The sequence below is a fragment of the Panthera uncia genome (assembly GCF_023721935.1).
Source record: "Panthera uncia isolate 11264 chromosome E2 unlocalized genomic scaffold, Puncia_PCG_1.0 HiC_scaffold_19, whole genome shotgun sequence".
In the NCBI taxonomy this organism is placed as follows: Eukaryota; Metazoa; Chordata; class Mammalia; order Carnivora; family Felidae; genus Panthera; species Panthera uncia.
The window spans coordinates 22,030,401-22,102,489 of NW_026057588.1; positions in this window are offsets into that span (position 1 = coordinate 22,030,401).

The following is a 72,089-nucleotide window of genomic DNA, read 5'->3' on the forward strand; positions in this document are numbered from 1 at the left end:
TGTTAACAAGGATGTGGAGCAACTAGAACTATTGCATGCCATTGATGAGAATGATAAATGGAGTAACAGCTATGGAAGACAGTATGGATGTTCCTAAAAAAATTAAAAATAGAACTACCTTATGAACCAGCAATTACACTTCTGGATATTTACTCAAAATAATTGTAATCATGACATCAAAGAGATATTTGCACTTCCATATTCATTGCAGAATTATTCACAAGAGTCAAGACATTGAAATAATTTAAATGCCCTTCAAAGGATGAATGGATTAAAAAGTATGAAATATACATACAATGGAATATTATTCAGTCTTACAAAAGAAGGAAATCCTGTCATTTGGAACAACATAGATGAAACTTGAGGACATTATGTTGTGTATACACACACACACACACACGCATACACACACCTCATCTTCTTTATCCATTTATCAATGGACGCATGGGTTTCTTCCATAGTGTGGCTAATGCTACTGGAAATATTGGGGTGCACCTATACTTCTGGCTTAGTATTTTTATATTCTTTCGGCTAATAGTAGTACAATTGTTGGATCATAGGGTAATTCTATTTTTAACTTTATGAGTAACTGCCATACCTGTTTCCAGAGGGCTACACCAGTATGCATTCCCACCAATAGTGCAGGAGGGTTCCTCTTTCTCCACATCCTAACACATGTTGTTTCTTGTGTTGTTGATTTTCATCATTTGATAGGTATGAGGTAGTAGTAGTTTTGACTTGTATTTCCCTAATGATGAGTGATATTGGGTATCTTTTCATGTGTCTGTTAACCATCTATATGTTTTCTTTGGGAAATGGTCTATGTCTTCTGGTCATTTTTAATTGATTATTCATTTTTGAGGTGCTTTAATTTCATAAGTTCTTTATATGTTTTGGGTACCAATACTTTATCAGATCATTTAGCTGGGAACAAGTGACAAAGTGGTTATTTGTTCTGGACTTGCCAGGAGCATGGGTTTATGAGGATATCCCTGGGCTTAAGGTTAACTGTGAAAGCCACCGAGGGCATTTGCTCAGCATCCATTCTGGCAACCTGCCTCCAATATGGCAGAGTGTTTGGGCCTAGACTGTTCCAGAGAAGCCTTCCTCTCCCCAAATAGGCAGAGGTAACTCTCACAGGGGTCCCCCATCCATTGCCAGCCCACTGTAACCTTTCTCTTCAAAGGGCCAAAGCACTCACCCTGTGTAGTCATAGTGCATAATAAACGATAGAAGAGCTAAGCCATTATGAACCAGATATGGAGGTATGTTTGCTTAAGGAAAAGGTGATTTATTATCCTCTCTATCCTTTGTTTGCATTTTGGGTAAATATTTGTACATTCATCAAAGCTTCATGCATTAATTTAACCTGCCACCAAGTGAAAAGTAATGCATCAAAAAGTGTGAGAGTGGTTAAAATTTATTTACTTAATTTATACTGATGTAAGCAGCTTCTAAACGACGAGATTAGACAAAACTTTCTGGTCACCAAAAAGATGACACATCTCAACCAAAGAGCCAAACAACAACTAACATTAATTTATCTTTAAGCTTCACAGCCCATTTCCTTGCCCTGTCAGAGATAATGCTTCAGTATTTGTGAAATGAGACTAGAAGAGATATTACAAACTAATGGTCCACAGACCTAACTTGGCACAGAGACTTGTTTTGTTTGGCTTGTACAGTGTGTGTGTGTGTGTGCGTTGTGTTAATTAGTTGAAAACACTAAATCAGAAGACTTAATGTAAACACTTTAATGTAAAAGAGATGCATAATATTCAAAGATCTGGCAATGCCAGACCTTTTTTTCTCAGCCTTATCCACCACAGCCAAATACAGCTGTATACATCACATGGGGGATAAGCTTCAGTTCCCACCACTCCCTGTTGTTTTGTGCCTGCTTTCGTAAAATTGGCATGATACTGGTTGGCCTCTGAAAACATTTCAGTTTCAAATACCTGCACTACAGAGAAAAAAAGCCATGTTGTGACACCTGGGGAGATGAGTAACTTAATTTCCAAGGTTTTGTGGAATTCCATGGGAATACCTAGAACAGTTAAAAGGCATGATCTCTGCTCTCAACCACCCCTTAAAGACTTAGAATCGTGGAATTGTGAAGAATTCACAACAAAAAGAATTCACAACCAAAAAACTTATTGGTATGAAAAATACACATTTTAGTCAAGGAAACCGGATACATTTGTTTTAGTTCTGACCCTTCTATGACTCACTATGTAACTCCAGGTAGGTTATCTTCACCAGTTCCCAGTTTCTACATTTATATAATAATAGATTAGATAAGAACACAAAGACACCTTTTGTTATGTTTTATAGCCTCATCGAAAAGTTCATTTCCTCACTGGGTACATTCATCCATGCCCCTCTGATGTCCAAGCTCATCACCTCTTAGCAGATCCCCATATGCCTGGGGACTGCCCCCCTGTAGAACTGAGCTCTGAGTCTCTGTGTCTTCTAGGCTTTGCCCTCCAAAGTGACACAGACTCCTCAAATATTTCTTCCATTCAATAGCCTGTCAAGTAAAAGTAGACACATTACATGTATCCCCCAGTCTTCTCTTTCCCAAAGTAAATGAAATACTCAAGCATGAAATAACGTGAGAACAGTATGAGATCGTTTACTCACAGGTCAAAATCATGAACTGTTCAACATGGATATCTTGCTGCAAGTAACAAAAGGAACAGGTGGGGTGGCATTAATCACCATCTGTTTCCTGGAAGAAGTAGTAACAGATGCTCCTTTCTCTGCATCTTTTCCAACACCTGTTGTTTTCTGTATTGTTGATTTCAGCCATTCTGACAAGTATGGTGTGATTTCTCACTGTTACTTTGATTTGTATTTCCCTGATGATCAGTGATGCTGAGCATCTTTTCATGTGTATGTTAGCTATCTGTATGTCTTCTTTGGAAAAATGTCTATTCATGTGTTCTGCCCATTTTTAAACCAGATTATTTGTTTTTTAGGTGTTGAGCTTGGGAAGTTCTTTATATATTTTTCATACTAACTTGTTATCAGATATGTCATTTGCAAATATCTTTTCCAATTCTGTAGGTTGCCTTTTCATTTTGCTGATTGTTTCCTTTGCTGTACAGACATTTTCATCTTGAAGAAGTCCCAATATTTATTTTTTAATGTTACATTTTTGTTATTTTCTTTTTAATTTAAATTTTAGGAAGTTAACATACAATACAATATTGGTTTCAGGAATAGAATTCAGGGATTCATCACTTACATAAAACACCCAGAGCTCATCACATTTTTGCTTTTGTTTCCCTTGCCTCAGGAGATGTATCTAGAAAGAAGTTGGTATGGCCAATACCAGAGAGGTTACTGCCTGTATTCTCCTTTAGGATTTTAATGGTTTCCTGTCTCATATGTAGGTCTTTCATCCATTGTGAATTGCTTTTTGCGTATGATGTAAGAAAGTGATCCAGTTTCATTTTTGCAGGTTGCTGTACAGTTTTCCCAACACCATTTATTCAAGAAACTTTTTCTCCCACTGGATATTCTTTCTTTCTTGGTCCAAGATTAATTGACCATATAGCTGTGGGTTCATTTCTGGGTTTTCTATTCTGTTCTACAGGTCTATGTACCTGTTTTTGTGCCAAGACCTTACTGTCTTGATCACTACAGTTTTGTTATATACCTTGCATTCTGAAATTGTGATGCCTACAACTTTGCTTTTCTTTCTCAAGATTGCTTTGGATATTCGTGGTCTATTGTGGTTCCATAAAAGTTTTAAGGTTGTTCTAGCTCTCTGAAAAGTGTTGGTGATATTTTGATAGAGATTGCATTGAATGTATAGATGGCTTTTGGTAATACAGACATTTTAACAATATTTGTTCTTGCAATCCATGAGCATGGAATGTCTTTCCATATCTTTGTGTCATCGTCAATTTCTTTCATCAGTGTTTTATAGTTTTCAGAGTACAGATCCTTAACTTATTTGGTGAGATTTATTCCAACGTATATTATGGTTTTGGGTGCAATTGTAAATGGTATCAATTCCACAATCTCCTTTTGCTGCTTCATTATTGGTGTATATAAATGCAAACGATTTCTGTACATTGATTTTGTATCCTGCAACTTTACTGAATTCATGTATCAGTTCTAAGAATTTTTTGGGTTGAGTCTTTGGGTTTTCTATACAGAGTATGATGTCATCTGATATACTAAAAGTTGACTTCTTCCTTGTCAATATTAATATATTTTATTTCTTTTTGTTGGCTGGTTCCTGAGGCTAGGACTTCCAGTTATAAAAAAAATAATAGTGGTTAGAGTGGATATCCTTGTCTTATTCCTTATCTTAGGGGAAAAGGTCCCTGTTTCTTCCTATTGAAGATGATATTAGCTAAAGGCTTTTTCATATATAGCCTTTATTATGTTGAGATATGTTTCCTCTAACCCTACTTTGTTCAGGGTTTTTGTCATGAATGAATGTTGTACTTTGTCAACTGCTTTTTCTGCATCTATTGAAAGGCTCAAATGGCTGTTTTCCTTTCCTTTATTAATGTGGTTTATCACATTGATTGATCTGAAAATATTGAAACACCTTGCAGCCTAAAACTAAATCCCACTTGATCATGGTGAATGATTCTTTTAATGTACTGTTGGATTCAATTTGCTATTATTTTACTTAGAATTTTTGCATCCATGTTCTTCGGGCATATTGGACTGTAGTTCACTTTTTCAGTGGAGGCTTTGATTTTGGTATTAGGGAAATTCTGACCTCATAGAATGAATTTTGAAGTTTTCCTTCCTTTTTTTTTTTTTTGAGAAAAATAGGTGTTAACTCTTTTTTAAATGTTTGATTTAAATTCCCCTTGTGAAGCATTCTGATCATGGATTTGTTTGTTAGGAATTGTATATTGTCATTTTCTTTGCTTGTTACTTGTCTGTTCAAACTTTCTATTTCTTCCTGTTTCAGTTTTGGTAGTTTATATGTTTCTAGGGTTTATCAATTTCTTCTAGTTATCCAATTTGTTGACATGTAGTTTTTTATATTCTCTTATAATTTTTTGTATTTCTGTGGTATGGATTGTTATTTCTCCTCTCTCATTTGTGATTTTATTTATTTAGGTCTCTTCTATTTTCCTCTGGATAAGTCTGGCTAAGGGTTTATTGATTTTATTAATTTTTTCAAAGACCCACTCCTCATTTTATTGCTCTGTTCTATTATTTTTAGTTTCTCTATCTTTTATTTCTGATCTAATTTTTATTATTTCCCTTCTTCGGGCATTAGGCTACTTTTGTTCTTTTTATAGCTCCTTTAGGTGTAATATTAGGTGGTTTATTGGGATTTTTCTTGCTTCTTGAGGTAGGACTGTACTGCTATATACTACTTCTTATAACTGCTTTAGCTTCATCCCACAGGTTTTAGACCATTGTGTTTTCATTTTATTCATTAAAAAAATTTTAATGTGTATTTATTTTTGAGAAAGAGACAGAGTGCAAGAGGGGAAAGTACAAAGAGAGGGAGACACAGAAGCACAGTGTGTTTTTCATTTTAATTTTCCATGGTTTTTTTTTATTACTTCTTTGATTTCCTGGCTGACAAATTCATTAGTAGGATATTCTTTAACCTCCATGTATTTGTGTTGTTTCCAGATTTTTTCTTGTGGTTAACTTCAAGTTTCATCTCATTGGGGTCAGAAAAGATGCATGGTAGGATCTCAGTCTCTTTGTTCTTGTTGAGGCCTGATTTACAATCAGAGTGATTATTGATAGTAATGTATTTACTGCCATTTTATAACTTGGTTTTTCATTGTCTCTGGAGATTTCCTCCTTTTCTTTCTTGTCATTGTCACTTTTGGTCTTTCTTTTCCACTCAAAGAGTACATTTTAATATTTATTTCAAAGCTGCTTTAGTAGTGATGAGCTCCTTTAGTTTTTGTTTCTCTGGGAAACTGTTTATTCTCCTTCTATTCTGAATGATCTTTGCTGGGTAGAATATTCTTGGCTGCAGATGTTTCTCATTCAGCACCTTGAATGGATCATGCCACTCCCTTCTGATTTGCCAAGTTTTGTGGAAAGATTTGAAGCTAGCCTTATGGGTCTTCACTTGCAAGTTAAGGAATTCTCTTGTCTTGCTAAGTTTAGGATTATTTTTCTTTTTCAGTGTATTTTGCAAATTTAATTATAATTTGTCTTGGTGTTGGCCTGCTTTTGTTGATTTTAATGGGAATTCTCTATATCTCCTGGATTTGGATGTCTTTTCCTTCCCCAGATTAGATTTTCGGCCATGATTTCCTCAAATAAACCTTCTGCCTCTTTTTCTCTCTCTTCTTTCTTCTTGTTCTTCTTGTTCTCCTTTTCCTTCTCCTCTTCCTTCTCTCCCTCTTCTTCCTCCTCCTCCTTCTTCTTTTCTTCTTCTTTCTTCTTCTTCTTCGATTCCTGTGGCCTGAATTACATTTGATGGAGTCATTCAGTTCTCCAAGTTTATTCTCATGATTCGTAATTAATTCTCTTTTTTCAGTTTTATTATTTTTTATTTTATCCTCTATATTGCTAACTTGTTTCTCTGGTTTTGCTACCCTGTGTTCATTACATCCTGTCTGTTTCTAATCCTTTTTTTGTGTTTTTTTTTCATTTCTAACTGATTGTCTTGTAAGTCTTTTATATCTATGGTAAAGGCCTCCCTGATGCCTACCATTCTTCTCTAAAGCCCAGCGAGTATCCTTATTATGGTTGCTTTAAATTCTCCATCACACATATTACTTTTATCTGTTTTGATTAGATTTATGACCATAACCTTATCTTGTTTCATTTGAGATGAATTTCTCTGTCTTGGCATTTTGACTAAGTCTCTGTCTTCTCTCTGTGTTAGAAAAGCCTGTTATGTTTCCTACTCCTGGTACTTCAGGGATTGTCTCTGGTGTGTGAAACATGCATTTTGATCTATCCTTTATCCCAGTTATCTGCAGAGGTTGTCTTTGCCTGCAGTGAGCAGTGTTTGGACCTTGACCAGAGTGTGGCAAGCTTTAATTAAGGTGATCTGGTCTGCTAGTGAAATGAGGCCTAATGCTACTTCTACTAGAATTGAAGACTTGCAGAACTCACTTGTTGAAAGATATGGGGCAGGTTGGGGACTCTGCTGTTCTGGGGTAGGACCCCACTGCATTGGGACTGAGGCACACTTGCCTGAGGAGGGCAGTACCAGCAGAGTGCAAGGGTGTAGTACTTTGTGTAAGAAGGTTAGGCAGTAAGTGTAGGCACTGTGCTGTTTACTGATGGTTATGCTAAGGCATGGAAGAGGAAATGGTACCAACCATCTCCTGCTCGCCATGCTTACTGATATCAGGGAAGTACTCCCAGAAGAGCAAATAAGCTTCCCACACTGTGTGTACCAGGCATTTTTCAGATCTCCATTTTCATGCTGTTTGTCTCCAGGTTTCTTGCATGCCTTCTCTCCAGGAGCAGTGCAGTGCACTCTGGGCTCTATCCAAGCCAAGCCTACTAACTTTTAAAACTCCAAATTTTGGGGATATGTTGTGGACAAGGACCTGCACTGGTCTTCTGGGGGAAGTTCTCACTATGCTGGAACTCATGCAGGTTTAACCAGGAAGGGAAGTCATGCCAGAGTGTTGGGGCATGGGACTTGGAGCAAGTAGACCAGGCAGCCAATGTCAGAGTGAGCTGCCCTCAGCAGGTGGCTCTCTGCCTATGCTGAGGGGTGTAGGAGGTTAATGGTGTTTGCCAGCTCTTTTGTCCTTGGAGAGCTGTCTCTGTGAATGCCATCTCTTAGAGATGTGCTCCAAGAAGAGTGAACAATCTTCCCCCTTTTGCCTTAAGTTCTCCTGAGATTGTGCCATCTGCCCCAGGGTTGTTTGCTTTCCTTATCTCCAGGAGTAGGACAACATCTTCAGGGCGTTTTACCAGCCAAGTCTGCTGACCTTTAAAACTCCAGTATTTGAGACATGCTGATTACAAAAACTCACAAAATCAGCCCTTTTCATCTTCCTAACCATTGGCTTTGGAGAAGGGTTCTCTTTGTGTGTATTCCTATGAACTCCTCTCTCTCTCTCATCTTCCTGTGACCAGGACTCCCTCCCCTTTGTAGCATCCATGATATATTTCTCCCCTAAACCACATCTCTGCACTTTCTACCTTCCTGGATGTAGCCTCTTCTCTCCCTCTAGTTGTGAAGTTTGTTTTGTCCATTCTCTGGTCTATTTCTTGGGTATTCAGAATGATTTGATAGTTATCTAGTGTTCAAGTAATGAGATAAGCCTAGGGTCATACTAATACATTGAATCTTGGCTCCCCCAATGATTTGCAGCTTTTTTTTTTTTTAAGTTTATTTATCTATTTTAAGAGAGAGAGTGAGAGAGAGAGAGAGAAACAGCAAGAGCAGGGAAGGGGGAGAGAGAGAGGAGAGAGAGAATCCCAAGCAAGCTCCATACTGATTGCAGAGCCTGATGTGGGGCTCAGTCTCATAAATCATGAGATCATTACCTGAGGTGAAATCCAGAGCTGGATGCTTAGCCAACTGAGCCAACCCAGGCGCTGCACCAATGATTGCAATTAAATAAAATACTTAAAATAATTTACAATAAGTTTGTTAAATCTTGTGTATCAGTGAATTCTTTCTATGACTCTATTCTGTTACATCCATCTACAAACACAAACTGAACACCTACTTGGTGCTCTGAACTTTTCTCTTGTTTGTGCTTTTAAAATAATACTTAGGGCCTCAGGAAACTTGCAGACCAGCTAGGTATAAATTTGTGAAATCTTCAGGCAGTAACACACTGGTATGTTGATGATTGGCTCTTAGAATATAGCATAAATAGTCCCATCATTGCCAATTTCAAGCTGTCAATATGTCGCTGAATGATGAGTTGGAACACAACAAAATAAATGTAAGTAAAGAACCTCAAGAGCATCAAAAGTAATGAGTGTAGAGTATATATTTTCTCTATTTTTAAATAATTTACTTGTAAGTTTATATAATTTCATTTTAATAATAGCTGCATTTGACAACCAGCTAGCAAAAATCCTGAAAAGTTAACAACTGGCTTTCTTGAACTGGTATCAGCTAGTTCCAGTCCACCACTGCATGTAAATACATGAGATAGGCTATTACAGGTACAAAATGGCTACAAAGAAGAGATTGTGAGGGTCTGAGCTACTTAGCACTGGCTTCCTGTAGATGGGACTGGAGCCACATCTTGAAGGTTATATAAATCCCTTTGCAGTTTTGTTTATACTTTTAATTTGCTTAGTCCAGTGATTCTTTAAGTGTGATTCCCCAGAAAACCATCACCTGGGAACTTATGAGAAATGCAAACTTCCTGGTCCTCCCCTACACCTTCCCAATCAGAAACTCTGGAACACCTTGGGAATTATATCATCCTTTCACTCCCATAGCCTGTGACTGGCTATGGCAGAAATACAAAAGATCTGCCCCATTATGCACATGGATTCTGCAGTCTGTATTCTATGGCTCCTACGTGAATCAAACTTAAGCTAGACTTCACTTCAAACCACGTCCTTGAATGCCCTTCCCTCTATTGTTTCCCTCACTTTCTTATAAGTTTCTTGGAAACTTGGAAAGTGTAAATCCCTATCTCAGTATCTATTTTTAGGAAACCTGATATAAAACATCCATTTTATAGATTAGAACATTTAAAACCAGATATGTTACATAGCACGCACAAGGTAACAGAATTAGTAATACAACAAGAGCAGTGACTTAACATCAGACCCACCTGGATTGTATCACAGCCTCACTTCAGGGCCACGTCAACACTGATGATCTCAGCAGAGCAAAGAAGTGGCCTGAAAAACTGTGGTGGTAATTGTGTCTGAACTTGTAGACACTTAAGAACACCGACACAGACTGTTGTATTGGGAGCCAGCAGAAAGAACATCAACTGGGAGTCACTTTACCACACTTACCCAATTTCAAGTGCTGATATCCTTGGTATCCCAAGGCTGATCAGTTTACAGATGACAGGAAAAATCTCCAGTGTTTAGAGATCCACACGCAGCTCAGAGATTAATCTCTAGGAAAAAAATAAGCATAGATGCAGGAAAATAAATTGTAATTTTATTTTGTGTTGCAATTTTGATATTGATTGTATCCTAAAATTCTTTTCTGAGTTGGATAATGCATAAAATACACAAAAAGAAATTAAGAAGCAGAGGAGTTTTTTTTTTTTTAAATGTTTATTTTTGACAGAGAGAGAGACAGAACATGAGCAGGAGAGGGGCAGAGAGAGAGGGACACAGAATCCAAAGCAGGCTCCAAGCTCTGATCTGTCAGCATAGAGCCTGACACGGGGCTTGAACTCACAGACTGTGAGATCCTGGCCTGAGCCGAAGTTGGACGCTCAACTGACTGAGCCACCCAGGTGCCCCTGCAGGGGAGTTTTTAAAAAAGGATTTAAAAAGAAATGAAAATTTGAGTGTGAAGGGAAAACCACATTTCCAAGCCAAAGCTTTAAGGGTGAAACGCCAGGAATACCATCTGTTGGACTTGGCCATGGTCTCCCAGGGAAGCCCACTGCAATAACCATCAGCAAAAAATAGGCCTAGGAATCAAGAAACTAGAATTGGAGGTTAGAAATAGGTCTTTTGAGATATGGATCCCATTTGCATAACTTAATACAATACACAGATCTGCTGAGTTACATCCCTGAAAAGTGTTTTCTGATTTAAAAACATCTAGTGTTGAGATATTCATTATCTCAGGTATTGAGCAGTACTTAAGATCTTGGGTTTTAAAGTAAAACTATGCCTATTCCAAGTCCCAAATTTACATTTTTTTCAGCTGTATGACCTTATATAAGTTATTGAACCTCTAAAAACTTTACGATTTTTTTTTCCATTTAAAGTGTGGTTATAAAATTATTTGCCTCACAAGTTTCTTATAAGAAGGATTAAGTTAAGCAATAATATGAAGCACTCAGCATGGGCTTAGTTTATTCCATCTTCTCCTGACTGTCCTCCTACATCACTGGCCACCCACTGTTTCTCATTTCAACCTATAAAGGTGGGGAGAATGCAAGACTTGGTCCTTATACCTTTGTCTTTGATCTATGCTTTCTTGCTGAGTGATCCCATCTGGTCTCATGATTTTAAATATTTCTATATGGAGGGGCCATGATGGCAGAACAGCATGGAAATTTTTTTTCATCTTTCATTGCTGAAATGCAGCCAGATCAACACTAAACCATCTTACACATGTAGAAAACTGATCTGAGGATTTACAGGACAATCTGCACAACCTGAACCACAGAACTCAGTAGGTACACAGTGCAGAGAGGTGACCTGGGGGAGAGAGAAGCTGTGGAGGGCAGGGAGCTGTTTTTTCTTGCAGAGAGAGGATGGATATGGGGGGAGAGTATGGGAAAAGCACCGCCCCATAAGCAGCTGGAGAGAAAGTGGAAAATAAACAGTCATAGGGACTGAAAAAATCAAGGGAGAAAGGAGGAGAGTTTAAATTCCATCAAGACTCTATAAACAAAGGGAGCACAGAGTCTGAGGTTCTGCAGCTCGATACCTAGCGGTACTCTGGTGGGAAGGGCAAATCCCCAAGAGTGGAGAGCAAGGTCCAAGGGGTCCATGGGCCACACAGGGAGTGGAAGTTCCCCTGTGGGAAGGACATTTGGTAGAGACTGTACAGCCACCCCACAGGCAAAGGTCCCAGTGGACCCCAGAGAACAACCACATTCACTGGTATTGGAACAAGGATGTTAAGGGGGAGACCTGGTGCTAGCTGTGTTGTGATTTTCCATAAGCCCTGAAATTCTGCTACATGATCATGTGAACTTTTTCTAGGGCGGGCTGGCACCCAGCCACTGTCTCTAGGCATTAGCAGCAGCTCAGTCTTGCAAACGTTCCTGGGGACGGGTCAGCACCCAGCCATTGCTCAACAAGACCCTCCCCCAAAGGATCTGAGCTGGTCAAAGCCACAGTTCCTCAGAAGGGAAGGGTTGGAGGGAGGGGAAAATATGGCAGAGAAGTAGGGGGATCGAAAGTTACCTCATCTCTCAAACAAAGCCGTCTTGAGGCCAAAGGACTTTGAACACCAAGAGTCTGGGAGTAAAAGAGTCAGAGTTGTTTCCAGGGACCCACCAGGACAACCTGATGGGCCATGGTGGGGGGGGCACTTCAGGGAACAGCACACTTCAGGGAACAGTGGAGGTGGGACCTGCCTACTACAAACCATGGCCCTTTGTGCCTGGTAACTGTGTATTTACTGGAGTGGGATTGACCCTGACAAAACATTCAGCCCCTGCTCCAGATCAGCGCTGTTGTATTGCCTGGTTTAATTCTCAGACAATTGTTATTATACAGACACTTTCTTCCTTCTTTTTCTTTCTCTTATCTCTTTCCTCCTCTAGTCTGGTTACTCTGGTTGTTGGTCTGTTTAAGCAGACATAATACATTCTCTTGATACATGTTCTACACCTCCTTTCTTATTTTCCTTTCTCTCTCTCTCTAAACCATATAGTTTCTCAGTCCAGGCAACTTTATCTTCTCTTCTTTTTCCCCACCTCCTTCTTTATTTTCCATACTCTCTCTCTGGATTAAACCATATATTTTCTTTGATCATTTTTATTTTCTCTTCTTTTTCCCTGCCCCCCTCTTTATTTTTGTTTCTCTCTCTCTGGATTAAGCCCTATAATTTCTCTGAACAACTTTATCTTATGTTCTTTTTCCCTGACTCCTTCTTTATTTTCCTTTCTCTCTCTCTGGATTAAGCTTATAGTTTCTCCGCCTGGTCAATTTTTCTTTTTATTTTCCCTGTCCTGTCATTTCTCTCTTTGTGTGGGATAAATCCTCTTCTATCAGCACCGCCTCCACCCTATTGTTTACTTGTAGCTGGTGTTTCTAGTTTTTTGCTTTTGGGTTTTTTGTGTATGTTTGTTTCTTGTATGTTTTTGTGTTTTTGTTTTCTCTTTGTTTTTTTTTTTTTTTTTGTCTGTATGTTTCGTTTTGTTTCCAGGACTACTTCAACAAACAAATCAAAGCACACATGGTGGAGGGTCAAAAACATCACTATGAGTAAGGAGATAAAGTAACCCAAATCAAAACAACACAGAACAAGTAACAGTCTCCAAAAAACACCTCCTTAAGGGCCACACCCTGGACACTGTATGACCCCTCTTTAATATAGTAGTGGTAACAAGAGCAAGGCACATAACAAGCTTTTAAAACACATAAGGTATAGAAAACTAGCCATGATTATGAAATGGAAGAATTCTCAAAAGAAATTCCAGGAAAAAATGACAGCTAAATAATTGCACAAAACAGATGTAATCAATAAAACTGAACAGGAATTTAGAGTAACAGTTATAAGATTAATCACTGGGCTTGAAAAAAGCATAGAAGACAGCAGAAAATCTATTGCTCCAGGGATCAAGGAACTGAAAAATAGCCATGATGAATTTTAAAGTGCTGTAAATTGGGTGCAAAATAGACTAGAGGTGGTGACAATGAGGACTAAAGAGACAGAGGGGAGAATAGTTGAAATAGAAGATAAAATTATGGAAAAAGATGAAGCTGGGAAAAAGAGAGACAAAGATGTTCTGGATCACAAGGGGAATATTAGACAACTAAGTGATTCAATGAAACAGAATATATCAGTATCATAGGAGTTCAAGAAGAAGAAGAGAGAGAAAGGGGCTGAAGGTGTACTTGAACAAATCATAGCTGAGAACTTCCCCAATCTGGAGAAGGAAACAGGCATTGAAATCCAGGTGGTACAGAGAACTCCCTTCAGATGTAACTTGAATTGATCTTCTGCATGACATATCATAGTGAAACTGGCAAATTACAAAGATAAAGAGAGAATTCTGAAAGCAGCTAGGGACAACAAGCCTTAACCTACAAGGGTAGACACATAAGGTAGTAGCAGGCCTATCTACTGAAACTTGGCAGACCAGAAGGAAGTGGCAGGAAATTTTCAATATGATGAATAGGAAAAATATGCAGCTAAAAATCCTTTATTTAGCAAGACTGCCATTCAGAATAGAAGGAGAGATAAATATTTTTCCAAACAAACAAAAACTGAAAGAATTCATCACCACTAAACCAGTCCTACAAGAGACCGTAAGGGGGACTCTGTGAGTGGAATGTTAAAGAGACCACAAAGGACCAGAGACACCATTACAAATATGAAACCTATAGATAACACAATGACTCTAAACCCATATCTTTCAATAACACTGAATGTAAATGAACTAAATGCTCCAATCAAAAGTCATAGGGTGTCAGAATGGATAAAAAAGAAGACCCATCTATTGCTGTCTACAAGAGACCCATTTTAGCCCTGAGGACACCTTCATATTGAAAGTGGAGGGTTAGAGAACCATCTATCATGCTACTGGAAGTCAAAAGATAGATGGAATAGCCATACTTATATCAGACAAATTATTTTTTAAACTAAAGGCTGTAACAAGATAGGGAAGGCATTATATAATAATTACATGGTCTATCCATCTGGAAGAGCTAACAATTATAAATGTCTATGCACCAAATTCAAAACCACCCAAATATATAAAACAATCACAAACATAAGCAATCTTATTGACAAGAATGTAGTCATTGCAGGGGACTTTAATATTCCACTTACAACAATGGACAGATCACCTAGACAGAATATCAATAAAGAAACAATAGCCTTGAATGATACTCTGGACCAGATGAACTTGACAGATATATTTAGAACTTTTCATCCTAAAGCAGCAGAATACACATTCTTCTTGAGTGCACACGAACATTCTCCAGATCACATGCTGGGTCACAAAATAGCCCTCAATAAATATAAAAGAATTGAGATCAATATAAAAGAATTGGGTGTGCATACACTTTCAGATCACAAGGCTATGAAACTTGAAATCAATGACAGGGGAGTTTGGAAAACCTCAAAATGCATGGAGGTTAAAGAACATACTACTGAAGAATGAATGGGTCAACCAAGCAATTAATGAAATTTAAAAATATATGGAAAAAAATGAAAATGAAAACACCACAGTCCAAAACCCTTTGAGATGCAGCAAAAGCAGTCCTAAGAGGAAAATGCATTGTAATTCAGGCCTTTCTCAAGAAATAAGAAAAATCCCAAATACAAAATCTAACAGCACATCTAAAGGAACTAGAAGCCGAACAACAAAGAAACCCCAACGACAGCAGAAGATAAGTGATAAAGATCAGAGCAGAAATAAGCAATATAAAATTTTAAAAAAACACAGAGTAGAACGGATGAATGAAATGAAAAGTTGGTTTTTTGAAAAAATAAACAAAATTGATAAACCGCTAGCCAGACTTCTCAGAAAGAAAAGAGAGAGGACCTAAATAGATATAATCATAAATGAAAATGGATTTATCACAAGCAATACCTCAGAAACACAAGCAGTTATGAAAGAATAGTATGAGAAATTATATCCCGACAAACTGGACAACCTGGAAGAAATGGACAAATTCCCAAACACTCACACACCACTGAAACTCAAATGGGAAGAAATAGAAAATTTGAACAAACCCATAACTAGTGAAGAAATTGAATCAGTCATCAAAAATCTCCCAACAAATGAGAGTCCTGGACCAGATGGCTCCCTGGGCAATTCTACCAGACATTTAAAGCAGAGATAATACCTATCCTTCTCAAGCTGTTCCAAAAAATAGAAAGGGAAGGAAAACTTCTGGACTCATTCTATGAATCCAACATTACTTTGATTCCCAAACCAGACAGAGACCCCACAAAAAAGGAGAACTACAGGCCAATATCCCTGATGAATGTGGATGCAAAAATTCTCAACAAGATACTAGCAAATGGAATTTAACAGCACATAAAAAGAATCATCCACCATGATCAAGTGAGATTCATTCCTGGACTGCAGGCTGGTCAATATTTGCAAATAAACCAATGTGATATGCCACATTAATAAAAGAAAGGATAAGAACCATGTGATCCTGTCAATAGATGCAGAAAAAGCATTTGACAAAATACAGCTTTCTTTCTTAATAATAACCCTCATGAAAGTCAGGATAGAAGAAACATAAACACCATAAAAGCCATAAATGAAAAGCCCACAATTAATATCATCTTCAATGGGGAAAAACTGAGATTTCCCCCTGAGATAAGGAACACGACAGGGATGTCCACTCTCACCACTGTTGCGTAACATAGTGCCAGAAGTCCTACCATCCGCAATCAGACAACAAAATGAAATAAAAGCATCAAAATTGGCAAAGAAGAAGTCAAACTTTCACTTTTCACAACGGACATGATACTCAACATGGAAAACTTGAAACACTCCACCAAAAGACTGTCAAAACTGATATATAAATTCAGCAAAGTTGCAGGATACAAAATTAATTTACAGATATTGGTTACATTTTTATACACCAATAATGAAGGAACAGAAAGAGAAATAAACTGATCCCATTTACAATTGCACCCAGAACCATAAAATACCTAATAAACCTAACCAAAGATGTAAAAGATCTGTATGCTGAAAACTATACAAAGCTTATGAAGGAAATTGAAGAAGACACACATAAATGGAAAAACATTCCATGCTCATGGATTGGAAGAATATTGTTCAAATGTCAATACTACTCAGAATAATGTAAAAATTCAATGTAATACCAATCAAAATCGCAGCAGCCTTCTTCTCAAAGTTAGAACCATCCTAAAATTTGTATAGAACCACAAAAGACTCTGAATAGCCAAAGTAATATTGAAGAAGACCAAAGCGGGAGGCATCACAATCCCAGACTTTAGCCTCTACTACAAAGCTGTAATCATCAAGACAGCATGTTATTGCCACAAAAACAGACACATAGACCAATGGAATAGAATAGAGAACCCAGAATTGGACCCACAAATGTATGGCCAAGTAATCTTTTACAAAGAGTATCCAATGTCAAAAAGACAGTCTCTTTAACAAATTGTGCTGGGAGAACTGGACAGCAACATGCAAAAGAATGAAACTAGACCACTTTCTTACACCACACACAAAATAAACTCAAAATGGATGAAAGACCTAAATCTGAGACAGGAACCATCAAAGCCCTAGAGGAGATAGCAGGCCAAAAACCACTTTGACTTCAGCTGTAGCAATTTCTTGCTTGACACATCTCCAAAGGCAAGCGCATTAAAAGCAAAAATGAACTATTGGGACCTCATGAAGATAAAAAGCTTCTGCACTGAAAAGGAAACAATCAACAAAACTAAAAGGCAACTAACAGAATGGGAAAAGATATTTGCAAATGACATATCAGAGAAAGGGCTTGTATCCAAAATCTATAAAAAACTCACCAAACTCCACACCTGAAAAACAATCCAGTGAAGAAATGGGCAGAAGACATTTTTAGACACTTCTCTAAAGAAGACATCCAGATGGCCAACAGACACATGAAAAGATGCTCAACATCACTCATCATCAGGGAAATATAAATCAAAGCCACACTGAGATACCATGTCACACTGGTCAGAGTGGTTAAAGTGAACAACCCACAAAACTGTAGATGCTGGCAAGGATGTGGAGAAATGGGAACCCTCTTTCACTGTTGGGAATGCAAACTGATGCAGCCACTCTGGAAAACTGTGTGGAGGTTCCTCAAAAAATTAAAAATAGAACTACCCTGTGACCCAGCAATAATACTACTAGGGATTTACCCGAGGGATACAGGAGTGCTGATTCATAGGGGCATATGTACAACAGTGTTTGTAGGAGTGCTTTCAACAATAGCCAAATTATGGAAAGAGACTAAACATCTATCAACTGATGAATAAATAAAGAAGATGTGGCTTATATATACAATGGAATACTACTTGGCAATGAGAAAGAATGAAATCATGCCATTTGCAGCAGCATGGTTGGAACTGTAAGTTATGTTGAGTGAAATATATCAGTCAGAGAAGGACGTATATCATATGTTTTCACTCGTATGTGGATCTTGAAAAACTTAACAGAAGACCATGGGGGAAGGGAAAGGGAAAAATAGTTACAAACATGGAGTGAGGGAGGGAAACCACAAGAGACTATTAAATACAGAGAACAAACTGAGGGTGGATGGGGGTTGGGGGAGAGGGAAAATGGGTGATTGGCATTGAGAAGGGCACTTGTTGGGATAGCCGTGGGTGTTGTATGTAAGCCAATTTAACAATACATTATATTTTTTAAACAGCTAAAGTTTTCTAAAATGAAAAGAAAAAAAAATTTACTGAGAAAAAAAAAAAGATATGAGTCCTCATTGGGAGAGTTAGGGAGGTGGTGTTACAGTAGCAATCAAAATCCCAGGACACTTTACCAGCATGTCAGATAACTTTAATTGAATAGTATTTAACTTAAAACATGTACATAATTTCTGAATGCAATAAATTCAAGAAAAATTCCAGGTCTACCATTTATCAGTTTTGTGACCTTGAGATATTTCCGACCCATGCAATTGAAATACCTTATTCTGCAAAATATCTCTGAGAAGTAAATAAAATAAATGTGTGAAGCGCTGGGGAAAAAAATATTTGTACAGACTGATGGAATTCTAATTCATGTCTTCAGCCTGGGTCTCTATGCTAGAATCCTGACTGGTATATCTAGCCATCTTATCTGTTCAATATCTCCACCTTAGTGTTTCATAGGAAACTTTTATATATGAAGTGGAACTTGTGATGTTCCACCATTTTCTCAAGTCAAAACCTTAGAAGTCATTCTAGATTTTTTCTTTCCTAATTCCCCACATTGAAATCATTAGAACAACATTTTACTACATCGTCCAAATTATACCTTGAACTTGTCGCTTTATCCTTTCTTTATTGTCTCCCTGATCTAAACACTATAATTTCTCACTTGAACAACTTACAATGTTGGCTTCCTGTTTCCATGCTTGTACGCCTGCAACCTATCTTCCATTCAGCAGAGAGAGTGGTCTTTTACAGAATAGATCATATAGCATCACTGCTTATTCACAACTCTCATTGTTTTCCTGTCACTCTTAGGGAAAGGGATAGGCCCCTGTCTGTCTGTCTGATTTCACCTTCTACCATTGTCTGGTAGAAGACAGGTTTCATGAGAGCATAAACCTCATCTTACTCAACCCTGTGTTCCTAGTTCATGGCGCATTATAGATGGTCAAAATATAACTGTTTAATGAGTGAATGAACTAATAAGTGTATCCCGTGCATGCTTTTCTTGGTTTTCTCTGAGCTGATCTGAGCCCTCTGTGCCTTAAATGACACAGTGAGAACTTTCTTACCATCCAGATGCTCCAGATTTCTAAAGATTTATCATATCAACCTCTACACAGGTCATTTAAGAGTACTGTGTCTGGAGTACTTTTAACCATGCTCTGCCAAAATGAAGTATATGACAAAGTCCTGGCTGAGATATATTGTGTTGTGTGAATAGAGTGGAGTACTATGGGATCCATAGAGGCGTAAGAAGTCTGGAAAGTGGATTGGGTGAGCCAGTAATGAGGTTAGGTTTTATTCTATGAGCACCAAGGAGACTTGAAGTCTTTTGGACTAAAGAATACACAATCAACACCTAAGAAAAATAATCATTTGAAGAGTATGGATAATGAAATAGAAAAAGACTAGAGGCAGGAGACCAGCCATGAAATTCTGGCACTGGGTCAGGCAGGGGGAGATGAGAGAACCATAAGTGCACCTCAGAGTTTCATCATTACTTTTTAAAATCAGAACTCAGACTCATCGGTGTAAAGCAAAGTGAACTCGAAATCATTTTAGGCTCAGAGAGTCACTAATAGAACACAAGTGCAAAAATAATGAAGCATTTTATTTAATAACTTGACTTTGAAAGGATTCAAATATCTATAACAAGTTGATATTGATTCACTAATCATAACACTATGATCTGAGTACACACCAAGCTCTGCTTAGCTTCCAAATTTGTAATATAAAGATGGATACGATATCGTCCAAGCCTTTAAGTTCAATGGGACAGAGAGGGGCTCAGGGACAAAAGAGATTGACATTTCAGTAGGGTAAGTGCTATAATAGTGGCTAAAGAAAAGTAGCATGGTGGAAGGCAGGCTCTCTCAAGTAGGAAGAGTCACTATCCTTGTTTGATGAGGTTGACAAAGGTTTTCCAGAGAGAGATAATATATAATCAGGTTTGTAACTAGGAAGGAGTCTATCACGGGAACAATGGTGGAAGAATTATGGAGTAAGAGAATGTAGTATGTCTGTCTGAAGGTGCTGGAACACTTGAAGAATGAAAGGAAATTCTATGTGACTAGAGCTGGGACAGATTGCATGGGTAACCATACTACTACTAGTAATGATTGGTGTTCATTTCTTTAATATTCACAACAAGCCCCAAGAGAGATTTTGTTACCCCAATTTGATTAATGCAACGTATATGAGGAGAGGTTAAGTAAATTGTCTAGCAAATAAGATAAAAAATGAGCTTCAAAGACCAAATATCTGACTCCAGAGCTCAGGCTTCTCTTTGTGATGCTCTACAAAAGCATAGTGTACTCTATGGATCCAAAAAGATTATACTATCCAGAGTCAAGACAGCTGATGTCCACAAGTCCATGACACTGTGCAATGTCTTGAGTTTACTTAAATTTGAAAACCCTCTTTCCAGAGCTGAGTTCAAAAGTGATGGATGAGACGGTGAATTGCTAAGAATATACCCATGCAAAATTTATCTCTTAATTTTAAGGGTCCTTCTGTCACCATGGCAATGACTTCACGATTTTTTTTCCTTCAGTGGATTTCCTAGAAGCAGGAATCCCTGCCCAGGCTTAAACCAGACAGCCCCCTGAATTTAGAATCATAGGTGGCAAAGCTGAATCCAACAAGGGTATCCATTCTCAGAAATATGACTATCTCAAAACCAGTGGGACCCAGGGAACACTTTCCAACTCCTCAGTTTTCACCTATAGTATTTCCTTTCTCCAAGCACTTCGAAAATTCCTGTTATTGCCCTATTATTTATTAATCAATATCCCAAGTCAGTTCACCACTGGTAAAATATTTAATAATGGCATTGCTATAATACACCAAGGGCTAGCCATATGCTAGCTGCCACTTTAGATGGAACCCCAGTTGCCAGCCAGCCAGTGGGAAGTCTAGATCTGATATGATATTTTAGTATGTATCTTTGTAGACCACTATTGGCACCTAACTTAGTAGGTTGGGTTTCCTGGAGAACAGACTGAAAATGAGGATTTATGTGCAGGTGGTTTATAGGAAGTGTTCTCAGTAACAAGACTTGTGAGTGAAGGGAATAATGTTAAGTAAAGGGAGAAGTCAAAATATGTGCAATCAAAAAAAGTCTCAGCTAGTCCCTGGCGATGACCTTTCAGAGATGTAACAAATTATGAGTAGGTCTTTATAAGCCCACCATCAACCACTAAATATACATGGACTCCCCTTGCCCCAATGGGAGGAGATGTAAACTTGGATGAAGCAAGAGTGGTTTGGAGCAAGGAACTGTTTTTAACTGCCAGCAGTTAATAGTTCTGGCATTCAGGAGAATAAATGTCTTCTCATTCTGAATGATCTGGTGAATCTGGATGGCACACCATAGGATCTACTGTACTACTTTAGGCTTAGGGGATTTAAAATTAAACTAACTCAGGGTGCATGGGTGGCTCAGTTGATTGTCTGACTTCGGCTCAGGTCATGGTCTTGCGGTCCTTGGGTTCAAGCCCTGAGTAGGGCTCTGTGCTGACAGCTCAGAGCCTGGAGCCTGCTTTGGATTCTGTGTCTCAGTCTCTCCCTGCACCTCCCCTGCTCGCGCTATCTCTGTCTCAAAAATACACATTAAAAAAATTAAACTAACTGTATTACAAATAAATAATGTACACATTCCCAAAGCAGGCCATATCACTACAGAGATTAAAAAATCTTATTCACACAGAGAAATAATGTTCAACACAAGATCATCTGGTGCAAGTAAAATACTGGATATCATATATGTCTATCAATAGGGTAACACAAATAAAAATATCATGAAGTGCTATGTCACACCTAAAAACAACCGGATATGCTAAATGAAATATTATCAGGGAGTACTACCTATAATGTGAAAGATTTATGAACATATTATAAAAGCATTTAAATATTACCACATATTATTTATGAATATGCATAAATGTGATAAAATTATAAAAGCATGACAGGGAGAATACAAGCTGAATATATAAGGATAATGGTGTTTTGTTCAAGTAGGTAGAAGGGAAGAAGGACTGAAAATGGCAACAGTAAGTTCTTTAATTTTATCAGTAATATATTATTGCTATTATTAAAATATGGCAACTGATAAATATCTTTTAAATGCTGACATTGGTTATATCAGAACCTATATTTTTAAATATATACAGTATTTTAAATTTCCTAATTAAAAATAATGCAAAATAAGTAGAGAAGCCATTAAATTCACAGACCTCCTTAATTTCTATGGTTAACCCAGAAAAACACTACTTTCCATCTGATTTTTAAAAATTGGAATCCTAGGAATTCCTTTTTTTTAAGGAACTAATAAAATTGTATTTATTTATTTGTGGTATGATTATGTATATAAAAATCTTATTTTAATTTAAATTCATATTAGTTAACATATAGCATAGTATTGGTTTTAGGAGTAGAATTAATTTAGTGAGTCATCACATATAACATTCAGTGCTCATTCAAACCAGTGGTCTCCTTAATGCCCGTTACCTATTTAGCCCATTCCCCCACCCACCTCCTCTCCAGCAACCCTGTTTGTTCTCTGTACTTAACTGACCTCTGCATTGTTCTCTTTTCTCTGAGTCTCTTATAATTTGTCTCTCTTTCTGTTTTTATCTTTTTTAATTTTAATGTTTATTTTTGAGAAAGAGAGAGCGAACACACACACACACACACCCCCCCCACACGAGTGGGGGAGGGGCAGAGAGAGAGGGAGACACAGAATCTGAAGCAGGCTCCAGGCTCCAAGCTGTCAGCACGGAGCCTGATGCGGGGCTCAAAACCACGAACCGTGAGATCATGACCTGAGCCAAAGCCAGATGCTTAACCGACTGAGCCACCCAGGCACCCTGCTTTCTGTTTTTATCTTAATTGTCCTTTACTTCCCCTAAGTTCATCTGTTTTGTTTCTTAAATTCCACATATGAATGAAATTATATCATATTTGTCTTTCTGTCTGACACTCTAGATTTCATTCTTTTTGGTCACTAATCCATTATATTTTTGTATATTATATACATATACATATATATACAATATTCCATTACATATTATATATACATATACACCACATCTTCTTTATCCATTCATCAGTTATTGGACATTTGGGTTTTTTTCTATGATTTGGTTATTGTTGATAGCACTGCTGTAAACACTGGGGTGCATGGGCTTCTTCAATTCAGCATTTTTGTATCCTTTGGATAAATAGCTAGTAGTGCAATTACTGGGTCTTACTGTACTTCTCTTTGTCATTTTTTGAGAACCCCTTCATACTTTTTCTAGAGTGGGTGCATCAGTTTGCATTCTCACAAACAGTGCAGAAGAGTTTCCTTTTCTCCGCATCCTCACCAACATTTCTTGTTTCCTGAATTGTTAATTTTAGCCATTCTCACAGGAGTGAGGTTGTGTCTCATTATGGTTTTCACTTGTATTTTTCTGATGATGAGTGATGTTGAACATCTTTTCATGTGTCTGTTAGCCATCTGGATGTCTGGGAAAGTATCTATTTATGTTTTCTGCCTATTTATACCTTGGGTTATTTGTTTTTAAGGGTATTGACTTTAATAAGTTCTTTATGGATTATGGATAGTAACCTTTTATTTGGTATGTCATTTACAAATATCTCCTCCTATTTCATTAATTTCTTTTTAGTTTTGTTGATTGTTTCTTTCACTATGTAGAAGGTTTTTTTTTATTCTTGATGAGATTCCAATAGTTTATTTTGCTTTTATCTCTTGCTTCTGGAGACATGTCTAGTAAGAAGTTGCGGTGGCCGACGTTAAAGAGATATCACCTCTTTAAAAAACAAAACAAAAAACAAACAAAACAACAAGAACAACAACAAAACAGTATCTTGTTTTCTTCTGTAGGATTTTCATGGTTTCCAGTCTCAAGTTTAGGTCTTTCATCCAACTGAAATTTATGTTTGTGTATGGTGTCAGAAAGTGGTCCAGTTTCATTCTTCTGCATGTCACTGTCCAATTTTCTCAGCACCATTTGCTGAAGAGACTTTTTCCATTGGATACTCTTTCCCTTTTGTTGGACACTAGTTGGCCATACATTTGTAGGTCTATTTCTGGGTTCTCTATTCTTTTACATTCATCTGTGTGTCTGTTTTTGTGCCAGTACCACACTGTCTTACAGCTTTGTTATACAGCTTGAAGTCCAGAATTTTGATGCCTCCAGCCTTGTTTTTTTTTTTTTTTTTCAACATTATTTTGGCTCTTCAGGGTTTTTTGTGGTTCCATACAAATTTTAGAGTTGTTTGTTCCAGCTCTGTGAAAGAATGCTGGGGTTATTTTGATAGGGACTGCATTGAATGTGTTGGTTGCTTTGGGTGATATAGACATTTTAACAACATCTGTTCCTCCAATCTATAAGCATGGACTGTTTTTATTTCTTTGTGTCTTCTTCAATTCCTTTCATAAGCTTTCTATAGATCTCAGTGTACAGATCTTTTACCTCTTAGTTTAGGTTTATTCCTAGGTATCTTATAGCTTTTAGTGCAATTGTAAGTGGGATTGATTGCTTGATTTCTCTTTCTTCTGCTTCATTTTTGGTGTATAGAAATGCAACCAATTTTTGTACATTGATTTTATATCCTGTCACTTTGCTAAATTCACTTATCGGTTCAAGCAGTGTTGTGGTGGAGTCTTTCATGTTTTCCCTGTAAAGCATCATGTCATCTGCAAAGAGTGAAAGTTTGACTTCTTCCTTGCCAATTTTTATGCCTTTTATTTCTTTTTAGTTTCTGATTGCTGAGGCTAGGACTTCCAGTACTATGTTGAGCAACAGCGGTGAGAGTGGACATCCCTGTCATGTTCCTGACCTTATGAGGAAAGCTTTCAGTTTTGTCCCCATTTAGGATGATATTGGCTGTGAGCCTTTCATATTTGACCTTTATGATGTTGAGGTATGTTCCTTCCGTCCCTACTTTATTGAGAATTTTTTATCAAGAAAGGATGCTACATTTTGTCAAATGCTTTTTAGCATCTATTGAGATGATCATATGGTTCTTATCCTTAGTCTTATAATTGTGTTGTATCAAGTTAATTGATTTGCAGATACTAAACCAGACCTGCAGCCCAGGAATAAATACCACTTGATTGTGGTGAATAATTCTATTTACTAGTATCTTGTTGAGAATTTTTGCATCCATGTTCATTAGGGATATTAGCCTATATAATTCTTTTTAGTGGGGACTTTGTCTAGTTTTGGAATCAAGGTAATATGGCTTCACAGAATAAGTTTAGGAGCTTTCATTTCATTTCTTTTTTGAACTATTTGAGAACAATAAGTATTAACTCTTCTTTAAATGTCTTGTAGAATTTCCCTGGGAGTTCATCTGGCCCAAGATTCTTGTTTTTTGGGAGATTTTTGATAACTGATTCAATTTCTTTGCTGCTTATGGGTCTGTTCAAATTTTCTATTTCTTCCTCTCAGTTTTGGTAGTGTGGGAATTTCTAGGAATTTTCCCATTTCTTTCAGATTGCCCAGTTTGTTGGCATACATTTTTCATAGTATTCTCTTATAATTCTTTGTATTTCTGTGGCATTGGTTGTGATCACTCCTCTTTCATTCATGATTTTATCTACTTGGGTACTCTCTCTTTTCTTTTTGATAAGCCTGGCTAGGAGTTTATCAATCTACTATCTGATCCATTGTGTCTTTCAAGGCCATTGTTTCCTTGTTGATTCTCTGCTTAGATGATCTGTCCATTGTTGTAAGTGGAGTGTGAATGTCTCCTATTATTATGGTATTAGAATGAATGACTTTCTTTATGTTTGTTATTAATTGATTTATATATTTGGATGTTTCCAAGTTGGGTGCATAAATATTTACACTTCTTAGATCTTTATGTATATACTTGTCAATTATAATAGAGGCCCTTCTTCGTCTCTTGTTACAGTCTTTGTTTTAAAATCTTCTTTGTCTTTTATGACACTCCAGCTTTCTTTTGACATCCATTAGCATGGTAGATGTTTCTCCATCCCGTCTCTTTCAATCTGCAGGTGTCCTCAGGTCTAAAATGAATCTTTTGTAGGTGGCATGTAGACAGAATTTTTTTTTGTTTTTTTTGTTTTTTTTGTTTTTTTTTTTTATCAATTCTGATACCCTATGTCTTTTGATTGGAGCATTTAGTCCATTTATGTTCAAAGTGATTTTTGAAAGATATGAATTTAGTACCGTTGTGTTACCTGTAGAGTTGATGTTTCTGGTGATGTTCTCTGGTCCTTTGTAGTCTTTGTTGCCTTGGACTTTTTTTTCTCTCTTTCTCTACTCAAAGAGTCCCCCTTAAACTTTCTTGTGGGTCTGGCTTAGTAGTCACGAACTCCATTAGTTTTTGTTTGTATGGGAAAGTTTTTATCTCTCCTTTTATTCTCAATGACAGCCTTGCTGGATAAAGAATTCTTGGCTGCATACTTTTCCCATTCAGGACAGTGAATATTTCCTGCCACTCCCTCCTGGCCTGCCAAGTTTCAGGACACAGGTCTGCTGTTAAAATTATGTGTCTACATTGTAGGTTAAGGACTTTTACAGAATTCTTACTTTATTTTTTTATTTTGTAGGTTTCACTATATATATCACAGTGTTGACCTGTTTTTTGTTGATTTTGAATGGAGTTCTCTGTGCCTCTTGGGCTTGAATGCTTGTTTCCTTCTCCAGATTAGAGAAATTCTCAGCTATAATTTGTTAAAATAAACCTTCTCTCTCTTATTCCCTCTCTTCCTCTTCTGGGACACCTATGATATGAATATTGTTTCATTTCATGGAATCACTTAGTTCTCTCTCTTCACGATCTAGCCATTTCCTTTCCCTATTTTTTAAGCCTTATTATTTTCCACATTTTTATCTTCAATCTCACCTATTCCCTTCTGTTTCTTCAGTCATTGTCTTCACTGTATCTAGTTTATTTTCATCTTAGTGATAGCATTTTTAATTCATTCTGAGTAGTTCCTAGGTTTTTTATCTCTGTAGCAATGGTTTCTCTGGTGCCTTCTATGCTGTTTTCAAGCCAAGCTAGTAGTCTTATGTCTTTTTTTCTAAGTTTTTTTCATATATATTGCTTATATCTGTTTTGAGCATGCCCATGACTGTGATTTCTTCTTGACCTTTCTTTTGGGGAGAATTCCTCCATCTTATCATTTTGGCTAAGCTTCTGTCTTTTGTGTGTTTTTAAAGCTTGTTATTTTTCCTGCACTTGATAATACTGCTATATTAAAAAGGGGTCATACACTCTCTAGAACATTACACTTCAGGAAGTGTTTCTGGTGTATGCTTTGTGCACTCTGCTGTTGCATTTTAGCTGCTCTTTCCCACTGGTCAGTCTTCTGTAGAACTACTCCTTACTTGCAGTGGTGGTGTTTGGACATTAACTAGGTGTGCTTTGATTTGTTTGTTGAAGAAATCCTGGAAAGGGGGAGGAAAGCCTGATGTCCCAAAATGAGAAAAGGAAATGGAGACAAAAAAACAGAGAATCAAAATCTATAAAGTGATTCCAAAGAAAAATAAAGGAGAAAAATGAAGAAAAGAAAAAAAGAATTAAAAAGAAAAGAATAGGGGCGACTGGGTGGCTCAGTACATTAAGCATCTGACTTCAGCTCAGGTCATGATCTCACAGTCTGTGAGTTACAACCCCATGTCAAGCTCTGTGCTGACAGATGGAGCCTACTTAACATTCTGTCTCCCTCTCACTCTACCCCTCTCCCACTCACACTCTCTCTCTCTCAAACATAAATAAACATTAAAAAAAAGAAAAAGAAAAGAATAAAAAAGTCTGATCAAAGAGAGAGAGAGAGAGAAGAAAATGGAAAAAAAAAGCAAGAAAGAAGGAGCCTGATTCCAAAAGCAAGAAAAAAAGGAAGAAGAATAAAAAAAAAAAAAAGGAAAATAAATGCTCCTGTTGTTTTGAAGCAATTTTCAGTGCACTTGATGTATGCAGATTCTGACTGTACTGGTCTTTTGGAGGATAGGCCCACTGCATTGGCTCAGAGTCAGTCTTGCCCCAGTAAATAAGCAGTCACCAGACAGGGTGTGTGGGGTAGGGGGTTTTAGTGTAAGTTGGTCCATACTCATTTGGGGGTTGTTGTGTTTCTCTCTGAAGTCCCACTGTGTTCATGTGGCGGGAAAACGGTGAAACCCAAATTTCTCATCCCAGGACTGGGGATTTCACTCCCTCTCACTGTTCAGATCCTCAAATAATAGCAAATGCAGTCAACTGGCCCTGAGCCACAACTCTTCTGAGTTTTTCTTTGGCGTGTGGCCGGGGTTCAAAACCTGAAATCTTAAAGGACCCCGTACTGCACAGATCTGCTCCCTTCCTCAGGAGCAGAGACTTTCCATGCTGTGTCTGAAATCCTGTCCCTGAAAAACAGTCCCACACCTGCACAGTGTGTGGAATCTGTTCTCTAGCACCACTAAAAGCAGCAAGGGTTATATTCCCTTTGGGTACACCTCTGTTCCCTGCTGATGAAAGGCCATGTACTGACACCTACAGGGTTTTTTTTTGTCCTTGGGGAGGCAATATGCCTTCTTCCAAAAGTACTCTAGGAAAGGGAATGTTCTCTTCCAGTGTGCCCTGGAGACCTCTACAGTCTGGGAACAGCTCCCTCCTCCCCAGGAACATGCATTACAGCTCCACCCTGGGAAAGTCGTGAACTTTCAAAATCTCAGAGTTTGAGTTCCAAATGTTGTTAAACAAACAAAAAAAGAAAGAAAGAAAAAAACACTAGTGACACTTAGTACTTCTTGCTCCCCAGTCTGTTGTCCAGAGAGGTTTTCCTCTTTTGCTAACTCCTTGTCCCACTTTCTCAACTCTTCTCTCTGTCTCTCTCTTTTGTCTCTCCCCTCAAGTCACGTCCACACACCTCTCACCTGCCAAGCTGTTTCTCTCCCATTGTGGATATTATTCTGCCACTCTGCAAATCAATTTCCTGGGTGTTCCAAGTGACCTAACCTAATACAGCTGTGTTTGAAGGATGAGGAAAGCCCAGAGTCCTCCGACTTCACCATCTTAACTTCTCCCTCCAAGAAACAGACTCTTATAGACAACAAAGCAATGGTTACTGGAGAGGAGATGGGTGGGTTGGGGGTGGTTTAAATAGGTGATGGAGATTAAGGAGTGCACTTATGATGAGCACTGGGTGTTGTATGGAAGTTTGAGGCACTATATTATATACCTGAAAATAATATTAAACTGTACCTTAATTAATGGGATATACATAAAAATGTAGAAAAATTATATTAATTTCTATAAAGCTGGCACTATTATGATTCCTGATAAATATTAATAATATTTACCTGCTACGTACAGAGCACCTATTCTATGCTTGATCCTTGTAATCTGCCTACTTACAGCTCTTCTGAGCAATGGTGCTGTAGAAAGTACTGTTTCCATGTGACAGCCCTTTTCCCACTCCAGCCATATTTTCCTAATTCAAGGATAGAAACATAATCCAAATACAGTCCATTTATGGCTAGTAATCTATTGTGTAGATGTCTTTATTAAAAACAGATGAATTAACCCAGTCATACTCGTCTCTCAGGAATTTGGTACTGGGAAGAAAGGTCATTTAACTTATGGGACTTATGGGTATTTACATAAGAAGTCTGTGTTTAGCAGACGATAAGAAGCCAATGAGTAAAGAAGAAGGTTCATGAGTTAGAAAACAAATTCTCCTTGAGGCCTGGATGCATTTAATATCTTCTCTTTGAATTCTGTGACATCTCTCCATGTCCTTATCATTTGCTCCACCTTCCCTGCTTTTTATCAGAACTACAGTTAGTGTGTCTATTTTCTTTAGAAAGCTATTTCTTTTGTATTGTCAATAGTCTTTTAAGTAGAAAAGAATATTTTATTATATAGATGAAAGAGAAGAAACGTTCAAAGTCTCAAAGCTAATGATTACCAAAGCCATGATTCAATCTCTGTTGCCTGACTTAACAGCTATGCTTCTGTTGGACAGCAGATTTGCCAGGCAGTGAACATTGTCTCAAACAGGTCAACATGGAAAAAGAGAAAATGTCCTGTCTCACCCTGATGTTCCAGGCCCTGATTCATTGGCCATTTCTTGACCTTCATTGGAAACAATGGAAAATATTCAGACACAATTGTGATGATTTTATTCATGCTTTTTAAAAGCATTTTCCTCACTCTGAGCATTTCTTAAGATGAAGTAGCTTCTGCGCTCACAAAGAAACAGAGACTTGTGATTGTCAGCATCTTCTCAGCATCAGAAAGCATGGTTAATATGAAGGTGGGGTCCTGATTCACTGAATTCTTTGTGTGGGTAAATGTCATTAGTAGGGCAGAGGGAAGCCTGTGGTTTCTGAACGCAGGTGGCAAAATGACACATTTCTTTCTGTCATCTTTGCACTTCCTTAAACCTATGTTTCTAACTAAAAAGGGAGTCATGACTGAGGTTCTGAAAGGGGAAACCAATGTTTTCTCTGCACCATGCACAGACATTGATGACTACCTCCCAAGTCCTTGGGAATAATTAGCAAATTACCACTACCTCAGAGGGTCACCCTGGCACAATTGGCACTCTGCAGTTTTCTTGGCCCCAGAGAAACTCCTGTTTTCTTAATATCTAGACTTAAATTCTGTTTACTTTGTGTCATTCATATGAATCAAGTTTTTCCACTCTGCAAGAAGTCTTGTCTTCCAAATTAAACTTAAAAAGGAAAAAATTAAATAAACTTGAAGCTTTTAAAGATACTTGAGTCTCTGCCAATTTTCTCAAATTTTCAAATTCAACCAAGAAGAAAAGTCAAAGGATATTCAGTCCACAACAGAGTCATCCACACCCCTCTGTTTTACTTTCCCCCTCTGTGTGTGTACATATGTGAGTTGGGAAAGCTCTTGTGTGTGCATATTTCTCCTCCTCTGATTTTAATGGCTTTTACCAAACTTGCAAGACCCCAGGGTGGGCAGTACAGAAACTTATCCTCATCTTGCGTTGGGAAAAATAAGCAAGTCTCTTCTAAATATGTGTTGTCTAGGAAGAAGGTCAAGAATCAAAAGTGAAGAAGCAGGAATGACTTCTGCAACTGACCTCTCACTCAACAGCCATCTCAAGTCTCTTGGCTGAGACCCTGCCTCATTACCAAGTAGTTAACGCCATCTTCTCCTGCCTTACCCAGGAAGACATTGGAAATGTTATGCTGAGCATTTGTGGATACACAGAACACTGAGTTTAGGAAGATATCCAAAATAAAGCATCTCACCCTGGGATATTTTCTAACAGGTCTCCCTTATGTTGTCCCACTTATTTTTATCAATTACCCCATTTTCTTGGGATGAATGCATCAATGGTCATTCTATGGTTCATGGGGTACCTACTGCATAATTTTACTTATTAAACCATGAAAATCAAGAAAAGTAGGTAGAAAGTCTGATTGCCTGGTAAGAAAGAGAAGAATGACAGAAGTTGAGAAGTTGCCAAACTTATTTTTTGTTTTATTTGCAAACAAACCCACTCTAATTCACTGGGTCTTCACTGGCTAGGGAGAGTATTTATTTTTAAATTTTCTTATTAACAAATACTTATCGATTACCCACTATCCAGCTAGGAACTCCAGTTCTGGGCCATGAGAATGAATATAAGCTGATGAAGAAACAAAATGTGCTCCTTGCTCTCATGAAGCAAGGCCAAGTAAATAAAACTCACATTTTTTGAATTTTTAAAATGATCTTTTAAATTTAGGAAAATGTTGGGCACCAGGGTTGAAAACCAGGACCCTGCAATTAGTCCTCTACTAGTCAGAAGATATCAAATGGAAAATGAGATATTGGTTTTCCTCCATGTTAACTGGGGGTTTTATTGACCTGATGAAGAGGAAATGATTTCTAATTGCCTTTTGAATCATCACCAAAAGCAAACCTATGATTCTTGGAAGAATTATGACTTTGTTGGAAGACAGAAAAGCCCAGAAAAAACATAAGTCTGGTCTGGGGAAGTTAGGGAATATCTATGTAGGGAATGAGGCTGAAGCTGGAGGGAAACAGCCAGAAGAGATCACACAGGAACAAACTCTATCCAGGCAGTTGGGTGGATATCCCATAACTAGGGATTATTTCTGCCCAGAGAGTGAGCCAGAGCCCCAGAGTAGGAAGAACTAAGGCACAGGGCCAGAATGAAGGGAGCAAGGCAGGACCTCAGACTGTTTGAAAGTTGTAGCCTAAATAGTGACTTAATCCCAAGGAAAAGCACAACATCAAAAACTCAGGAATCCATATAGACATCATAACAGGAACAGAAGACACTAATTATCAAGGATTTAACTTAAATAGGTCTTGTCTTTGGACAGGAGGGATATCAGACATTAAGAAAGGGTTGAAATAGCAACAAAGCCTGAAGTTCTACAACCACATGAATTAGAAAATCTCTTGGAGTCAGAAGTCATTTATCTATTCACCAAATATTTACTGATCACATTATTTTCAAACATTGTTCTAGATATTGGTAATACAACAGTGAATTAGATGGGCAAGAGGCAGAGTGACCACCTTAATGCATACTTTCAAGAAAGACTTTTAAACTGAGACTGAAGGAAGAGAAATGGTCAAATACATGAAGTTCTAGGGTAAGAGTTCTAGCAGAAGGACAACAAGAGCCAAGGTCTTAGGGGGCATAAAGAGACTTGGTGTATCCAAGACACAACAAAAAGACCTGTGCAGCTGGTCACATGACAGAGAGGAAAGCAAAGGTTTATAAGACCGGGGGAAACCCAGATTTTCAAGGCTTTCCTTGTATTCAAAATGCCACAGGGATCATACAAGTCTATCAGGAAGGAGTGGCATGATCTTCCAGGTATTAAAAAAAGATAAGCAGGGCACCTTGGTGGCTCAATCAGTTAAGCATCTGATTCTTGATTTCGGCTCTTATCATGATCTCACAGTTCATGAGATCAAGGTCCTCATCAGGCTCTGTGATAACAATGTGGAACCTACTTGAGATTCTCCTTCTCCCTGTCTCTCTCCCTCTCTGCCCCTCCTCCATTCATGCTCTAAAAATAAATAAACAAACATTTAAAAAGGAGACAAGCATATATTCCAGAAGGCACTGGGCTAAGATCATCATTATTATCCACAATAACTTGGTGTGGAACATAATGATTGCCAAAGAGCTAACACTTCTGGCCAAATAATAAGGAATCAGTCAATATCTACTCAACAAATAAATACAAAAATCTAATCATTGGCACCAATCATAATTGTTTTCAGGCCAGCAACAATTCCACCACGGAACTATGAATTTTCCTTTGAAACATTCTTACTTGTGAATATTTAAAAACTCTCCTTAAATTGTACCCATTGAAGTATTTAATTCTAAGCCCCTCAGAAATAGTAGAACCCAAAATGACCTTTTCAAAAAAATATTTCTCTATTAAGTATTTACACGTGTCTCAAAACAAAACCATACATTCTTAGGAGACTGGGAGAATCTAATTAAATTGCAAGCTATTTTCCCTGGTTAATTCAACCAGCTTAACTGTTGTTATATTTGTACAAAGCTCCTCTCTGTTCTACTGTTATTCTGCAGATAGATGTCAGCCCATGTAGGACCTGGAGCATGCAAAGTTTCAAGAGAGAAGAGGCTAGCTTTGAAACACGCATCCCAGAAAAGACAGCATTATCAGTTCCCTGGCAGTCAGAGAGAGAGAGAGAGAGAGAGATCGTTTAGGAGATCTCTCCCAAGTTCTCAGGCCCCAAACATATTGAGAAACTTTTCTCTCTCACCCAGCTTCCCAGGTTCAAAATCGCAGTTTCCAACTAAGCTTGGAAGGCATATCAGAAGGAGTGCAGTATTTGAAGGAATAGACATTATGAAAGACATCTAGCCCTATCTAATGGTTTAAATTCTCAGTACTATCCTCAAGATGGCTGGCTGAGAAAGTCAATGCCTGGACAATTTGTAAGATGAAAAATGGGAAACCACCTAAAAACTTTCAACATAATAATAAATACATTATAGAGCATCTATTTGTGCAATACTACAGAACAAATTTCATTCCACATATGATATTTGGGCTAGGCATTCTGCCAGGTTCTGGGAGTCTGTACTAAATAAGGAAGATTGAGTTCTGCCTGTAAGCAACTTGTTTTGTGGAGGGGAGTAGGTGTAGCAAAGAAACAGATAGCATTATAAATTTATTTAAATTGTTTGTTATGTCAGGTAGTGGAGTACTCACAAAGAGATAAAGTGCAATAACGTGATAAACAGGAATGGAACGGGAAAGCTACCAGTGTAGAATGTGGTGTTAAGGTTTGGCCTCTCTAAGGAGGAAGAGGAGGCAGTTGATTTGAATAAAAAGAAGGAGCCACATTATAGGGTGTTATATGTGTATATGTATGTTATAAGGTAAAGAGAAAACAGAAAAAGAAAAAAGGAAAGGTTGAAGGCTTATAACTTTTACAGGCCTAAGAAAAACTCCTGCATCCTTCCAATAAAATCTCTTTTTCTATTTAAGCTATTCTGATCAGGTTTCTCTTTATTGCAGCCAAAGACTTTCTAAGTAAGATGTGCTTTTGCCATGACATCATGTGGAGTTTAATAATTGTTAGGGTAAAACTAGTATAATAATGCTCTTATAAAACTATTATAAGAATGTGATAAGAATTATAACAATTCTGACTTAGTGCCTGAGCTGAGGCTTGAAATAGGAGTAAGGTTTGGTCTAGAGTACAAGCTACTCCAGACCGACCTGTGTGACTTCCCCACATCACTACTCCAACCACCTGGTAACTTCCCCACATCACCAGCATTATCAGCATCACACTAAGAATTTAACTTGTATCATTCCATTTAATCTCTATGATAATCCCTATGATAACCCTATAAAGGAGATATAATTATCTTATTAAGTAAGGAAACTGATGGCCAGATAATTTAAGTGACTATCCTGAGGTCACAGAGCTTATAAATATCAAACCTGGGATTTGTATCAAAGTTTGTTCTACCTTAAAGCCAGTCTCCTGAGCACTATCCTGTGGACAATTTTGTAGATATGGAAATTCATACTTTCTTTGGAGAAGAAAGTAGTTATAGGAAGGCTGACATTGTTACCCAGACAGATAGAAGGAATTTATACAGGACAGCAGGGAAAGAAAAATTAGGGTGTCAAGACTGAAGACCAGTATCCTATGTAAGGTTATTTCTGCCTGAACATATGTGGGGTCTCAGCACAGGTCTCAGGACCTGTGCAAAATTTATTATGCCAGAATTCTCTGGATGCTGTGAGCAGGTACTAAGGATGAACAGAGTGGCTTTGTTCCTGGACTGAAATTCAGGTGTTATTCTTCACCTGTCACATCAAGAAAGTTGTCCTCTGTCTTTCCCTTGAGTAAAGTACAGGTCCAAGAACTATGTTCAGCTCTGTGGGAAAGATTCACATCTGAGTCCATTCAAGCACCAGTAAGAGGTGTTCAGTCCATGGCTTACACAATTGTATGCAATATGCCTAAAGCAAATATCTGTCTTTCCATGCTGGACACTATATAAAAGGGTATTCTCAGTGGTGGGAACACTGGATAAAACATCTTCTTCAAAATCTAGCAATCACTTCTTCAAAAACTGTGTTTTGTTCCTCTCTGTTCAATCTGTAAGCATCAGTTTGTTATTTAGACATTCTGAGACAAGCAAATGCAAGGCCGTAATCCCTGTACTGTTCTATTGCTTTCACTAGACCATAAGTCTTCTCAAGGTCAAGGACTATGATTCACCTTATTTCTCAGCCTGGAGGTCCACACTAGACACATAGTAAGTATTCAATAAATAGTTAACAAGTGTATACATGAATTAAATCATGAATGATCAACACTGTTTTGGATCTCTGATTTGGACTTTGAGGTAGAATTGTGATCACATGTTCAGCCCGATATACCTTGCAATGTAATCTTGCACAGCTTTGGTAGTATTTCTAAATAAATATTTTAATTTCAAGTGCTCACAGTGCTCATTTAAGATCTTCTGTTCCCTAAAGTAAACAAATCAACAGCTTTTTCAAACAATGCATAGAGTAATAATCAATAATTAGAACATCTCTTTCCTTTAATGATTCAATTGAAAAGTTAATTATATTTCACTTTTCTCCCCTCTAACTGTGGTTGGGAAAGATTTGCAAGTGAAGAAGATTTAGGCCTCAGAATGAATCCCAAACTCAACAAGAAAGAAGTGTTCTCATTTTTCCTGGAGGCATAAGCAGACCAAAAAGAAAAAAAAAAAACAACAAACAGAACCTGAAAGGAAATAATTCATTGGTCCAGGAAGATGGCAGTGGAGTAGGAGGACCCTAGGCTCATCTCATCTCATGAATACAACTAGATAACTACCAAATCATCATAAATGCCCCAGAAATTGACCTGAAGACTGGAAGAACAAACTCCACAGCTAAAGATAGAGAAGAGGCCACTTTGGATAAGAAGTGAGGAAACATGGTTTGGGAGAGAAATGGCTCAAGGCTACTGCAGTATGGAGTGGGCTGCAGATGCAGAGAAGACAAGGAGCACACAAGGGGAGCATACACAGGGAAGATAAATCCCTATAGTAATTGGCTTGGAAAGTGAAAGGAGTAGAATTTTATGAGTTCTTGCAACTAGTGGGGCTTAAAACCTGGAGTTGTAAAGGCCAACAGACTTGGCTCAGGAAGAGCCCAGAGGCATTGAGGCTGCTCTTGGACAGAAGAAAGAACAAACAGCCTCCAGAAATTAAGAGTATAAACAACAATCTGAAGAGGGCCTGAGGCACACAGTGGGGAGGTTACTCTTCTTGGAGTGTGTTGCAGAGAGGCAGCATTCATGGAGAGTCCTCTGGGAACATAGGAACTAGCCAGCATCCTTTCCCTCACTTGCACCATTGACTGGACACAAGGCAACCTGCAAGAATCAGCTCAGTGTCCATGCTCTCTCCGTAAGTTACCTACACCAAGCCCCACCCACCCACACTCTGGGGAAACCACCTTTCCCCATCACACTTGCCTCAGTCCAGGTGTAGTGGGCACCTTACCCAGAAGACTGGACCAAACCCCTGCCAACACCGCATCTCCCGATCTGGAATTTCTTCTCATAAGGGCATTACCCTCAAGAGTAAGAGATAGCTGACTTTTCTAACATACAGAAGCAAGCACAGAGACTTAAACAAAATGAGAAGACAAGAATTTGTCCCAAATGAAAGAACAGGACAAAGCCATAGCCAAAGATCAAGGTGAGACAGATATATGTAAAATATGTAATAGGGAAATTAAAATGATGATCATAAAGTTATTCACTGGACTTGAGAAAATAATGAAAGACCTGAATGAAACCTTTAGTACAGAGGTAAGGAATAACATAGCATAGATAAAGCATTCAAAAAATGAAATGAGGGGTTGCCTGGGTGGCTCAGTTGGTTAAGTTGTTTGACTTTGGCTCACGTCATGATCTCACCATTTGTGGGTTTGAGCCCCACGTTGGGCTCTGTACTGACAGCTCAGAGCCTGGAGCCTGCTTTGGATTCTATTTCTCCCTCTCTCTGCCCCTCCCTGGCTTGCCCTCTGTCTCTTTCTGTCTCTCTCAAAAATAAATAAACATTTAAAAAAATGAAACGAGAAACATGCTGGACAGAATGAACAGTAGGCTGGGAGAAGCAGAGAAGTGAATTAGTTACCAAGAAAACAGAGTAATGGAAAGTAATAAAGGTGAACAAAAGAGAGAAAAGAAGAATTATGCATAAGGAGAATAAACTTAGGGAACTCAGTGACTCTATCAAATGTAATAACATTCACATTGTAGGAGTCCCAGTAAAAGAAAGAGAAAAGGGGGCAGAAAATTTATTTGAAGAAATAATACCTGAAAACTTCCCTAATCAGGAGAAAGAAACAGATATACAAACCTAGGAGGCACAGAGAACCCCCGCAAAATCAACAAAAGTAGATCTATACCAAGACATGTTCTAATTAAAGTGGAAAAAAAAAACATAATGAAGAATATAACATTTTCAAAGTGGCAAGACAAAATAAGACAGCTGCATACAAGGAAAACCCCATAAGGCTAGCAGGGGATATTTCAACAGAAAATGTCCAAGCCAGAAGGGAGTGACACGGTATATTCCATTTGATAAATGGGAAAAACATGCAGCCAAGAATACTTTATTCAGCAAAGCAATCACTTATAACAGAAGAAGAGATAAGGAGTTTCCCAGAAAAACAAAACTTAAAGGGGTTCATGACCACTAAAACAGCCTTGCAATAAACAAAGAAACAAATAAATAAGACTTTTTGAGTGCAAAGGAAAGACCAAAAGTGATAAATCAGTCAAGAAACTCCCAATATGAAAGGATGTAAAATATGAAACCATACACCTAAAGCATGGGAAAGAGAGTATTAAAGAATGGGTTCAAACGTAAATGACCATCAACTTAATATAGGCTGCTAAATGCAAAAAAGGTTACATACAAACCTAATCATAACCACAAATAAGCAACTAATATGCAAAGAATAAAGAGAAAGAAATCCAAACGTATCAGTAAAGAAAACCAGAAAACTATGCAAGAAAGATAAGAATTAGAGAAAATTTTCAGAAATGACAAAACAAGTAATAAAATGGCAATAAATATATATCTATCAATATTTACCTTTAATGTAAATGAACTAAATGCTCCAATCAAAAGACATCGGGTGATAAAATGGATAATAAAACTATCTATATCTATATCATCTATATATCTATCTATATCTATATCTATATCTATCTATCTATATAGATGCTGCCTACGAGTCTCATTTTAGACCTAAAGATACCTACAGATTGAAAGTCAGGGGATGGAGAAATATGCAAATGGAGATCAAAAGAAAGTTGCATATAAGGCAACACATACCAGACAAACTAGACTTTAAAACAGACTGTGGGATGCCTGGGTGACTCATTCGGTTGATCCAGTTACTTGTGATTTCAGCTCAATCATGAGATCAAGCCCCATGTCAAGCTCCTCCTGGGTATGGAGACTGCTTAAGATTCTTTCTCTCCCTCTTCTTTTGTCTCTCTCTCTCTCTCTCGTCTCTCTCTCTCCCTTTCTCTTTCTCTAAATAAATAAACAAATTTAAAAAAACATTTAAAAACTAAATAAAACAAAGACTGTAACAAGAGAAAAAGAAGGGCACTATATAATAATAAAGGAGACAATCCAACAAGAAGATATAACAATTTTAAATATTTGTGCACCCAAATGGAGCACCCAAACATATAAAACAATAACAAACATTAAGGAACTAATTGGTAGTGATAAAATAATAGCAGGGGACTTTAACACCTCATCTACATCAATAGGCAGATCTTATAAACAGAAAATCAACAAGGAAAGAATGGCTCTGAATGACTCACTGGACCATGGGAATTTAACAGATATATTCAGAACATTCTATTCAAAAATAGAAGGATAGGAGGAGGAGTTAAGATGGCAGAGAAGAAGGGAGACCCTGGGCTTTCCTTGCCCCTCAAATACAGCTGTACTGAGGTCAAATCACTTGGAACACCCAGGAAATCAATCTGTAGAGTGGCAAAAGGATCGCTACAGTTGCAGGGGCACAGTTTGACAGGTGAGAGGTGTGTATAAGTGAATTGGGGACAGAAAAGCAGGTGCTGTGGAGGGGAGGAAACCCTTTCCATGGAGATTCAAATGTTTGGCTTTGAGAAAGTAGGGCATTGAGTTAGCACAAGAGGAAAACTTCTCTGGACCATTGACTGGGGAGCAAGAAGTACTGAGTGTTCCAGTTCTTTTTTTGCAAACAGCTTTTGGAGCAAACGCTGAGGTTTTGGAAGTGTGTGATTTCCTCCAGAGAAGAGCTATGGCATTGGCTCCTGGAGAGGTGGGAGTTGGCCTTAGAGTACATAGGGTGGTGTAGAGATCTCCAGGGTGCACTGGGAGAGAACATTCCTCTTCTTGGAGTACGTTTGGAAGAGGGCATATTGCCTTCCCAGGGATGTAAGATCCTGCAGGTGCCAGCCAAGGACCTTACATCAGTAGGATAAAGAGGCTTTAATCTGGAGGAGGGTAGCAGATCCACACACTTCTGGGTCTTTTAAGAGTTTGGTTTTTGAATCCCAGCCACGCACCAAAGAAAAAAACAGAGAGATCTATGGCACTGGGCCAGCTAATTGCCCTCACTATTCTTTGAGGGCTACCTGAACAGCAGGGGGAGTGAGATCACCAGTCCAGGGATGAGACATTGGGTTTGTGCCATTCCCTGACCCCGGCCCCACCACTAACATGGTGGGAATTCAGAGAGCAACACAGCCACCCTCAGTGGAGGCAAGAACCACTTACACCAAACCACCCCTTGCCATGTGCATGGTGACAGCATATTTACAACTAAGACTGATTCTGGGCCAATACAGTGGGCCTCTCCTCCAGAAGACCAGCATAGCCAGCACCACTCATGCACCAAGTACACTGAAAATCCCGTACTTCAAAATGGTACCTACAGTTTTTTTCTTTTTTTCTTTCTTCTTCCTTTTTTCTTTTGGAATCAGGCTCATAGTTTCTTCTTTGTTTTTTACATTTCCTTTTCTCCGTTTTTGCATCAGGCTTTTTTATTCTTTTCATTTTACCTCTTTTTTTTACCTTCTTTTTTATCTTGTTTTTCCATTCTTTTTCTTTGTACTCAGCCTTATAGTTTTTGGATTTGCTATTTGTTTGTTTGTTTGTTTGTTTATAGGTGTTACTTTTCATTTTCTCTTTTTTTGGGATCAAGCTCCCACCCTTTTTTCCAGGGTTAGTTCAACAAACAAATCAAAGCAGACCTAGTTAAAGATCCAAACACTCCACCAGAGTAAGCAAGGAGGAGCTCAGCAGAGGACTGAAAAGTGGGAAAGAACAGCCAAACACAACCACAGAATGTCCACAGCATACAACAGAAAGATTTCCTGAAGTGCCAGGCCCTGGATATAGTGTATTACCACTTTTTAATATAGCAGTACTTTTAGATGCAAGAAAAATAACAAGCTTTTAAAACATGCAAAATAAAGAAACTTAGCCAAAATGACAATATGGAGGAATTCTTCTCAAAAGGAAGGTCAAAGGATTCATAGCCAGGGACATGCTCTAAACAGAGATAAGAAATATATTTGAACAAAAATTTAGAACAAAAGCATAGGACTACCATCTGGGCTTGAAAAAAGTATAGAAGACACCAGAGAAACCCTTTCTATAGACATCAAAAACCTAAGAACTACTCAGGATGAATTTTAAAAAGCTGTAACTGAGATGCAAAACAAAGTGGATGCAGTGAAAAGGAGCATTAAAAAAGCAGAGAAGAAAATAAGTGATATAGAAGATAAAATTATGGAAAACAATGAAGCTGAAAAACAGAGGAAAACAATTGTTACTAGATCTCAAGGGGGAAACTTAGAGAACTAAGTGATTCTATGAAATGAAACAATATCTGTATCATAGGAGTCCTAAAAGAAGAAGAGAGGGGAAAAAGGGAGAAGTTTTATTTTAACAAATTATAGCTGAGAACTTCTCTAATCTGGGAAAGATAGCAGACATTCAAGTCCAAGAGACACAGAGAACTCCACTGAAAATCAACAAAACAGGTCTACACCACAACATATCATAGCGAAACGTGCAAAATAAAAAGATAAAGTGGGAATTCTGCCAGAAGCTAGAGGCAAAATGTCCTTAACCTACAAGGATAGGCACATAAGATTAGCAGAAGATCTGTCCACTGAAACTTGGCAGTCCAGGAGGGAGTGGCAGAAAATATCGATGTGCTGAGTGGGAAAAATATGCAGCCATGAACTCTTTATGGCTTTATGACAGCAAGGCTGTCATTCAGAATAAAAAGAAATAAAAACTTTCCCATACAAACAAAAACTAATGGAGTTCGTGACCACTAAACAAGCCCTGTAAGAAATTTTAAGGGGGACTCTCTGAGTGTGTGTGTGGGGGGGGAGGGGAGACAAAAGCAACAAAGACTACAAAGGACCAGAGAACATCACAGAAATATCAACTCTACAGGTAACACAATAGTACTAAATTCATATCTTTCAAAAATCACTCTGAATGTAAACGGATTATATGATCCAATCAAAAGACATAGCATATCAGAATGGGTAGAAAAACAAGATCCATCTATATGCTGCCTACAAAAGAATCATTATAGGCCTAAAGACACTTCCAGATAGAAAGTGATGGGTTGGAGAAACATCCACCATGTTAATGGATGTCAAAAGAAAGATGGAGTAGCTACACTTATATCAGACAAACTAGATTTTAAAACAAAGACTGTAACAAGAGATGAATAAGAGCATCATGTCATAATTAAGGGGTCTATCTGTCAAAAAGATTTAACAATTATAAATATTTAGGCACCCAAGTTGGAGCACCCAAATATATAAATCATTTCTAGCAAACATAAAGGAACTCAATGATAATAATACCATGATAGTGGGGGTCTTTAACACCCCATTCACTGCAATGGACAGATGATCTAAGCGGTAAATCAACAAGAAAATAATGGCTGAATGACCAGATGGACTTAACATATCTATTCAGAACATTTCATCCTAAAGCAGCACAATATACATTCTTCTCAAGTGCACATGGAACACCAATGGGTCATAAATCACAAATAGCTAACATACTGGGCCACAAATCAGCCCTCAACAGGTACAACAGGCTCAAGTTCATACTATGCCTATTTTCATACCACAATGCTACAAAACTTGAAATCAAACACAAGGAAAAAAATTGGAAACCCCTCAAAAACATGATGGTTAAAGAATATCCTAGCAAAGAATGGTTGGGTTAACCAGGAAATTAAGGGAGAAATAAAAAAATACATGGATGCAAAAATAAAAAATAAAAACACTATAGTCCAAACCCTTTGGGATGCATTAAAGGCAGTCCTAAGGGGAAAGTACTTTGCAAATAAGGCCTGTATCAAGAAGCAAGAAAACTCCCAAATACACAACCCAACCTTACACCTAAAGGAACTAGAAAAGGATCAGCAAATAAAGTCCAAAGCCAACAGAAGAAGGGAAATAATAAAGATTAGAGCAGAAATAAATAATATACAAACAAACAAACAAAAAACTCAGGACAGATCAATGAAATTAAATGTCGGTTCTTTGAAAGAATAAATGAAATTGATAGACCTCTAGCCAGACTTCTCAAAAAAGAAAAGAGAGAGGACCCAAATAAATAAAATCACCAATGAAAGAGGAGAGATCACAACCAACACCACAGAAATACAATTGTAAGAGAATACTATGAAAAAATATATGCCAACAAACTGGGCAATGTGGAAGAAATGGACACATTCTAGAAACTCACACACTACCAAAACTAAAACAGGAAGAAATAGAAAATGTGAACAGACCCATAGCCAGCAAAAAAATTGAATCAGTTATCAAAAATCTCCCAACAACAAACAGGAGTCCTAGGCCAGATGGCTTCCCAGGGAAATTCTACCAGACAGTTGAAGAGCTAATACCTATTCTTCTCAAACTGTTACAAAAGAAAGAAAGAAAGAAGAAAGAAAGAAAAGAAAGAAGAAAAACAAAATAAATGGAAGGAAAGCTTCCAAACGCATTCTATGAAGCCAGCATTACTTTGGTTACAAAAGCAGACAAAGACCCCACTGATGAACCTGGGTGCAAAAATTCTCAACAAGATACTAGCAAATAGAATTTAACAGTACATTAAAATAATTATTCACCATGATCAAGTGGGATTTATTTCTGGGCTGCAGATTTGGTTCAATATCTGCAAATCAATCAACTTGGACATCACATTTGTAAAAGTAAGGATAAGAACCATATGATCCTCTCAATAGATGCAGAAAAAGCATTTGACAAAATACAACATCCGTTCTTGATAAAAATTTGTAAGAAAGTAAGGATGGAAGGAACACACCTCAACATCATAAAGGTCTAGTATGAAAGGCCCACAGTTGATATCATCCTCAATGAGGAAAAGGAGACCTTTCCCCCTAAGTGCAGGAAAATGACAGGGTTGTCCACTGTCCTCTGTTGTTCAACATAGTACTGGAAGCCCTAGCCCCAGCTATCAGAAAACAAAACAAACACAAACAAACAAACAAAGGCGTACAAACTGGCAAAGAAAAAGTCAAATTTCACTCTTTGTAGATGACATGATTTTCTATGTGAAAATCCCCAAAGACTCCACCAAATACTGCTAGAAGTGATATATGAATTCAGCAAACCTGCAGGATATGAAATCAATGTACTGAAATCCATTTTATTTCTATACACCAATAATGAAGCAGCAGAAAGAGAAATCAAGCAATTGCTCCCATTTACAATTGCACCAAAAACCATACCTTGGAATAAACTTAACCAGAGAGATAAAAGATCTGTAGGCTGAAAACCATAGAAAGCTTATGAAAGAAATTGAAGAAGACACAAAGAAATGTGGAAATATTCCATGCTCATGGATTAGAACAAAATATTGTTAAAATGTCTATACTCCCCAAAACAATCTACACATTCAATGTAATCCCTGTCAAAATAACATAAAGTTTTCATGGAGCTGTAACAAACAATTCTAAAATTTGAATGGAACCACGAAAGACCCTGAGTAGCCAACATAATGTTGAAAAAGAAAACCACAACTGGAGGCATTACAATTCTGAACTTTAAGCTGTATTACAAAGCTGTAGTCATCATGACAGTATGGTATGGGCACAAAAGTGAACATATAGACCAGTGGAACAGAGCAGAGAACCCAGAGATAAACTCACAATGTATGGCTAACTAATCTTCAACAAAGCAGGAAAGAGTATCCAATGGAAAAAAGACAGTGTCTTAAGCAAATGGTGCTGGGAAACATGGACAATGACAGGCAAAATAATGAAACTGACCACTTTCTTATACCATACACAAAAATAAATCCAAAATGGATGAAAGACCTATATTTGAGACAAGGAAACCATCAAAATCCTACAGAAGAAAACAGGTAGCAACCTCTTTGACCTAGGCTGCAGCAACGTCTTACTAGACATGTACCCAGAAGCAAGAAATAAAAATAAAAATGAACTATTAGGATTTCATCAAGAAAAAAATCTTCTTCACAGCAAATTAAACACTCAACAAAACTAAAAGGCAACTGACAGAATGGGAGAAAATATTGCAAATGACATATCAGATAAAGGGTTAGTATCCAAAATCTACAAAGAACTTACCAAACTCAACACCCAAAAAACAAACAATCCAGTTAAGAAATGGGCAAAAGACGAGAACAGAAAGTTTTCCAAAGAAGGCATCCACATTGTAACAGACACATGAAAAGATGCTCAAAATCACTCATCATCAGAGAAATACAAATCAAAACCACAATGAGATACCACCTCACGCCTGTCAGAATGGCTAAAATTGACAACTCAGGAAACAGATGTTGGCAAGGATGCAGAAAGGGTGAAACTCTTTTGCACTGTTGGTGGGAATGCAAACTGGTGCAGCCATAATGACAAACAGTATGGAGGGTCCTCAAAAAATAAAAAAAAAAAAATAGAATTATCCCATGATCCAACAATTTCACTACTAGGTATTTACCCAAAGGGTACAAAATTGCTGACTGGTAAGGGCACATGTAGCCCAATATATATAGCAGTGCTACCAACAATAGCCAATTTATGGAAAGAGCCCAAATGTCCATTGACTGAAGAATGGATAAAGAAGATGTGGTATATATATATATATATACAGTGGAATATTACTTGGCATGCAAAAAAATGAAATCTTGTCATTTGCAACAATGTGGATGGAACTAGAATGTATTATGCTAAGTGAAATAAGTCAGTAAGAGAAAGACAAATATCATATGATTTCACTCATATGTGGAATTTAAGAAACAGCAGATGAACATATGGTAAGGGAAGGAAAAGTAAGATAAAAACAGAGAGGGAGACAAATCATGAGACTCTTGACTACAGAGAACAAACTGAGCGCTGCTAAAGGGGAAGTGGGTGATAGGATGGCCTAAATGGGTGATAGGCATTAAGGAGGGCACTTGTTGGGATGAGAACAGGGTTTTATATATAAATGATGAATCACTTGGTTCTAATACTGAAACCAGTACTGTGCTGTATGTTAATTAACTTGAATTTAAATAATATTAAAAAAAAAGCATAATCCACATTCTTTTCAAGTTCACATAGGACATTATGCAGAATAGATCACATAGGAGGTCACAAATGATGACTCAACAAATACAAAAAGATTGAGATCATACCATGTAAATTTTCCTACCACAATGCTATGAGACTTGAAGTCAACCACGAGGAAAAATCGGGAAATGACATAAATACATGGTAGTTAAACAACATGCTACTAAACAATGAATGGATCAACTGGGAATTCAAAGAAAAAAATAAAAAACACATGGAAAGAAATGAAAATGAAAACACCTCAGACCAAATGTTTGGGATGTAACAAAAGTGGTTCTAAGAGGCAAGCATATAGTAATACAACCTCAAATAAACAACCTAACTTTACACTTATAGGCCCTGGGGGTGGGGGTAGGGACAACAAATAAAACCTAAAGCGAGCAGAAGCAAGGAAATAATAAAGATTAGAGCAGAAATAACAGATTTGGAAACTAAAAGAAGAACATACAATGAAACCAGGAGCTGGTTCTTTGAGAAAATGAATAAAATAGATAACCCCCTAGTCACATTATCAAAAAGAAAAGAGAAAGGACACACATACATAAAATCAGAAATGAGAAGGGAGAAATAACATCCAACACCATAGAAATATAAACAATTAGAAACAATAAGAAAACAGTATGAAAAATTCCAGGCCAAGAAATTGGACAACCCGAAAGAAATGGACAAACTCCTGGAAACATATAAACTAGCCAAAATGGAAACAGGAATAAAGAGAAAACTTGAACAGACTGATAACGAACAAAAACGTTGAATCAGTAATCAAAAATTTCCCAACAAATCATAGACCAGGTTCCAAATACTTCACTGGAGAATTTAACCAAACATTTAAAGAAAAGTTTATATGTATCCTTCTCAAACTATTCCAAAAAAAGAAGAGGAAGAAATACTTCCAAATTCATTCTATTAGGCCAGCACTACCCTGATTCCAAAACCAAAGACTTCATTAAAAAGAGAACTACAAGCCAAAATCCCTGATGCAAAAATTCTCAATAAAATACTAGCAAATCAAATCCAACAGTACATTAAAAGAATCACTCACCATGATGACGTGGGTTGGGATTAATTCCTGGGCTGCAAGAATGGTTCAATATTGGCAAATCAATCAATGTGAAACACCCCATTAGTAAAGGAAAGGATCAGAACCAGTTGATAATTTCAATAGATGCGGAAAAAAACATTTGACAATATACAACGTCCATTCATGAGAAAAACCCTCAACAAAGTAGGGTTAGAGGGAACATACCTCAACGTAATAAAGGCTATAACAAAAAACTCACCGCTAATATAATCCTCAATGGGGAAAAACTGACAGCTTTTCCTCTATGGTCTGAAACAAGACAGAGATGTCCACCCTCACCACTGTTATTTATCATAGTATTGGAAGTCCTAGCCACAACAATCAGACAACGCAAAGAAATAAAAGGCATCATATTGGCAAGAAAGAAGTCAAACTTTTGTCATTTGCAGATGACATGGTTATACTGAAACCTGAAAAACTCCATCAAAAATTTGCTAGAACTGATACAGGAGTTCAGTAAAATTACAGGCTACAATATCAACGTATTCTATACACCAAAAAATGAAACAGCAGAAAGACAAATTAAGGAATCAATGCCGTTTACAATTTCATCAAAAACTATAAGGTGCCTAGGAATAAACCTAACCAAAGAGATGAAAGAACTGTACTCTGAAAATTACAAAACACAGATGAAAGAAATTTCAGTTGACACAAGGACATTGAAAAACATTTCATACTCATGGGTTGGAAGAGCAAATATGCTTAAAATGTCATATTACTCAAAACAATCTACACATTTAATGCAATCTCTATAAAAATACCAGATGCATTTCTCAAAAGCTAGAACAAATAATCCTCAAATTTGTATGGAACCACAAAAGACTCCGAATAGCCAAAGCATTCTTGAAAAATAAAAGCAAAGCTGGAGGCACCACAATTTCAGACTTCAAATTATATTACAAAACTGTATTGATGAAGAGTGTGGTCCTGGTACAAAAATAGACACATAGATCAAAAGAATAGAATAGAAAATGCAAAAATGAACCCACAACTAGTTGGTCAATTAATATTTGACAAACAAGGAAAGACTATCCAATCAGAAAAATATGGTATCTTCAACAAATGGTGTTGGGAAAACTGGAGAGCAATATGTAAAAGAATAAAACTGGACCGCTTTCTTGTACCATACACAAAAGTAAATTAAAAATGGTTTAAAGACACCTGTGAGACAGGAAACCACTAAAATCCTAGAGGAGAACACAGGCTGTAACCTCTTTGACATCAGCCATAGCAACTTCTTACTAGATATGTCTCCTGAGGCAAGGGAAACAAAAGCAAAAATAAACTATTGGGACTTTATCAAAATAAAAATCTTCTGCACAGTGAAGGAAACAATCAACAAACCAAGAGGCAACCAAAGAACTGGGAGAAGGTATTTGCAAATTACATATCTGATAAAAGGTTAGAATCCAAAATATATAAGGAAATAAACCTCAATTCCCAAAAAACAAAAATCCAATTAACAATGGGCAGAAGACATGAATAGACATTTCTACAAAGAAGACATCCAGATGGCCACCAGACACATGAAATGAAAAGATGCTCAACATCACCAATCATCAGGGAAGTGCAGATCAAAATTAGGATAAGATATCACCTCAGGATGTTGAAAATCAACAACACAAGAAACAATAGATGTAGGCAAGGATGTGGGCAAAAGGGAATCCTCCTACACAGTTGGTAGGAATGCAAGTTAGTGCAGCCACTCTGGAAAATATTATGGAGTTACCGTGAAAAGTTAAAAATAGAACCACTCCATAATCCAGTAATAGAACTACTAGGTATTTACCCAAAGGACACAAAAATTCTAATTTGAAGTGATATATACACCCCAACGTTTATAACAGCATTATCTACTGAGTCAAATTATGAAAAAAGCCAATTGTCCAGCCATAAAAAATAATGAAATCTTGCTACTTGCAATGACATGGAGGTTGAAAGTATTTTGCTATGTGAAATGAATCAGTCAGAGAAAGACAACTACCATATGATTTCACTCATGTGGAGTTTAAGAAACAAAACAAACAAGCACAGCGGAAAAAGGCAAACCAAGAAACAGACTGTTAAATTAACTATAGAGAACAAACTAACGGTTAGTGGAGGGGAGGTAGGTGAGGGGATGGGTGGAAAGGATGATGGGAATTAAGGAGTGTACTTTTACAAATGAGCCCTGGGTGTTGTATGTAAGTGTTGTATCATGAAATTGTGCACCTGAAACAAATATTACCCTGTATCTTAACTAACTATAATTCAAGCAAAAACACTAAAAAAAAGACAAGCATCAAGAAATTTTAAAAAATCAAAGTCATATTATGAGTCTTTTCTGACCACAATGCTATGAAAGTAGAAGTCAACCGGAAGAAAAATCTGAAAACACCACAACTACGTAGAGGTCAAAACATGCTACTAAACAATGAATGGGTCAAGCCGGAAATAGAATAAAAATTAAAACTACATGAAAACAAATTAAAATAAAACATAATGGTTCAAAATCTTTGGGATGCAGCAAAAGTGGTTCTAAGAATAAATCTTACAGCAGTACAATTTTACATGAAGAATAAAATCTCAAATAAACAACATAACCTTGCAACCAAAGGAAATAGAAAAAGAACCACAAACAAAACCCAAAAAACAACATAAAGAAGGAAATAATAAAGATTAGAGCAAAAATAAATATTGAAACTAAAAAAAAAAAGGATCATTGAAACCAAGAGCTGGTGTTTTGAAAAAAAAAATCAAGACAATTGATAAACATCTAGCTAGATTTATCAAGAAAAAAATGAAAGTACTAAATAAAATCATAAATGAGAGAGAAGAAATACCAACCAACACCACATAAATAAAATCATGAGAATATTATGAAAAAATATATGCCAACAAATTGGACAATGTAGAAGAAAGGGATAAATTTCCAGAAACACATAAACTACCAAAACTGAAACAGGAAGAAATAGAAAACTTGAACAGACAGATAACCAGCAAAGAAGTCGAATCAGTGATCAAAAAACTCCCAATAAACATGGGGCACCTGGGTAGGTCAGTGGGTTAAGCGACCGAGTTGGACTCAGGTCATGATCTTGTGGTTCATGGGTTTGAGCCCATGTCAGGCTCTGTGCTGACAACTCAGAGCCTGGAGCCTGCTTCAGATTGTTTCTCCCTCGCTCTCTGCCCCTCCCCCGCTTGCTCTCTGTTTCTGTCTCTTTCTCAAAAGTAAATAAACTTAAAAAAAAAACCTCCCAATAAACAAAAACCTGGGACAAGATGGTTTCACAAGCAAATTCTAGGAAACATTTAAAGAACAAGTAATGCCTACTCTTCTCAAATGATTCCCCAAAATAGAAAAGACAAAAGTGTCTAAATTCATTCGATGAGGCCTGCATTACCCTGATACCAAAACCAGTTAAAGACACTTCAATAAAGAAAAAAAGAAAGAAAGAAAAAAGAAATACAGGCCAATATCTGATGAGCATAAATACAAAAATCTTCAACAAAATACTAACATCTAAATCCGAAAATACATTAAAAAAATCATTCTGACAATCAAGTGGGATTTATTACTGGGTTGCAAGGGTGGGTCAATATTCTCAAATCAGTCAACATAATACATCACATCAATAAGAGAAAGGATAAGAACCATATTATCATTTTAATAGACACAAAAAAAGCATTAGTCACATACAACATCAATAATGATAAAACCCTCAACAAAGTTTGTTTAGAGGGAACATATTTCAATATAATAAAGGTCACTTAAGATAAATTCACAGGTAACATCATTCTTAATGGAGAAAAACTGAGAGATTTTCCCCTAAGGTCAGGTACAAACTGATGGTTACTAGAGTGGAGGTGGATGGGGAGATGGGTGAAATAGATGATGGGGATTAAAGAGTGCAGTTCTTGTGACGGGCACTGGGTGTTGTATGGAAGAATTGAATCACTGTATTGTACATCTGAAAGTAATATTACACTGTTTGTTAACTAACTGGAATTTAAATAAAAACTTAAAAAAATAAAGGAGCCTGAATATCTACTGTCTGGTAAAATAACACTTTTGTCTTTGTAGGCAGAGAGGAGGGGTGTTGATGCAAAAAAAAAAAATGATTCTAAAATTTTAAAGAGAAAGGAAAAGAATTTTATTCAAGCCCAAGTTAAGACAGCTGCCCAGGATACACAATCTTCACAAAGCGGAGAGTGCTCCAGGGAAGGGCCATTTGGTGCAGGGTTATTTATATGTGTTTTTTACATAAAGAGTTACAAATCATCTTAACAAAGGACATTCTGAAAAATTATAGACTTTATATTATGTGTTTAGTATATGCAAAGCTGTATGACTTTAATCTTATGGTAACCACGGAAGTTTTTTGTTTGTTTTCTTATCTTAATGTTTGGAATGCTCCTTTATGCTTTTTTTTTTTTTTTTAAGAAGCAGATGTATAATGTGTGTTTGGAGCAGAAATAGAGCTCATGCTTTGAAGTTTTGTGGAGTCATTTTGGCCCTGGTAAATGTTAAGGTATAGCTTCCCTGGGAACCCAGGAACAGGCCCCACAATACCAAAATTTGAAAATTTCTGGGGTGTCTGGGTGGCTCAGTCAATTAAGTGTCTGACTCTTGATTTTGGCTCAGTCATGATGTCATGGTTCAGGAGTTCAAGTTCCACATCGGGTTCCTTGCTGACAGTGCGGAGCCTGCTTGGGTCTCTCTGTCTTGCCCCCTCTCTGCCTCTCTCTCTCTCAAAATAAAATAACTTAAAAATAATAAAGGGATAAATTTAAAAAGTTGTGACAATTTCTTTTATAAGGATAATCAATCAGAGTTTTGGGTGCTTCAGGTTGGACAAAGTATGTTCACTTCCCCAAACTCCTTCAATAGTTACTCCTGAGCACTTGTTCTCTGCAAGTTTCTCAGAGTACAGAAATGATGTTCAGTTCATCTTCATAGTAACTTTAGGAGGCTGTCAATATAACATTACAATCCTATTTCATAATTGAGGAAACCAGATGCAATACAGTAAGTGGCTTGGCCCTTGTCATGCAGTGTTATCAGAAAATCCACATCTCCTGATCCTAGACTCCATTCCAGTTACTTGTCAAATATTGTCTGCACAGTCACAGTGTACCTAGTCAAACCATGAATAACCCCACCACTTTGACACTCAGGCCACCCTGTGTTTAGCATTATCATCATCCAAACTCCTACTTTGTCCCTTCACTTTGCTGCTGAACTCCAATTGCAGAATTTAAAATACTCAAAGCCATAATGATCTGGTACCTGAATATAATGTCATGCACACTTCCCAGCCCAGACTTTATTCTAGCTATTGTCCACTACAACTGATTTTTCAAATACTCTCCCATACACTAAACATCTCCCTAAAGATAGCCATTTATCCCATTTGTCCCCCAAACCATCAGTCAGCTGGAAGGTACCTCAGTAAGTATCTAAGCAAAAGGTGACAAACAGGCAATAGTGGACCACATCAGACAGATGGGGGATTTATGTGGCCTGTGGAGAGTTTCAAAATAAAAAAAAAAAAAATCAGGTGCCCAGTGCAATGTAAGTGCCTGACATTAAAATTTCTGACTGTCAAGACATCAATTTCAAAGTCATCTATATGGAATAAATGTATTTCCAGCTGTATGACACAGCTATTAGTAAAACAGCTAGATAAGAGACCAGGACACCCCACCCATTAACTTCTCCTTTTAGAAAGCCCTGGGTGACTGAGATAACTGCTTGAGTGACCCCACTTTTCCCTTCCCATGCCCTAATATCTGTTCTTTTATTTTTAATTTGCTCATAAAGAACTTCCAAAGCCCTAGGCACCCCATCCTTATACCCCAATAATGACAGAGCTCCAGGTTCTCTTTCTCTCTCTCTTTCCCTCTCTTTTTCCTCCCTACACCCCCATCACTTTGCTGGTGGCCCTTGGGCATGACGTATACCTTCTAGGACCTGTGAGGAATAGACCTTTTTATGAAGTTCCATGATGGTTATTGTGGAGGTATGTCTTGCAATCATAGTAAGAACCACAAAAGCTTGTCCAGCCTCAACATTGGCTCTGGTCAAGGAAATGTCTGTGGAGGATTACCACAGTAGTAGGGGTCCAGGGCATTCCCAGCCAATAGCACCATTATTAATGGGCTGAAACCAAAACAAAACACTCAGCTTCTCTTAAACAATCAGAAAATCTGGCAGCACAGGCCTTGCCTTCATTCCAAGAATGTACACATGACAGGTAGGAGACAACCCATTAGAAGGTCATGAACTTTCCCAGACCTGCCCAGTCCTTGACATTTTTTATTGTCCCTGAGCCCTGAGGATGAAAGTCAGTTACTATTTATCATCTTGTTCATCTTATTGTTTATTATCAAACTGAAGAGATTGATCTCTGTATCCATATTGCTGCCAAAGTGCAGAAGCAAAATACTGAGAGGATGAGTATTTCAAGAGAAAGAGGGGGCAGCCATTTATGTTTCTTTTAGGGTATGAAACCTTACATTTTTATCATGTAAAGAAGGTGTGTTCTCAAAAGATCCCAATCCAACTCAGCCCATCTTGCTCATCTGTTTTACCTTTACAGTGACTGCTACATTTCTCACTATTGGTTTTGCCACATTTTATCCTTATCTTACTTAATCTCCTAGTCTCAGAGAGAAGAGATGTCCTCACAGTCACACAATAAGTGGATGGCGGAGTGAAGACTGGAAGCCAGATCTCTGCAGTCCAGTTCCGGTGTTCTGACTGAAGCCTACCCACCTGGGAAGAGGTGATACACTTAATGCCACATCAGTCATACCATCATCAAGGCTGATCAACACTAATCCAACAGTAAACACCACACACACACACACACACATACACAATTCATACAGAGTTTTGATAATTAGACAGAGAGTAAATGCCATAATAGTAGCATGCTTGAGAGATACCTATTTTGTGGCCATCCTTTTTAGAAGAATTTCTGCTAGAAGATCAGTGATTGAAAACAAGCTCAGACAAATAGCAATTAGGCTGAACAGTGTAGCAAATGATTCATTGGCTGTTGGGTAATTATGGTCTAGAAAGAATAAATTTGTCAGAATACTTGGAATAAATACTTGGTTCAAGAGCTCGTTCAAAGAACTTGGTTTGGAATATTCAAAGAGCCCATGACTAGCTCCTAGGTCTTCTGGCACAGCGCTAGGAGAAGAGTGGAGAGGGAGGGTCACCAGTTGAGCTGGGAAGAGGGTTGGGCATTCAGTAGGGTGCCACTTTCTCTTCCAAATAATAGGATGCCACATGACATGGCATATCATAAGCGAATTCAGAGTTATTTACTGATCTTCTCCAGTCCCTGGACCTATCTCTGCTATTTCTACCTGGACACCGACTGGTTCCCTGATGTTCCCACTCCCTTAAGAAGTATCTCAGCAAAGGCAGCTCCCTGTAACTGCCCCAGCCTTTCTTTTCCATAGATGCTTAGCAATCATCCATTCAATGATATTTATTCTATCCTGACTACCTGCCAGGAATTATACTAAGTAGTAAAGAGTGGTAAATAAAGCAGACACAATCTCCTTCCTCATCCAATTTGGAAGGTTAGCATTGAAGAAATAATAGATTTATTTTTAATCCCTTCTAGGGCAGCCTAGTAAAATGAATAAAATTTGAATTGTCTTCTAAATAGGTCTCTTCTGAGGTGAAAACTCACCATGTTTGCCTTCTAGGAGTGTCATTTAAAAAAGGATACCTTGGGGCGCCTGGGTGGCGCAGTCGGTTAAGCGTCCGACTTCAGCCAGGTCACGATCTCGCGGTCCGTGAGTTCGAGCCCCGCGTCAGGCTCTGGGCTGATGGCTCGGAGCCTGGAGCCTGTTTCCGATTCTGTGTCTCCCTCTCTCTCTGCCCCTCCCCTGTTCATGCTCTGTTTCTCTCTGTCCCAAAAATAAATAAAAAACGTTGAAAAAAAAATTTTAAAAAGGATACCTTAAAACAACATTATCTATGGAGAAACATAAAGTCATATTACTAGGTGAAAGAAACCACTGAAAAAGCTGCATATACTTTGACTCCAACTATATACTATTCTGCAAAAGGCAAAACTCTGGATACAATAATATTAGGGGTTAGGGAGGAGGCAGGGATGAATGGAGGTAAAGAATGGAGGTTTTTTAGGGCAATGAAATGAAACCATTCTGTACGATAATACAATGGTGGTTATATGTCATTATACATTTATCAAAAACCACAGAATATACAACAGTAAAACTGAACTATAACGTAATCTATAGATTTGAGGTAATAATAATATACAATGTAGGTTCATAAATTGTAGCACATGTACCATTGTGGTATGGGATGTCCACAGTGGAGGGGGTTGTACATGTTGGGGGACAGGGATATATGGGAACTCATTATACTTTCCACTCAATTTTGCTATGAATTTAAAACTTCTATAAAAAGTAAAGTTTATTAATTTAAAAAAGAAACATTATCCTAATCCAGATCTAGTTATGGGATTTGGGCTGGACTAAGATCAGTGATGTCTCTGTGATCACACCATACAGAGTTGACCATCCGTTCCCTCTGTTCTTTGACAAGAAAAGCAGATACTGAAATCAGAGACTGTGAGGATGAAGGAAGAAAATATCATCTTGGTTTTGTCTTGAGTTTGAAATGTAAGTTTAGCACTTTCCTTTATCCCTCTCAGAATAAACTATTATTTTTCATATTTATGTCTCACAGAATCTCACCTCAGTTTCCCTTTCTGTACAGTAAGAGACTAAAATTGGATGGAAACGTAGGTTGTTTGTTTAGTTTTGAGCATTAGTTTGAGCCTGAGAAATACTTTTTGACCAAAGAGTTTCAGTCTCAGTCCAGAGATGCCTTAGACTATGGCAGTGCTGATACCCTGATTCAGAGACCCCAGGAAGGACCACAGCACCAACCTCTATTTCAGCAAACATTTAATATCTCCTGGTGTTCCTAAGGCCTGGAGAAATAATACCTATTTCCTAAGTAAAAGCTTTTCAGAACAGCTAAAGCTTTCAAAAGAAAGGTTACCTTTTATATGTGTTGATGTTTATGCTTTATTTCTTTAAACTTTTCTTTTTTTCTACAGGTCCCAACTTATATTTAGGGTATAGAACTTAAAGCTTTTAAATCAAACAGATGCTTTTTTTTTTTAATTTTTGGGAGAAATGTAGATACTTTTTATGCCAAAGATAAACTTTAACAGATAATTGTTTTGGGGAAAATGGAGCATGATTTTTTTATATACCTCACAACGGATGGGAAACCTAAAAGACAGTAAGAGTCCAAGTGCTTTCATTTGGGAGCTGGCAGGCTAGAGCCACCTCTCCCATCGCTAACCTTTCCAAGGCAGTGGGATCCTTCTGCTTCTCAGTTTTAGCCACATCTAGCTGCTTTCTTGCTGATTTCCTGCTGATCATCATTTTCTCCTTGTTTAATTGTTCCCAGAACTTGAATAGTGAAAAATAACCAATATCTGGGAACAACAGAGTTTGTTATCTTGTTGGCATAGACATTTCTCACTTTTTTGATAGGTTTTTAAACTCTAAAAGTGCTCCTATGTGGTTGTCTGATAAGAAGTTTTACCTAGCCACTTAGCTGTGGTCCAGCAGTGTCAGCCCCATTCCTCCATAAATGGAGGGGGTTGTCTATAGGACTGATTACAAGGAAGCCCAGACATAGCCAAAGGGCTCTGGCCTGTTTGAAGTGAGGGAGAAGGCAGGTAACAGCTGGAATAGCTCTTTCCAAACCAGAAGTTTCATCTCTGGAGCAAGGTTTTCTGAAGACCAGCCTGAAGACCTGATGTGCCTACTTTCTTTAGTGAAAGCAAAATTTCTGCCTTCATATATCCTAAACCAATAGTCTGTAGCTGAGATTGACCCAATTACTGCCTTTTAAACTGTTTCACTCATTCTGTACCTTTCTAAGCAAAAGCCAATGAAGGGCATGATCTCCCAAGATTTCTTCATTGCTTCTAAAGCCATATTTTCTTGGTTACATCATACCAATTCCACATGACTGGGTCTGTGCTAAGCCCATGCTTGTTCAATAACATGTTTACCCTGACCATAGCTTTGGCCTCTAGTCTTCTTTGCAGTCTCTGGCTTAGCTACCCTTCATCACCAGCAGCAAGACTCTCACAAGTATGAGCCCATGGTTCCCACTGTCTTTTTCAGGGATTCCCTGCTATGGCCTCACTTCCCTGAGTCCAACACTGATTCCAATCATTCAGTCAGATTCCCATCTGGGCAAGCCCCTCCCACCATAAGAAAAAATGAGATAAAAATTTGAGGAGATTTTCTTTGATACCAAAAGATAAGTAGCAAAAAACCACAATCTTATTATGTATAAACATAAACTTTTATGTTTAAAAGTAGCTTTGAGCTGTTTACTGGAAAAGAAAGAGGACAACAAGGTATATCCATCCATCAGTGTGAGTAAATGCAAACTTCTGGGTATTTCAAACAAAAGAAATTTAATACAGGAAACTGGTAACATAGGTGACAAAAAATACTGAGAAGCCACATGCAAATTCAGAATTAGCAACAGTAAAAGACATTTCTCCCCAAGAGCTGGCAGAACAAAGGGACATGGTAGACACCAGGACTCAAGGCCATATAGAAGGAGCTGGAACTATGGTGGAAATAGTAGTGGTAGATGGGAGATAGAAACAAGAAGACATGGCTGTTGAAGGGTACACCTGTCAAGGCAAAGAGAAAAAGAGAAAGAGAGAGAGAGAGAGAGAGAGAGAAATACCTTGACTTGTCCCTTGCAATTTCCCTCTATTATTTGACCAGTGACTCCCATTAACCAAATTTAGACAGAAGCTAGTTGGCAAGGGAGCCAAGGAAATGTAGTTACCTGGAATATAAAGCATAGTGAGAGAAGGATAAAAGTCAGCAGGCAAATAACCAGACAAAAGGAAGGGTATGTGCCTGAAGGTGTGGGGCTCCCTGTTTCTGAAAAAGGAAAGATCTACACACGTTAAAGCAGTGTGTGTGGGCGTATACAGAGAGGTGGGGTAGTAGTGGAGGTATTCCTGCAGTATCAGCTGCAGTTAAGCTGCACTGGTGGTATTACCCCAAAAAAGGGAAGAGGTGGGGAATGATTGAATCATCTCTTAGACTTCTTCTTAGACTTCTTAGACATGGTGGTCTTTGGCCACCATGTGCAGATACCCACACTGGAGTTAGCTAGCCTAGACACAGACAGAAAGATTCCTGGTGAGTCCATCACTCCCTTGTAGCCCTTAGGAGCAGGTCTCATTCCTACCTTAACTGGAGAGACTCAAGAAAGTACAATAGTACAGGAAAGCTGGGGTGCAGGGGAGGAGGGGCTTTCATTTCTTAAGTTTAGCTTCTCCTCCACCCAATATGAAATAAGTTTATCTCCTTCCACTCCATATAGTTCCAGTTTGTGAAGTTTAAATAGCCAAGTCTTTTATGAAAAATGTGTTTCTGAAAGATAAATGTAAAAATAGAAAGGAACTCAGAAATATTTACCCAGTTCACATCAGAGCCAGTTACAAACTGGATTTTAAGGCAAATCAAAAATGCTGTGCTCTGGAGGGGTTTGCTTTGGGTTGCCAGAAGACAATGTCCCATGGGGAAGGAGGACCTTTCCAAGTGCAAATCCTGGTGACAGAATTACCTCCTGCATGCATACTGATTGGACAGAGCTGCTGAAAGTCTGACACTTTGTTCCTCTTCCAGTCCCTTAGACCTTTGAGGGCAGTTCCTTGTGACACTGGAAATTTCCATTTAATTCAGAACATTTAATATTTCATGAGATGATCTTGTTCTGTAAGATAATGTTAGGCGCCATGGCCTTGACCAGCCTCAGGTGTAATAGATTCAGAGCACACTTGACAGGAAGAGAGCAGAAGCCAGGAGCTGTCATGAGCTCTGTTGAGGCACTCTAGACAGTGCACCCTCAGCAGACTCAGCTGATTACAGTATTGGAAACAAGCAGGCTTCAGTCTACTTGAGAATAGCAGATTTCATATCAAAAATACCATCAGCCATCGCTGCTCAGTGAATTCAGGTCAGCCTTCAGGAATGGGACTCACACAGCCCTTCCTAAGTTCAAACAGGTGCTTTCCACGTTTGCAACAAAGCTCCAAGTTCCATCTTGACTGAAAAGTTAATTTAGATATGAAAGTTTCCCTCATTGCCCACAGCGTTGTCTGAAACAGAATATTCAAGGATCTTTACAAATCTGCTTCAACCTACCATTCTTCCATCTGATAGGTGTCCCTCAAACATGCTGTGAACTTTCTTTTCCTCCTATCTCCCCCTCTCCCACTGCCTCTCATAATGTTGCATGCACTAGAAATTTTTCTCCAGGTCCCCATCTCCACTCTTGTATTTGAGGAATCCAACACTGTGGGAAGCTTCATAGAAAGCAGGGTCCCTAGCAAGGTCTAGAAGGCCAGACATTTTCTTCTCACTGCACAGCTGGGTATGCTCCTGTCCAGTCTAGTGAGTGATTAAATGCTCACAGGTAGCTCAAAGCTCATCCAAGCTTACATGGCAGCAACAAGGATCCAATATAGGGCACAGAAGGACCAGATTTGGCCTCCTATGCCTACCAGGGACAATGGAAGCAGTGATGTCCTTCTATTAGGGCTATTCTTGAGGTGTGACTTTGACTGTTGTTTCTGACTCCAAGCTTCCTATCTATTATCTTGAACCTAAGTCTCCAAGCTTTCTGTGAGTTCTGGTAAATATCATTTTTGCTCAGGTTAGCTGGTTTCTGTTCTATGCAACCAAAATCCAAGCATAACTTGAAGGTCCGTCTTAGATGCCATCCTCTCCATGAAATTCTCCCTGAACTTGCTAGCTAATATCAGTTGAGGCCTTGACCCATGCCTCGTCTGTCTCCTCTATGTTGGCTTAGCTCTTGAGAAGCCTCTCTTCTTGTGGAGGACCCAGCTTACAGCTTATCTCATCCTTGCAGCTGACTTATCCAGTAGAGATAACTTCAATTTCCCAGAAGTTCCAGCAAAAGTCTTGATACCAAGATTTTCTCGATCATCTGTGTCACATGTCCACTCCTGGAGTGGGAGCCAGACCCTCATGAAAGAAAGTGGTAGTAGTACTGAGGGGTAGACAGTGAGCAGGCAGTGCAAGGACAAGCCTGCTCTCTATCCTCATTTGAAGCCCAGCCAGGACTGCCCTCCTGTAGGTTTGCTGTAGCCCTCAGTCTCCCACCCTTCAATGTGTGCACCCATCTCTTTCTGTCAAATTCGACCTGCCAGATGCTATGCATTGTGCTCCTTCCTCACCTTTTGCTTCCACAAAATGCCCAAATTCCTGCTTTCTGTGCTATACAGATGTCAGACAAGAAAACCTAAGACATCCTTCCCTTTTTAATCATGCTTTAATTTCCCTCCAGTCCCAATACAGATACTTTAAGAGGTGGTTGACAGTTCTTACACTAGATTATGCCTATGACTATTGACATTGAGTCAATATTCAGTTGTGTTCTCTGTGTAAATTCTGCTATTCTGCTTTTCTTTCTCTTCCTCTTTGGCTCCTTCTCTAATCCCCCAGGGCTCTTCATATCCTGATATTTCTTCCAGATGTGACTTCAGGCAACTTCACTATGAATCTCCATCATTTTTTAACACCCAGAATTTTTTTTCTGTAAAGTTCTATTGAAGATCCTTAGAAAAATAATCTCAGAAATGATAGTGTATATTGAATACACTGCTCTGGGAGAAGGAGAGATAATAATACATTACTGAACTGAGAGTTGTATAAAGGTTCAAGTACAATTACACAGTTTATCTTTCATTCTTCTTGCAAATACCATATAGGACAGGTATTCTTGTTCTCTTTGCAGATGAAGAAAATGAGCCAGAGATGCTAATGCCTTGATCAAGATCATGTAACTAAGATGGCACATTCAAGACTGGTTTTATACCTTCTTTTTTTTCCTTTAAGTTCATTTATTTATTTTGAGAGAGAGAGAGAGAGAGTGTGTGCATCAGTGGGGGAGGGACAGGAGAGGCAGAGAGAGAGAGGGAGAGAGAAAAACCCAAGCAGTCTCCATGCTCAGCATGGAGTCTGATGGAGGGCTCAATCCCACAACCATGAGATCATGACTTGAGTCAAAACCAAGAGTCAGACACTTAACGGCCTCAGCCAGGTGCTCATAAGCCAGGTGCGTTATGTCTCTTAACGGCCTGAGCCAGGTGCTGTGCCTGAGCCCAGGCACCCCTGGTTCCCTACCTTCTAATGCCAGGTTTCTAATCTAATTGAAGAAAGAAGGAACATATGAGGGAAACATGACAAACTGATGTTCAGAGGAAGGTGAGACAAATAATACAGAGAAATGAAGAAGGTCTTTGGTAAATCTTGTCTGAACCCTAGAGACTGCATGAGGGATTATCTCTGGGAAGATAAAGAGATGGGACTTGCAGGTAGCAGTGCCTTTATTCTATTCTATTCTGCATTTATACCTATTTGGGTACAATCTGATTCTTCTGAGAGAGATGTATAAATTCAGAGGAAAAATCACTCAGCTTAAAATCCAGAGACTGTTGAATGAATGACATGATAACACTGTTTACATTATGACTTAAAACTTTGCAGTTTACAATATATGTTTGTATAAAAGATCTCATTTACTACTCACAATAACCCCAGTAAAGAGGGAAGAAGTTTTTCCCCAAAGACTTGAACCTTCATTCATAAGGGAGTAAGCCTGAGTTTGGATTGATTTAGAATTTTCTTCCATTTTTCCATCTTAAAGGATGTCTTGATTGAAATGGCTGACCCCCTTTCTATGGTAATGTAAATATCTTTGACTGGATGGGTGAAAAGAATGAAAGTCATTTCCATCAAGCTGAGGAGGTTGTAGTTTTCATCCATGGGTGGAATCCTCAGATTGGTAGAACTGCATGCCAGCAGAGCAGCATGGTATCTACCAAGCAGGTTTCCATTCTGGAACCTCTCCTTTGGATTTTGCAGTTGAAAAGGAAGAAGAGAGAGTGGTATGCTTTTGTGATCAGGAGTGTTTCATGGATATCATTTGGATTACACTGGCTTATAAGTTAGAAAAAAAAGTCAACTGATGTCTCAGAGAAACCTACTCTACAGAGGCAATGTGGCTATAACCTGAAAGGACTGGAGCCAAGATCAAAACCAGTGCCCACTAAATGAAATTTTAATGGGCTTAAGCTAAGATTAGTATAGAATCTTTCAGACAATTGATAATGTAGAAGATTCTTCATGGATCATAATTCCCCCATCATTCATGTAATGGCTAATGCCAAAAACTCCCAGGAAAAGACTTTGAACAATTGCTAGAGGTCTTCTCTATCATTCAAGACACTGTCCATAGCCCTCCCCAGGACCATGCACAGGTGATATTGACATTTGCACTTGAGTTTGTTTTCTGCTTTGCACCTGAACTTGACCTAGATTCTCCCTGTAGTCCAGCCAGAAGCTTCCTTTACAAGGTGAAGGCAAAGAGAAAAAGGGAAAATTAGGAGCCTCCTAGTCTTGTAGGTAATGATTTTTAAAGGGCAGAAAATGGCCTTGGCTTTTAAGGTTCAGCTCTGAGCCATGTTGTTGGCAAATGTGCTGGCAGTTGGGGTGGCCACAACAGCACAGACTCAGCAGCACTGTAGGCATTGCCAAGGCAAGCCCACCTGCAGGTATAAGATAATGCTTCACATGATAATAAAGAATAAGAGTGATAAAGAGGTTCCTCCTCTGCCTATCCTGATACCACCTTGTTATCAACCTTAAAAATCTAGGGCTAGATCTCTGTCAAACAATAGTTCAGAAACTGGAATCAACACTTCTCCTTTTCCCTATAGCAACTACTGGTTCAAGTCCTCCATAGTCTGACCACCTTCCTTGCTTTACACTTACCTTTCCATTTTCTGTGGAACCAATGTGACTTCTTACCACCTGTTCTTCTTGCCTTGTCACTGAAGCATGCAGCCTCTTCAGACCCCAGCTCTGCTAGGTAAAATAACAGGTGTTATTTTATTACTTTCTTCCATTTCCATTTCTTCTCAATTACTAAGGCAGATGACATATCCTTCTTGTAATTTAAACTCCCTTTATTATTATATTCTTGCTACACAGATGCTTCCTTTCAACCAACATGGAATCATCACCATCGTATTCAATTTGAATTTTTATGTCTCCATGCTTTTGTGCAACCAAGATCTACACCTGGATCTGTCCTTAAAAATATTGTTGAATTCCTGTGTTTCCTCAAAGGTGATCCCAGCAGCATGCAGTAACAATTCTTACCTCAATGTCCCCATGGCCTGTAACATCGTCAGCACTCAGTCAGTCCTTCCATAAAACTATACAGTATATACCTCTAGTTTTCCTACTACCCTGGAAGCTCTGGATGCAAGTATCTGCCAAAACACAGGGCCGAGCACAAAGTGGAGACTCAAAGAATCTGTGCAGCTTCTGATGAAAAGGGAGGTGATAAAACTGATCAACCTGAACCTCAACCCACTGAATTTTACATGTGCCCAATTATATGCATTTTACATGAAACACAAGATCCCAGGCACAGATATTGCAAATGTCCTTTACCTGTCATTATCCACTAAACCCATATTTGTTTTATCTTGAAAGCAAGTGAGAGATGGCAGTTAATCTATAATAGATAATCCCCATTATGGCATTTATTTTTATTGCAGAGACAGACAAAATGACTTGTTCAAAGTAGCCACCTTATAATTCTTCTTATGAGAGATTAGCCCAGCTCCTTTCCTGGGGCAACAATGTATCTTGAAATACATTAGCTCTTTAATTTTTTTAATGTTTATTTATTTTTGAGAGAGAGAGAGAACACTCAGAGGAGGGGCAGAGAGAGAGGAAGACACAGAATCTGAAGCAGGCTCCAGACTCTGGGCTGTCAACAGAGCCCAATGTGGGGCTTGAACTCAGAAACTGTGAGATCATTAGCTGAGACAAAGTTGGATGCTTAACTCACTGAGCCACCCAGGTGCTCAGGCTCTTTAATTTTTTGAGTTTCACCCTTTCACTGTGATGCATTGCTGTGGAGTCCTCCCAATCCACAGCACAGTGTCTTTGAGGCTATAAGTTTTATGGAGTGTTTTAGAATTGATCAATTTTGCTATTCCCACATTTGGAGAAGGTGAGATTACTTTTTATGTACAGATTCTTTCTATATTTTGCAGCAGTCTACCATAAACCTCACATTTTTATTATTTTACCCCCAATATTCATATTACTGTACTTTATTAATAAACAGCTATGATTTTACTTTGAGGTTGGACCTTGTACTAGAAGGAAATAATTATGAATAACGTTGAAAGAAACATTGCTAGAATAACAGATGTCAAAGTGACCCTTTTCTTTTCTTTCTTCCATTTCTCCTTAATTGCTAGGTAGATGTGGTGGCTCTGGCTCTGTGTTTCATTCTCTTGCTTTCTCCCTTGTAATTTAAGCCTCCTTCATTATTTTCATCAAAGTTGAGGTCAGGCTTAACCTCTGAATCTGCCCTTCAGGTTAATATAAAGCATCATCTAATTCCCTGCCTGAAGACAGCTTCTGGTTACTTATTAAAAATGTAGTAATAACAGGGGCACCTGGGTGTCTCAGTCAGTTAAGCAACTTTGGCTCAGGTCATGATCCCAAGGTTCCTGAGTTTGAGTCCCGCATCAGGCTCTGTGCTGACAGCGCAGAGCCTGGAGCTTTCTTCAGATTCTGTGTCTTTCTCTCTCTGTGCCCCTCCCCAGCTTGCATTCTGTCTCTATTTCTCTCTGTCTCTCTCTCAAAAAATAATAAATAACAAACATTATTAAGAAAATGTAATAAAAAATTTGCTGTAGTCTTTTCTAATGTATATAAATGTTTGACCTCCATGGTAAAGAAAGGAAACTGGTCTGAGGGCACGAGGAAAATGTGAGAAAGAAATTATACTATGACATGGTTTGGCTGGACAAAAAAATATTGCTCCCAAACTAATTCTGACAACAGTAAGGAGGAACAGAGTGTTACTAAACCCCAAACTCAGCTGCTCACTGCTTGAAAGGCCAATACTCACAAGAGGAGTTTTGATTGGAAAGGAATTTAAGCTTTTTTCAGGAGGCTGACTACCTGGAGATAAGGTAGACTCTTGTCTAAAAGCCAATTTCTATAGTTAAGAGGCTGTTTCTTGGTTTACTTCTCTCTCTTTTTCCCTGTGCTCATTTGTTTTGTTTCTTAAATTCCACATATGAGTGAAATAATTTGGTATTTGTTTTTCTCTGACATATTTCACTCAGCATAATGCTCTTTCACTCCATCCACATCATTGCAAATGGCAAGATTTCATTCTTTTTATGATATATATCCATATATACACATATACATATATTAGATATACATATATGATATATCATATCTATATCTATCCATCCATGATATATATATGGATATATATATATCCATCCATTCATCAGTTGATGAATATTTGGGCTTTTTCCATAATTTGGCTACTGTAGATAATGCTGCTATAAACATTTGGGTGTATATGTCGCTTTATTAAGTATTTTTGTATTCTTTCAGTAAATACTTGTAGTGCAATTGCTGGATCATAGGGTAGTTCTATTTTTAACATTTTGATGAACTTCCATACTGTTTTCCAGAGTGGCTACACCAGTTTGCATTCCCACCAACAATGTAAGAGTGTTCCCCTTTCTCCATATTCTCACCAGCACTCGTTGTTTCTCGTATTGTTGATTTTAACCATTCTGAGAAGTGTGAGGTGATATCTCATTGTAGTTTTGAACGAACTGATGGTTATCAGTGGGGAGTTGGGTGGGAGTGGGTTAAATAGGTGATGGGGACCTTGTTGTGATGAGCACTAGATGTTGTATGTGTAAGTGTTGAATCACTAAATTATACACCTGAAACTAATATTGCACTGTATGTTAACAAATTGGAATTAAAAAACTGAGTTTTATTTGTTTATTTTGAGAGAGAGAGAGAGAGAGAGAGCATGAGTGGGGTAGGGGCAGTGAGAGAGAGAGAATTCCAAGCAGTCTCTGTGCTGTCAGCACAGGGCCCCATGTAGGGCTCCAACTCACAAACTGTGAGATCATGACCTGAGCCAAGATCAAGAGTCAGATGCTTAACTCAACTGAGCCACCCAGGTGCCCCCTAATTAAAGAATTTAAATAAATACTTCTAAAAAACCAATTCCTGATGTTTGAGTCTGTCCAAGAAGATTTTTTTTAATGATTATTAATTTTTGAGAGAGAGAGAGAGAGAGAGAGAGAGAGAAACAGAGCATGAGCAGGGGAGGGACAGAGACAAAGGGAGACACAGAATCTGAAGCAGGCTCTAGGCCCTGAGTTGTCAGCACAGAGCCTGATGCAGGGCTCAAACTCAAGAACTGTGAGATCATGACCTGAGCTGGAAGTCAGATGCTTAACTGACTGAGCCACCCAGGCACCCCATGTCCCAAAAGTTTTTAAAGGGGTTTAGTGTACTTAATCAGTAAAAGGAGCACAGTATTCTGCAACATTTTTTGATTACATGCAGGCTTAATGGTGTCAACTACAAATGTTATTTCAGTGGTTGGGGGTTGTATGAGGGGGTTAGATTCTTGTTTTGTGATGTGCTCTGCTCTTTCTGCAAAGGATAGTAAGGTCTAAGATATCCAAAAGGTTAGTAAATTCATTTGTGTGACCTAAGAAAATAAAAACATTTTGCTAAAAAAAATTGCTAGACTAATCATAAAGCCAATATGGTTTCAAATAGAGCTGCTAGTCTATGCAGCTTGGGAAAGTTCTGGTCCTTCACTCATTAAGGCCACTGGTCTGTCTGTTACAAATCAAGGGTCTTATGTCAGCAAGTAAAGAGTACGCTATCTTGAAGTAAGTTAACACTTAAGACTAGTTGGAGAGCTGTTATAAGAGGGCAAAGGGGCAGTAAAGGTACCTAGAATTTCTTCTGTGGATCAAAAACAGTGTAAAATCAATCTGTATTTAAGGAAGAAGGATAAAGTAAGCCCCACTACAGGGTCACCATGTTGCTAAGTAATTCAGATAAACTTCAAGAGAAATGACTCTACTGAATTTATTGAAATGGCTTGCAGCACTTCAAAAATAGGATATAATATATTGATTTGGTTAATAAACTGAAAAAAATTATTAAGTTTGAAATGTATATGCATTCAAATAGGATAGATTCCAATTCATCTGTAAAGTCCCAAGAATTCTACAGGGCTCAGACTTCAGAGCTATAGCCACTTATCACTGGTATGGCCCATGTATCTGGAAAGATCCTGCATGACCACCACCTACTCCATCTGCTCACCTGTCCATCTGCAACAGGGGCTCCAGATTAATCTAATGACTAGCAAACTTTTTTTTCCCAATCAACTGAAAAAGAGGTTTACTCTGAGCCACTCTCACAAATGGTAGAAGAGTGGGAAGTCTCACCAGGAGCTGTCTTTCCTTGATCCTTCTGCAGACTTCTGCTGCCTTAGTTTCCCATCTCTCTGGCGGGAGCAATGTGGTAAAAGCAAATGATACGATAAGAACTTTAGTGTTAGACAGACTGACCTGGGTTCAAATCCTGAGACATAGTAGCTATGTGGCCTTCATAAAGTTGCCAACTCTTTTAAACTTTGGGTTCTCAAACTATCTTGAAGAATTTTTTTTGTGGACTGCAAAAGCCAATATATAGAATGCCCCATCAAGATAATGCCTGACATGTAGTAGATACTCAATAAATAGAAAACAAAGTAAATGTAGAAAATAATTGCCCTCCTCTGCCTCTGAAAAACTGGCATGGACAGTGCCAAATATGTCCAGACAGATACTTTATATCAGATTTTTTTCTGCTGCTTATTTCAAATAATAATTTGGGGTATAACATGTGGGGATATATATATATATATATATATATATATATATATTTCATTTTCTAGTTCTGCTATCAATGCACCTTATCTTGACCTGAGCACAACCATGTTCACATTTGGAGATACACCATAAATAATTTTTTTTAAGTTGAAATTTCTTAGGAAAAAAAGGTATGATGAAATTTAAATAAAAATGTTTTGTTGTCATTGTTTTGTTGAATTTGTCTCAAAGTTATATATATGCTTACTATTCAAAGGTTAAATTGTCCTTAGGCTGATCACACACAAAAAAAATCTATCCTATCCTTTCCTCTCAGTTTCTCAGAGCACTCCTTTTAATATTTAGCCATTTCTTTTGGTATTTACACTGACACTTCTAAATAACACGTTTCTGTTTTCAACATCATCTTTTGACTTCCCACTCTGAAAGGACAGTATTTGTTATTCGCCACCATCTCACACATACGTTTACAAACTTCCCATTCTTCATCTCCAGACAGAGAATTATAAATCTTGTTAGTCAAAGCCCATTGAAAAATGTTCCATTTTGTGGCTGTTGAGCCATTCTCATACAATCTAATCTATCCCCATCACCATCCTGAAATTTATATTGATCCTTTTTCCCCCTACATTTCTAGGTAGTTACCACTAACGCATCCCCCCAAATCTCAGCCAACTGTGTAAATTTCCCCTTAGTACAGTTAAATACACTGGGTATTTCATAAGTTTCATTTGCTTGGAGTTAATTATCCCAGTACAAAAACAGCCCCTCTAGTCAGTTTGTCCTCTAGGCTTGGTTTACAACTATCCTCCTAGGGTCTCCCGTTACTGTTATCCTAGAGTAATCTTCACCTTCCATGAGTCAGATCCCCTGTATTGAGAGTCTCTGTTTTACTGTTTCTTGGTTTACTCTCTCATTTTAGATTTTGTTAGATTATATTTTTCATTAGATTCCTGGAGAATAGTGTAAGGATGGTTCATTTTTTGAGAATTTATACTCCTGAAAGTAATTATGCCATTATCCTTACAGTTTAACGATGTATAGAGTTCTAGGTTTGATAATTTCTTTCATAATTATAAAGATATTTCTTCCTTGTCTTTTAGTTTCCAGGCTTGTGCTTGAGAAGTCAAAGGAATTCTAAGCAATGAACTTTTGTATGCTATCTAGTTTTGTCCTCGCTAAAATCTTCTATTTGTCTTCATTGTTCCATTTTTACAGCTTTAGTGTGAGTCTATTAACCAGAGTACTGGAAAACTTTTTCTGTAATGAACTATGCAGTAAATATTTTAAACATTGCAGGCTGAGAAGCAAAATCAAGAATATCATGTTGGTACTTATATGATCATATAAAATGTAACCATTTAAAAATGTAAATATCTCTTCAAATCCTGAGACATATGAAAACAAGTAGGGGCCAGAATTGGTAGTGGTTTGCTGGCCATTGGACTAGGTCAACCATTTTACTGGGCATTTCACAAGCCTTAAAAACTGACAATCCATGTTCTTCACTTCTTTTTCTAATGATTACCTCTTCTCCGATTTCTCTGTTCGGTCTTTAAAATTTATATTATTTGGATATTGGGTCTTCTGGATTTATTTTCCCTCCCCTGTTCTATTTTTTTGTCTTTTTCTTTTTTTTTTTTTGGTCTGTTTTTAATTGAGTAACTTGACAAATATGCTGATAAGTACATGAGCACATGAATAGATATTTACCCTGATGTTTTTGTAATGTAAGTGCCTTCTCTGACTTCCCAGCACCTTCAGGAGTTAGCTTTTCTCTGTCTAGTTGCCAGATTCTAATGTTTCCATTCCTCTAATGTTCTAACCTTTTATTTTTGCTCTTGGGGGTACCATGATTGGCTTTAAAAATTAATCTTTTCACTATCATGAGATATCTGGATAAGATAGGTAATTAGAAAACAAAGGCAAGTGTTTGGTCCACCATCCCTAAACAGAGGTCTATACTTAATAGATTATTAAATAGGAGTAAATAAATTATGGATTTAACTATCTACTAAATTAATGAAAACTGATGAGGGAATGAACATAAGGCAAGCTGACAGACCATAACTCCCCCTCCCCCCACCTCCAGGTGGGATATGTGTGATATTACTGGGCACTCCTGGCTGCCCAAGAACAAACAAAAGGGGAAAAAATGATTAACTGATAGAGATCATAGTCTTGCTGGACCTAAAAGTCTCATTCACCCCTCCAAAGTGATGTGGGAAACAAAGGCAGAAGGAAAGGGCAGATAAAACTAAATTTCCTTATAACCTGCAGCCCATTGACAAATAAGGTTGGCAGAGTGAAACGTTTCTCCGGGAACTCCTTACTGTCTTTTTAATGCCTTGTCAGAGGGAAAAAAGCTACCTTACCTTGACAATAACTAGGCTCCCAGTATCCTGTGAGTCTTCTTTAGCATATGAAAATCTCACTGGAAACTTCCCCTGGACTTTACCTCCCCCAACTCTATAGTATCTCTCCTCTTGGTCCCTGGGCAGCTTTTCTGCCCATGGGCTCTGTCCTCATGCTTCAATAAAATCACCTTTTTGCACCGAAGATGTCTTCAAGAATTCTTTCCTGGTTGTTGGCTCCAGACCCCACGAACCCCACCACTATCACCCCCAAAACCTCAACACTAATCATTATAATAATATCTACAGCTAAAGCTTGTTGAATTCTTAGTATATAGTAAGCACTGAGTTCAGTGCTTTTACATATATTATCTTTTTTAAGCTTCTCCACCTCTAAGATACTTATTATTATTACTCAGTTTTACAAATGAGGAAACAAAAATTCCTACAGAATAAATAATTTGCCCAAAGTCACATAGCTGGACAAGGGTCAGAGGGAGATTCAAACCCAGATAATCTGATCCCAAACTTAAAATTAATAATTTTACTATAGTATCTACATCATAAAAACAAAAACTTCTCTTGATAGGTACTTCTAGCTAGGACTTGAAAATTAAAGATGTTCACAAAACAGGAATGGTGTCTGATTTTTGAAAAATAGAAGAACTATAGATTTTTAAATAGACTTTTATAATATAAAACATATAGACATGTAGAAGGAAAAAAAGAACTTTAAATCATTTTGTTATGGACTTTTATTTTATTATAAGCCTAACATTACTAATTTTCAGAAGGCCAAAAATCTGATTATATAGTATTTATGTACTTGTATATTTGCCAACAAATATTTTTTTTGTTTATTTTTTTGGTTTATATTTTGTTTGTTTTTTTGTTTATATTTTTTGTTTATTTTGTTTATTTTTGTGAATGGTGTCAGAAAGTGGTCTGGTTTAATCCTTCGTTTATCCATTTATTCAATCATTAATGCATTTGTTCATTTACTCATTCATATAACAAGCATTGAGAATACCGTGGCTATATTATGCTAACTGTCGTTAATTGCTATTTCAAACTACTCAGCTGAATCCTGCTTCTCAGAAACAAATATGTGACACTTCTCTGACTCAGAGACATTTCTCTTTCAGATTATATTTTCTTTGTGATAAATCAAATTATAATTAGATGATAATTCAGAGACATACCTTGACCTAATTTTTCATAATTCTTATATCTAACAGGCTTGATATTTTTTCTATGCTAGAGATTTTTTTCCAGAAGTATACACATCTTCTTTTTCTACAAACAAAAACTCAAGAAATCACTCTAGTAAGGAATTTAATAAGAATGAAAATCAAAGCAGAGTTTGAGGAGATGAGGAGCAGTCACTCTAACAAAGGTCTTATCAGGAGATAGCTTTTCCATTATGAACCATAG